Source organism: Callospermophilus lateralis, chromosome 7 (genome assembly GCF_048772815.1).
Source record: "Callospermophilus lateralis isolate mCalLat2 chromosome 7, mCalLat2.hap1, whole genome shotgun sequence".
In the NCBI taxonomy this organism is placed as follows: domain Eukaryota; kingdom Metazoa; phylum Chordata; class Mammalia; order Rodentia; family Sciuridae; genus Callospermophilus; species Callospermophilus lateralis.
Window position 1 is genome coordinate 33,330,670 of NC_135311.1, and position 72,089 is coordinate 33,402,758.

General features: G+C 34.7%; 1 pseudogene; it reads left to right on the top strand.

Moving 5' to 3' along the window:
* Positions 1–11,820: 11,820 nt before the first annotated feature.
* On the top strand, positions 11,821–46,336 carry LOC143641947 (nudC domain-containing protein 2 pseudogene; annotated as a pseudogene).
* Positions 46,337–72,089: the final 25,753 nt, after the last annotated feature.

A 72,089-nucleotide genomic window follows, 5' to 3' on the forward strand; every position in this document is an offset into this window, starting at 1 on the left:
TTTGATTTTTACCCTTATAAAACAATCTGCCTTGTTATCCTAAGTTGAGCAACAGTTAGGAATAATAGAATGGTGGTTAGTGAATATCAAGAATTATTCAGACACTGAGATAATAATTGTATAATTCAAGGTTACACAAAAATGCATCCTAAAATAATTTTTACAAATAATATAGCAATAAAATGATGTCAGAAATCTTCATAATGTGGTAAAATCTGGGTTTAAATAAATACTTCCTTACAATTTTTCTTGTTAGAGTTCATGAAATTCACCCAGTGTGGTGGTGCATGCCTGTAATCCCAGAGGCTCCTGATGCTGAATCAGGAGGATTGGGTTCAAAGCCAGTCTCAGCAACAGCAAGGCACTAAGTAACTCAGTGAGACCCTGTCTCTAAATAAAATACAAAACTGGACTGGGAATGTGGCTCACTGATCAAGTGCCCCTGAGTTCAATTCCCAGTACCATAGAAAAAATATGAAATTAAATAATGATTTAACTTAATCATTATATTTTAGGGTGGTTCATATCCCCTAAATATATTTGTGCTTCATTGAAAGAATCAGATATTTTTTAAAGAGTAATAATAAAGGTATGTCAATGAACAAATTAGAAATATAAAGTAGAGGATTGAAGAACACTTTGAAAAAAAATTAGCTTCTTTGAGTTCATTTATGTTGGGTAACTAACTTCCTCAAAATAGAGACTGATTTCTTCAGTGTGTGACAAGTCCGTGCACAATATTAATTACAATGTTTTTCACATATTCACCTCTTGCTCCAAAAACAGTGAAAGTAAAGTCTTATTGATTTAACTAGATGAAAAAAAAATATTCATTTGTTACCAAAGTGCCATATTTTGGAAATTTTTATATTAGTAGACTTCATTAAGGTTATCCTCAGGCTGAATACCAATGTGGATCCTTATCTCTCTATCAATGCAGATTTTTCTAGTATCTCCATGATATGAATCCTCAAATAATATGAGAACTCTTCTATTATATTTATAGAATTAGAAGTAACATAATTTGCTCATTTATACCCAATTAGTTTTGTAGCTTCAGGAGTTTGTGAGGGATAAGAATTCATTAGGAGATAACTGATGTTTTTCCTTGCATCTAAGAAGTCAGAAAATTTACTCATTTAATACCACTCCAACAAAAAAGCAAGAAATGTGTATTGTGTGTGAGTGTATATGTGTGTGTCTTCATTTACATATATATATATGAAAATTATGTATTTATGTGTGTATATATATAATATATATATATATATATATATATATATATTATATATATATACACACACATAAACACATTAAGCACCTTCTAAGGATGATAAAGAAGCATAATTGAGAAGTTTTGAAAACTAAAGACTTATACATACAGGGAGAAATATTTTAAGCAACATGCTGCCTTAAAAATCAGAAAATATCTCTTTCATTCACAATTTCTATTCTTCTGTCTCCAGTGGAAGGGATTGAACCCATTGCCCAGTGCATGCCACGCTGGGTTTAACGACTAAGCTATAACCTCAGTCCTCATTCATAGTTTTTTGATTATTTCTAGATTGTCGAAAGTATTTTGTATGTTTGCTATTGTCTTCAGGGTTTTGATGTTTGATGTTTCATGAAAGATTGAAAAGCATAATGTTGACAGCAAAACAACAGCAGCAAAGCATGGCAGAAACCAAAGGCTTCTCTTTTCATGAGTGACCGAAATAATTGCTTCCCTTTTCATGAGTGGCGAATATTATTTTTAAAAAGAAAATCATTCAGATGTTGCAAAATACAGTTTTAATGATCCATTCCTAAATGCTCTGCGCATTTGTATTGCTTCCTTTATAGTTTCTATGATAGATGCCTTTGCTTTTCAATAATTTATTTATGCAGAATAGGGCTCTAAAAGCAAATCAGGAATCTATACAATATATAAAAAGGATGGTTAAGAAAACAATTTTAAAATACTCATGTGTTTACTCTCAAAGAAATCATAAACTAGACTAATAACATCTGATTTGAATTAAGAAAGAGTTATTACTTACAAACCAAAAGTTTTCTGGGTATGGTGGTATACACCTATAATCCCAGTGACTCAGGAGTTGCAGGCAGGAGGAACGCTAATTCGAGTCCACCCTTTCTTATCTAGCAAAGCCCTAAGAAAATGAGCAAGACTCAACATATAAAATAAAAGAAGTCTGGAGACATGGATCAATGGTTAATCAACCCCCAGGTTCAATCTTTGGCACTTCCTAAATAAATAAATAAATAAATAAATAAATAAATAATTTTTGCAGTTGTTGATGACCAATATTTTCAGACATACTGCTTGACTCCACTACTCTTTATATACATATATCCTGTAGTTTTCAGTGGTAGGATAGCTTAAAATATGTTTTTTTTACTCTGAGGGGTGAATATTTTACATCTAAATTTTTTATGAACTTGAATTTTCATTTAGATAATGAAAACTTTTAATATATTAATATTCAGAAACTTAAAAATATACAAATGGAAAATACACAATTATTTTTGAAAAATAATATAATCATTGATGTGTAGATCTGGGAGATAGCACAGTAGTAGAGTACTTGCATTTGATACCCAGCACTGAAAAAATAAATAATGCATAGTTGCATAATTTCCATATAATTAAATATACCTTGGTTATACACATTTAATTTTTAATGTTAAACTATCACAGTTAACGCTTTACATTGCTCTGTAGGATATATTAAAAGAAATTGTAATATATATGTTCACATTTCATCAACATGTTTCGTACATCTCTAATTTTTTACCACTATTAATATGTTAATCCTAGAGTACTAAAACAGCATTGAAATATCAACACTGCAATAGGTGAATATTTTGTTTTCTTTTTCTAATACAGTAGCCACCAGCAACATACTGCTGATGAACATTTGAAATGTGGTCAGTATGGCTACGTCAATAAAAGTTTTATCCACATTAGTTTAGTTACTTTATATTTAAATAAACACTTCATCTTGTGACCCCTATATTGAACAACAAAGCCCTGAACTATTTGAAGATAATTCCAAAAATTTTACCTTATTCATTGTTTTCATTCATTTTTTAATTATATTTGTCAATGTAACATGTTTCTACATAATAACTATGTTCAGAGAATAAATAGTGATTTATCGTCTTGATTTATAATTGAATGTTAACATTAACACAAAGTATATCCATCTCATTCCTTAAATGAAATGAGCAAGCTGCACTTTCTAAAAACCAGAAAAATCACACTCTTCACCTATACAATTACAATGGAGTGATGTCATATAAAATCAATAACAATTATTTCTTGCCTCAGAACTAACCTTTCTTACATTAAGAAAGCAATTAATGAAAACTTGCTCCACTTAACGCACTCTAATAACTTATGAGCCAATGGATAAACAGTACGTTTCATTCAATTGTTTTCTTAGAAATTTTATTTTAGAACAATATTTGGGTTCTGCCTTGCTTCCCTAAATTAATATAATTTACTTTACTTGTATCTTGATTGATATCTTTTAATGAGAATGAGTCTTTTCACATTTCCAAATTTTAGAGGGTAATAAAAACTTATTCTCTTTTAGAACTTCTTCTCATTTAAGTGTGATAAAAATAAACAAGATTTTGATAAATTTGTTTCAGTTATATTTTATGAATTCATCCTGAAAAAAGAAAATCATTATATTAAAATATTTATGTAATTTAAAAGTACACATTTTTATATATTTTGGTAAAAATTATATGTATGTAGTATATACATTTGAACAGAATCTTTAGATCTTATCAATTAAAATGTCAATGTGAACTATAAAGAGTTTGCAGAATTTAAAACCTAAATATATATAACAACATATTTTAATATTTTTATCACTTGATAAATTTGTAATTAAATTGAATTTTATCTTCAAAGAATATATGTTATTAAATGATAACTTATACTGAATATATCATTTGGAAACAATAAACAATTTTGCTTTAACTACCTTATTTTACCTAACAATATTAACCAAATTTCCTCCAATTCACAAAGTTAAACATTAATGAAAGTATATAATATCCCATGTCATAGATTAGACTCAGCACCATTCTGCTTTGAAGACTAATAAATTAAATGAAAAATATTTCAGTTGAAATTTGATTATTGATCTGTAATGATGTTATATGAATATTGTGAGTGCACATTTAGAAATTTCCCAATATGAGACTTTTACATAGAACATTCAAAATATTCTCCCAGACAGGAGAGAAGGGATGGTTTAGTACATAAATAGGTGAAATCCAACAACATGGCTTCAGTATTGGGAGTAAAGGTAAAAAAACTGAAAAGCAGATTAAAGTGAAATAGAAATTCAAAGGAGGAGTTCTAAGGGTCAAGTCTATGGAAGCATTAAAGTTCAGAGTACCAAAAAAACAGTCGACATCAAAGAAATTGTAGTGGTAGCTAGGCAAGAGAAAGCTGGTGTGTTTAGTTGACAGAACATCAAGAAATTTCCAGGAACTACAGTAGAAAAATAAAAGGAGCCTAGTGTCTCCTGATTTTGGAAAAGTAACTGTTATAGGCAAGTTTAGAAACCACACATATATATTGAAAGTATATGCTCTTTTCTAATTCTTTCAACATCTTTTTTTTTCTCCTCTGTCTCTATGTTCCCATCTTAAAAACCATTTCCCTATCTCCTCTTAAATGCTATTGTCTTAAATCATTTGCTCTTTATTTTAAATTTTTTTCTTTGTTTTAATTAGTGACAGTAAAATGCATTTATGTACTTTGATATATCATACATAGATGGGGTATAATTTCTTATTTTTTTGAATGTACATTTTGCAGAATCATATTGGTCATGTACTCACATATACATACAGTACTAATGTCTGTTTTATTCTAACATCTTTCCTATCTCCATATTCCCCCCCCTCCCTTCCCTTCAATTCTTTCTACCTAATCTAAGTTAAAACTATTCTTCCCTATTGCCCCTGCCTTATTGTGAATTAGCATCCACATATTAGAAAAAGACATTTGGCCTTGCTTTTGTGGGATTCACTTATTTCCCTAAGCATGACATTCTCTAACTTCAACCATTTACTGGAAAATGCCATTATTTCACTTTTCTTTAAAGCTGAGATATATTTCTTTGAGTATATATACCACATTTTCTTTATCTGTTCACGTAATGAGAGACACCTAGGTTGGTTTCATAGTCTAACTATTGTGAATTGAGCTGCTATAAACATTGCTATGGCTGCATCACTATAGTATGCTGATTTTAAGTTCTTTGGGTATAAACCAACGAGTGGGATAGCTGAGTCAAATGATGGTTCCACTCCCAGTTTTCTGACGAATCTCCAACTTCTGTCCATAGTGGTTGCACCAATTTGCAGTCCCACCAGCAATGTATGAGTGTACCTTATTTACCACATTCTCACCAACATTTATTGTTGCCTGTATCCTTGATGATTGCCATTCTGACAGGAGGGAGATAAAATCTTAGAGTAGTTTTGATTTGCATTTTTCTAATGGCTGAAGATATTGAATATTTTTATTTTTATTAATGAAAATAATAGTATAAAGTTTAATTTAGTGTTTAAAATATAAACTATATTATGAAGAAACATGCATATAAATAAATAAGAGTTGCAGAAAAAATGGTCAAAATAAAAAGTCAGAAACTTCTGGAAAGTAGTTAAATTTCTTCAATATCTCAGGGACAAATTATTTTAATTAACAGACTTTATTATTATTGTTGTTGTTATTATTTTTTGGTGGTGCTGGTGATTGAACCCAGGGCCTTGTGCATTGGAGACAAGCACTCTATCAACTGAGCTATATCCCCAGGCTCAGATTGTATTTTTTAAGAACAGCTTTAGATTTGTTGATCAATTGTATTTATTTTTATGTGAAGTGTGTGTGCAGTTCCTTAGCCCATTTATTGATCGGTTTATTTGTTTGTTTGTTTTTTGTTTGTTTGTTTTTTATTGTTACATTTTTTTAGTTGTTTATATATCCTGGAGATTATTGAAAGTGCATGTGGTAAAGATTTTGTCCCAATCTGTAGGCTCTCTCCTCACATTATTAATTGTTTCCTTTGAGAAGCAGAAGAAGATTTTTTTTATTTGAATCCATCCCATTTATTGATTATTGATTTTACTTCTTGAACCTTAGGAGTCTTGTTAAGGAATTCAGATCCTAGGCCTATGGGGATTGTATTTGGGCCTACTTTTTCTTCAATTAGGTGCAGGTCTCTGTTCTACTGTCTAAGACTTTGATCCACTTTGAATTTATTTTTTAGCAGGATGAGAGAGGTTTGATTTCATTTTGTTAAATATGGATTTTCAGTTTACCCAGCACCATTGGTTGAATATGCTATTTTTTCTTCAGTGTATCTTTTTGGCACTTTTGTCTAGTATGAGATAACCATATTTATGTGTGTTTGTCTCTGTGTCCTCTATTCTGTACCCTTGGTCTACAAGTCTATTCTGGTACCAATACCATGCTGTTTTTATTACTATAGCTCTGAAGTATAGTTTAATGTCTGGTATTTTGATGCCTTCTGCTTCACTCTTCTTGCTAAGGACTGTTTTGGCTATCCTGGGTCTCTTATTTTTTCAAATGAATTTCATGATTGCTATTTCTATTTCTATGAAGAATGCCATTGGGATTTTAATAGGAATTGCATTAAATCAGTATAACAGTTTTGGTAGAAAGTCAATTTTAACAATATTAATTCTGCCTATCATGGAGGATGGGAAGATCTTTCTGTCTTCTGAAGTTTGCTTCAATTTCTTTCTGTACTTTTTCTATTGTTTTTATTGTAGAGGTCTTTCACCTCTTTTGTTAGATTGCTTCAAGATTCATATGATCATCTCAGTAGATGCACAAAAAGCATTTGACAAAATACAGACACCTTCATATTAAAAACACTAGAAAAAACTAGGGATAGTAGGAACATACCTCAACATTGTAAAAGCTATATGTGCTAAACCATAGGCCAACATCATTCTAAATGGAGAAAAATTGAAAATAATTCTTACTAAAAACTGGAACAAGACAAGGCTTTCCTCTTTCACCATTTATATTCAACATCACCCTTGAAACTCTAACCAAAAAAATTAGAGGAAAGAAATTAAAGGGGTACAAATAGGTAAAGAAGAACTCAAACTATCACTATTTGCTGATGACATGATTCTATATCTTGAAGATCCAAAAATTGCACCAGAAAACTTCTACAATTAATAAATTATTTCAGCAAAATAACAGGACATGAAATCAACACCAATAAACAAATGTATTCCTATATATCAGTGAGGAATACACTGAAAGTGAAATTAGGAAAACGACTCCATTTAAAATCATCTCAAAATAAATTATCCATGCTTTTGGTTGTTGTTGCTGTGCTTCTGTCCAAACCAGTAATCCAAAACTAATCAATCAATGAAGCTGAAGTTCAAATTTCCATAAGCTTTCTATTCTGGACTTTCCAATATTTCTCATTTTTTGGATTGTTTGAAAGGTTTTGATTTCTTATTTCATCCCTCTGTTTGCTTCCTCTCTAGTCTGAGATATCCTTTCTCTTCATAATATTCAGTAGAAAAAAAAATACTCCAGACATTTTTTTTGAAACTCTTGCAATGCTTCACGATTTCAACAATCATCTTCACCCTGCTAATTTTCATATTGTTCAAATCTTTTACCTCATCTTCCAAACTCCAGTATCCCGCTATGGTCTTAATGTTTTCATCACCCTCTTAGATCTTATGTTGAAATCCTAACTTCCCAAATGATAGAATTAAGAGGTTTGGCCTTTGGCAGAGGATTTGATCATGAGGATGGTGTCCTCATTACTGGGATTAATGCCCTTATAAAAGAGATCAGAGATACCTGCCGCGGTTCTTTTATGTTCTGAGGAGACTGTGAGAAGTTAGGGTTTATGAGAAACAGAACTTCACTAAACATGAAATCAGTTTTTCTTATTTATAAGCTATCTAAATTTATGATATTTTCCCAGAGCATAGTGAGCAGAATGAGGCATTCTCTATTTGTAAAAAGCTGGTAATTCTTACCTTAAATCAGTACTTCTCAGTTTAAGGAAATTTTGTGGTTAAAAGGTATTTCAGAATGTCTGGAGGCATTTTTATTGTCACAACATTAGGCATTATTGGCATCCCTTGGGTACCAGGCCAGGAATGCAACTAATCATCTTTCAATGCCCACAACCAACCTCCACATTAAGGAATTACCCAGCATAAAATGTCAATAGTACCAAAAATCTCTGCACTTGTACTTTCCTGAGGACTCAAAGACAGTATATCTGCATTCATTTTCTCTTGAAAGTACCAGAAATTTAGTAGCTAATTTTTATTTATTATCCCCCAGTTCTTTAGGTTAGAGATCTGTCCAAACATAACTTGGCTCTTTGCTCAGTTTATAAAACATTCTAAGTCAATGTGGCAGCCAAGCTGAGTTTTCATCAGAAGGCTTCAGAGAATCATCCACTTCAAGCTTGTTTTTATTGTTAACCAAATTCAGTTCTCTGAGGGTACAGTAATAAATGTCCCTTTTCCTTGCTGAGTGACACCCAGAGACTGCTTTAAGCTCTCAGAAGCCAACTGCCATCTTTGCCATGTAGCTTAAAGTGCTCAGTCTTCAAGCTGGCAATTATAACGTTCAGTCCTCCTGATGTGTTGAACATGCTGCTTCCTTTTCTGCCCCTAGCCAAGGAAAATGCTGTCTTCTTAAAAGACTCATCTGATTAGGTCAGATCCACCAGCATAATCTCCATTTCTTAAATTCATCAGTTCATACAAAATAATCTAATCACATAGGTATAATCACCACTCTCACAGCCTGTGGGATCATGTAAAGTCTGCACATGAGGAAGAAAAAAGCCCTCTTAAAATTTTTGTTTTAACAATGAATAGAACTGAATTTATAGTGTTCTTTACCAAATTACATCTTGCATCTGCTTCTATTAAACACATCATATCTTCTCAATCATCCAGGCTCAAAATTTGTACCCAACACTCATAAACAATTTACTTTAGTTGTTTGAAATAGTGTTTAGCTAATATCTGGTACCACACAGCTTGTCTACACTGTCTTAATCTACTGTTTACCCACCCTGTTCAAGTCCATTTTATGTACTGCTGCAGCATTAATTTTTTTGAGGCAAATCTGTTATCTGAAACTTTCACTGTATCTCATTTGCATAAATGATGATACTCAAATTTTATGAAATTAAGTCTAAATTTTTAAATGTTATTGCCTTTAATCTTCCCTTTCTTTAAGCCAAATGAATCCCACTGTTCCTCATGGCAGCTTTATCTTTTTGCTTTGTTTATCATGCAATTTTGCTTGAAATGAAAACTTACGTATCTGGCAATTCAAAACCCAATGGAATTGTCCTTTTCATAAGAAATCCTTCCCAAATATTTAGAGGTAAAATCTTTTTTTCCCCTAAATTCTGAAACTATTTTTTAATTACATTATTCTTATCATGTTATACCTTGCATCAGTTGATATTGTGCATATATTATGTGTTTCTACTATGGAACAACTTCTTTGTGAACATTATCCAATAAGCCATATATTTTGTACATTGTAGAACTAGGATAACCAGATTTCCTTGGGCCCAAAATAAAAAGGTAATTATAATGAGATAAAAGTGAATTTGTGCTTAGCACAGGTTGGCTCTTGAAAGTGTGTATAGATACTTTAATAAAGAGAAAAAGATAGCCACTGAGCTATTAATGGGCACTTAGGAGATCCTGAGAGTGACTGACAATTACCCAAGCCATTCACAATAAATTAGTGAAACCTGTTTTCTTGCCTCTATTATCTCTATTTTTTTCAAACATCAATTATTGTTTCTGGTGACACTTTTTGTAATTTCGACCCACATACTTTGGATGTTCTAAAACTCTAACATCCTGTGCAGTTATCAATTCTGTTCTACAATGTATAACAATGGATGTGTAGTGTAAAGCAACTACCACATCTGATAAATAAGTTGTACTATTATGATAACATAAATTAAATGTGGTATCATTTAAAACTTTTAGACAGATCCTTGTAGAAAACTTCCACAAAAGTTATTATTATTATGGTGGGTACTTTAGGGTAGAATAAAACAGATTAGAAAAGTCTGGAGATTTTTTATTTCCTTTTATTTTTATTTTTTTTCCTTCTTTCTTTCTTTCTTTCTTTCTTTCTTTCTTTCTTTCTTTCTTTCTTTCTTTCTCTCTGTCTCTCTCTCTTTCTTCCTTCCTTCCTTCCTTCCTTCTTTCTTTCCTTCCTTCCTTGTTTTTTACATCTAGAAAGCCTTTGAAACGTATTTTATCTCGTCACTTAATTTACCTTTTCTGGCCATTTTTGATATCTAGGCTTACAATGATTTAAGGGAATTGGGTTTTTTAAATATTTATCAGCTTCTTGAGTTATGTATCATTTGACTTATAAAAGACACATATTGTAAAAATGATTAAGCAAGTAATATATTGCAATTAAAAGTATTCTTTTCTAAAGTAGTAATTACAAGTTAAATAAACTCCTGAATCTATGCACTTTGAATGCACAGTTGCAAGACTAGTTTTATAACAGAAAATAAAGTAAGTGGTCAGCAAATGAGGCATTTAGGCAAAAAGTTATGTTTATATATGAAATCTTCTAAATGAGTTTCAATGTTTTCCTGCTGCATGACATTGTACCTCCTTTTCCATTTTCTGAGCCTCATAGATGCTATAATTTACCAATAAAAGTCATGGAGAAATATCACTGTCCTTCTGTGAACACTGAGGATGCATAAAATCCAAACACTAACACAAATAAAAAACATGGTCTGTCTGGGTTCACCTCTCATTCTTAGTCATAAAATGCATTCAATTAACATTGAGCCTTTGCTGCCTGGAGAGCAGTTAATCAGTGAAGCATTTTAAGACCAAATCATGGCTAAGAGGGAATTAGGTTATGCTAATACAAAAAGATTTTTGTATTCCTTATATACATGTCACATATCCAGAAAATTTCACAGAACTCTAGTTACTCTCTAGACTCAAACAACGACAATAAAAAAATATAAAGTCTCCATACTCAAGAAACTTGGGGATGATGATTAAAACTTAAATTGACATAAAAAAGTTGCCATGTAGTCATGTCACCTTTTGTATCTATCATATAAATTTATGAATTTGAGATTGAGTGAGTTCTTAATTTTTAATCACCAGGTATATACTCAACCAGTAATAGATTAATTATTTTTTGTTTCTTTTTATTATTTTTTGGAGGTGTCCTTCATAGGGGTCTTTATTTGCCATAAATAATTTAAAATCATTGTCAAACCTGTACATCTTGGAAATTACTGTGGCAGAATAAGGGGAAGATATTCTGTAGTTCCATTAAAAACTATAGAAGTTAGAAGATGAATAATTACAGTAGTAACTTACTTTTCTTGTACATTGAGTAAAAATCCTTAAGTACTGATTAGATTGTAGGGGAGAATATGAGATCAGATAAAATGGTGGCAGAATTTGAAATTTTATCATTGCTTTCCTCACCCATGTCTTTTCTTCTTCCAAAGAGGGCTGTGGGTCATGTGACCCTGCCTTCCTCTCTTCACCAATTGCATATTGGATGTCACCATCAGGAAGCGATGTCTACAGGTCAGCCTATGGAGGTACTGCACATAGGCTTACAGACACTGTGCCAGTCAGAATGACTGAGAAACTGTTGGAGACCCAAAGAGCAGTTAGCATGAGACAGCCATTGTTGGAGCTGGAAAGCCAAATAATAAAATTTGGGTGAATTTGACTCTGATGGGTCGTTTGAAGACCAAACTGAGTAGACAGAGGAAGCTGTTTGATCAAGAATGTATTAAGGATGATGAGAGACACTCAGAGACAAATGGAGATGCCAAGAAAGACTTCCTTATTGCTACCACCAGTTAGTTATGGCTTCCTGGGACTTGGTTTTTTTCTGTGTATCTAGCAACTTTATGCCTTTTTCTTTGAGATAGCAGGTGACATCCCTTGTCTTCTTGAATGCTAGAGATCTTTTTTTTTAAATAATGTTTATTGTTGGTTGTTCAAAACATTACATAGTTCTTGATATATCATATTTCAAACTTTGATTCAAATAGGATATGAACTCCCATTTTTACCCCATATAAAGATTGCAGAATCACATCAGTTGTACAACCATTGATTTACATATTGCCATCCTGGTGTCTGTTGTATTCTGCTGCCTTTCCTATCCTCTACTATCCCCCCTCCCCCTTCCCCTCCCCTGTTCTCTCTCTACCCCCTCTACTGTAATTCATTTCTCCCCCTTATATTTTTCCTCCTTTCCCCTCACTTCCTCTTGTATGTAATTTTGTATACCCCTGAGGGTCTCCTTCCATTTACATGCAATTTCCCTTCTCTCTCCCTTTCCCTCCCACCTCTCATCCCTGTTTAATGTTAATCTTCTTCTCATGCTCTTCGTCCCTACTCTGTACTTAGTTACTCTCCTTATATCAAAGAAGACATTTGGCATTTGTTTTTAAGGGATTGGCTAGCTTCACTTAGCATAATCTGCTCTAATGCCATCCATTTCCCTCCAAATTCTATGATTTTGTCATTTTTAATGCAGAATAATACTCCATTGTGTATAAATGCCACATTTTTTTATCCATTCGTCTATTGAAGGGCATCTAGGTTGGTTCCACAGTATTGCTATTGTGAATTGTGCTGCTATGAACATGGACGTAGCAGTGTCCCTACAGTGAGCTCTTTTTAGGTCTTTAGGGAATAGACCGAGTAGGGGAATAGCTGGATCAAATGGTGGTTACATTCCAAGCTTTCCAAGAAATCTTCATACTGCTTTCCAAATTGGCTGCACCAATTGGTCCCACCAGCAATGTACAAGTGTACCCTTTTCCCCACATCCTTGCCAGCACTTGTTGTTGTTTGACTTCCTAATGGCTGCCAATCTTACTGGAGTGAGATGGTATCTTAGGGTGGTTTTGATTTGCATTTCTTTGACTGCTAGAGATGGTGAGCATTTTTTCATGTACTTGTTGATTGATTGTGTGTGCTCCCCTGAGAAATGTCTGTTCAGGTCCTTGAACCATTTGTTGATTGGGTTATTTGTTATCTTATTGTCTAATTTTTTTTTTAGTTCTTTGTATATTCTAGATATTAGGGCTCTGTCTGAAGTGTAAGGAGTAAAGATTTGTACCCAGGACGTAGGCTCCCTATTTACCTCTCTTATTGTTTCTTTTGCTGAGAAAAAAACTTTTAAGTTTGAGTAAGTCCCATTTGTTGATTCTAGTTATTAACACTTGTGCTATGGGTGTCCTATTGAGGAATTTGGAGCCCGACCCCACAGTATGTAGATCATAGCCAACATTTTCTTCTATCAGACGCCATGTCTCTGATTTGATATCAAGTTCCTTGATCCACTTTGAGTTAACTTTTGTGCATGGCGAGAGAAAGGGATTCAGTTTCATTTTGTTGCATATGGATTTCCACTTTTCCCAACACCATTTGTTGAAGATGCTATCCTTCCTCCATTGCATGCTTTTAGCCCCTTTATCAAATATAAGATAGTTGTAATTTTGTGGATTGGTTTCTCTGTCCTCTAAGCTGTACCATTGGTCCACCCGCCTGTTTTGGTACCAGTACCATGCTGTTTTTGTTACTATTGCTCTGTAATATAGTTTGAAGTCTGGTATCGCTATACCGCCTGATTCACACCTCCTGCTTAGAATCGCTTTTGCTATTCTGGGTCTTTTATTTTTCCATATGAATTTCGTGATTGCTTTCTCTATTTCTACAAGAAGTGCCGTTGCGATTTTGATTGGCCTTGCATTAAACCTATAGAGAACTTTTGGTAATATCGCCATTTTGATGATGTTAGTTCTACCTATCCATGAACAGGGTATATTTTTCCATCTTCTAAGATCTTCTTCTATTTCTCTCTTTAGGGTTCTGTAGTTTTCATTGTATAAGTCTTTCACCTCTTTTGTTAGGTTGATTCCCAAGTATTTTATTTTTTTTGAGGATATTGTGAATGGGGTGGTTGTCCTCATTTCCATTTCAGAGGATTTGTCGCTGATATACAGGAATGCCTTTGATTTATGCGTGTTGATTTTATAGCCTGCCACTTTGCTGAATTAATTTATTAGCTCTAATAGTTTCTTTGTAGACCCTTTTGGGTATGCTAGGTATAGAATCATGTCATCTGCAAATAGTGATAATTTGAGTTCATCTTTTCCTATTTTTATGCCTTTAATTTCTTTTGTCTGTCTAATTGCTCTGGCCAGTGATTCGAGAACTATGTTGAACAGAAGTGGTGAGAGAGGGCATCCCTGTCTTGTTCCAGATTTTAGAGGGAATGCCTTCAGTTTTTCTCCATTCAGAATGCTGCTAGCCTGAGGCTTAGCATAGATTGCTTTTACAATATTGAGGTATGTTCCTGTTATCCCTAGTTTTTCTAGAGTTTTGAACATAAAGGGATGCTGTACTTTGTCGAATGCTTTTTCCGCATCTATTGAGATGATCATATGGTTCTTATTTTTAAGCCTATTGATGTGGTGAATAACATTTATTGATTTCCGTATATTGAACCAACCTTGCATCCCAGGGATAAATCCTACCTGATCATGGTGCACAATTTTTTTGATATTTTTTTTTATCCAGTTCGCCATAAGTTTCTTGAAAATTTTTGCATCTAGGTTCATTAGAGATATTGGTCTGTAGTTTTCTTTCTTTTAAGTGTCTTTGTCTGGTTTTGGAATCAGGGTGATGTTGGCATCATAGAATGAATTTGGAAGTTCTCCCTCTTTTTCTATTTCCTGAAATAGCTTGAAAAGTATTAGTATTAGTTCCTCTTTAAAGGTTTTGTAAAACTCTGCTGTATACCCATCCGGTCCTGGGCTTTTCTTAGTTGGTAGTCTTTTGATGGTTTTTTCTATTTCCTCAATTGATATTGGTCTGTTTAGGTTGTCAATATCCTCCTGACTCAATCTGGACAGATCATATGACTTAAGAAATTTATCGATGCCTTCACCATCTTCTATTTTATTGGAGCATAAGAATTAAAAATAATTTCTGATAATCTTCTGTATTTCTGAAGTGTCTGTTGTGATATTGCCTTTTTCATCCCGTATGCTAGTAATTTGAGTTCTCTCTCTTCTTCTCTTTTGTAGCGTGGCTAAGGGTCTGTCGATTTTATTTATTTTTTCAAAGAACCAACTTTTAGTTTTGTCAATTTTTTCAATTGTTTCTTTTGTTTCGATTTCATTAATTTCAGCTCTGATTTTAATTATTTCTTGTCTTCTACTTCTTTTGCTGTTGTTTTGCTCTTCTTTTTCTAAGATTTTGAGTTGAAGTATTAGATCATTTATTTGTTTTTTTTTCTTTTTTTAAGGAATGAACTCCAAGCAATAAATTTTCCTCTTAGAACTGCTTTCAATGTGTCCCATAGATTCTGATATGTTGTGTCTGTGTTTTCATTTATCTCTAAGAATTTTTTAATTTCCTCCTTGATGTCTTCAATAACCCATTGATCATTCAGTAACCTATTGTTCATTCTCCAAGTGCTGCATGATTTTTCCTTACTTCTTAATCATCGATTTTCAATTTCATTCCATTATGATCAGATAAGATACATGGTATTATCTCTACTCCTTTATATTGTCTAAGAGTTGCCCTGTGACATAATATATGATCTATTTTTGAGAAGGATCCATGTGCTGCTGAAAAAAAAAGTGTAACTGCTTGATCTTTGGTGGTATATTCTATTTATGTCAATTAATTCTAGGTTATTAATTTTGTTAATGATTTCTATAATTTCCTTATTCAACTTTTGTTTGGAAGATCTGTCCAGTTGTGAGAGAGGTGTGTTGAAGTCTCCCATGATTACCATATGGTGGTCTATTAGACTCTAGAACTTGAGAAGCGTTTGTTTGATGAACATAGCTGCACCATTGTTTGGGTGATATATATATTTATGATTGTTATGTCTTGTTGGTGTATGGTTCCCTTGAGCAGTATGTAGTGTCCCTCCTCATCCCTTTTGATTAACTTTGGCTTGAAATATATTTTGTTTGATATGAGTATGGACACTACTGCTTGTTTCCGAAGTCCATATGAGTGATATGATTTTTCCCAACCTTTCACCTTCAGTCTATGTATGTCTTTTCCTATCAAATGCGTCTCCTGAAGGCAGCATATTGTTGGGTCTTGTTTTGTGATCCATTCTACTAGCCTGTGTCTCTTAATTGGTGAGTTTAAGCCATTAACATTTAGGGTTATTATTGAGATATGGGTTGTTCTTCCAGCCATATTTGTTTATTTATGTTACTAAACATGGTTTGTTTTCCTCTTTGATTATCTCCCCCTTTACTGTCCTACCTCCCGCTGTTGGTTTCCATTGATATTTTCCATTTACTCTTCCTGTAATATTTTGCCGACAATGTTTTGAAGAGATAGTTTTCTAGCTGCAAATTCTTTTAACTTTTGTCTATCATGGAAGGTTTTAATTTCTTCTTCCATCCTGAAGCTTAATTTCGCTGGATACACAATTCTTGGTTGGAACCCATTTTCTTTCAGTGTTTGAAATTTGTTATTCCAGGATCTTCTAGCTTTCAGAGTCTGTGTTGAAAGATCAGGTGTTATCCTGATTTGTTTACCCCTAAATGTAATCTGCTTTCTTTCTCTTGTAGCTTTTAAAATTCTCTCCTTATTCTGTCTGTTGGGCATCTTCATTATAATTTGTCTAGGTGTGGATCTCTTATGATTTGGCACATTCGGCATCCTGTAGGCTTCTAGGATTTGGGATTCTCTCTCATTCTTCAAGTCTGGGAAGTTTTCTCGTATTATTTCATTGAATCGATGGCTCATTCCTTTGGTTTGGAGCTCTATACCTTCCTGTTTCCCAATGACTCTTAAGTTTGGTCTCTTTATGTTATCCCATATTTCTTGAATGTTCTGCTCATGGTTTCTTAACAGCTTTGCTGAGCTGTCTGTGTTCTTCTGCAGTTGAAATACTTTGTCTTTAGTCTGATGTTCTATCTTCTATGGGTTCTACTCTGCTGGTAGTATTCTCAATTGAGTTTTTAAGTTGGTTATTGCTTCCTGCATTTCCAGGATTTCTGTTTGTTTGTTTTTTATAACCTCTATCTCCCTGTACAATTGATCTTTTGCTTCTTGGATTTGTTTATGTAATTCATTGTCGAAGTGGTCGAAGTGGTCTTTCATTGTCTGATTTTGCTGTCTAATGTCTTCCTTGAGACTCCAGATCATCTGAAGCATGTATTTCCTGAATTCTTTATCTGACATTCCATCTGCTGCAGATATTACCTCTTCTAAAGTTGAGTTGACCTGCATTGCTTGTGGTCCTTTCTTTCCTTGTCTTTTCATACTGATCGCGTTTCTTTCTGCTTGGTGAAACTGTTGTGATTTTGATTTTTCCCCAAATATATTTATATTGCTCTTGTATAGTTGCAAAGTCTCCCTTGCAGGCTTTGGCGGTGGTTCTACCTGTCCTCCAATTGGGGCAATGTGCCTACCACGCCGGCAGGCCGCTGGGGCTGTACTTTCAGTGGGCCCGTTCTTTTAGTGGTCACAGGTCCCCCTACCATGCAGGAGTGAGCAGCGGCTCTGCCCCTTCGCTGGTCGCTAGGCCTGTCCTGTCTGTCGGTTGCAGGTCTGTCTACCTTGCAGGCGCCTGGCGGCTCTGCCCCTCCCCCAACCTGGGCTGGGCAATGTGTCTTGCTAGCCGCTGGGCCTTTTCTGTTGGTGGTCATGGTTCGGCCTACCTAGCAGGCGCGTGGGGCAGCTGTGCCCCTCCGCAGGTTGCTGGGCCTAACCTGCCTGTGGGTTGCATGTCTGCCTACCTTGCAGGCTCGGGGGTGGCTCTGCCACTCTGCAGATTGCTGTGCCTGTTCTGCTGGTGGGTCGCCTGTCTGCCTACCTTGCAGGCGCCTGGCGGCTCTGCCCCTCCCCCAAACGAGGCAATGTGTCTGGCGGGCCACTGGGCCTGCTTTGTCGGTGGTCACGATTCCGCCTACCTTTCACGCGCATGGAGCAGCTGTGCCCCTCCCCAGGTTTCTGGGCCTGACCTGCCGGTGGGTGGCAGGTGCGCCTACCTTGCAGGGGTGGGGGGTGGCTCTGCCACTCCGCCGATCGCTGGGCCTGATCTGCTGGAGAGTCACAGGTCTGCCTACCTTGCAGGCGCCCGGCGGCTCTGCCCCTCCTTCAACCTGGGCGGGGCGATGTGTCTGGACGGCTGCTGGGCCCGTTCTGTTGGTGGTCACGGTTCTGCCTACCTAGCAGGCGCATGGGGCAGCTGTGCCCCTCCGCAGGTTGTTGGGCCTGACCTGCTGATGGGTCGCAGTTCTGCCTACCTTGTAGGCTCAGGGAGTGGCTCTGCTGCTCTGCGGATTGCTGTGCCTGTTCTGCTGGTAGGTCCCGGATCCGCCTACCTTGCAGGCGCCCAGCGGCTCTGCCCCTCCCCCAACTGGGGCGATGTGTCTGGAGGGCCACTGGGCCTGTTTTGTCTGTGGTCATGGTTCCGCCTACCTTGCAGGCGTGTGGAGCAGCTGTGTCCCTCCAAGAGTTGCTGGGCCTGAACTGCCAGTGGGTGGCAGGTGCGCCTACCTTGCAGGCGCGGGGGTCGCTCTGCCACTCCACGGGTAGCTGGGCCTGATCTGCTGGTGAGTCGCAGGTCTGCCTACCTTGCAGGCGCCCGTCGGCTCTGCCCCTCCCCCAACCGGGGCAGGGCGATGTCAGCCGCTGGGTCGGTTCTGTTGGTGGTCACGGTTCTGCCTACCTAGCAGGCGGGTGGGGCAGCTGTGCCCTTCTGCAAGTTGTTGGGCCTGACCTGCCGGTGGGTCGCAGGTCTGCCTACCTTGCAGGCTCGGGGGGTGGCTCTGCCGCTCTGCAGATTGCTATGCCTGTTCTGCTGGGGGGTAGAGGGTCTGCCTACCTTGCAGGCGCCTGGCGGCTCTGCCCCTCCACCAACCGGGGCGATGTGTCTGGCGGGCCACTGGGCCTGATCTGCTGGTGAGTCTCAGGTCTGCCTGCCTCCTCTTTTTATTATTTAGTAAGAACATGTTAAATCAGGTATGCCCTCTTTATTCATCTCACAAGACTGAAACTTAGTAACAACTATAAAATAACTTTCCATTACCCCTTGTGCACAACTGCTAGCAACCACCTTTTTATTCTCTGAATTTGACAGTTTTTGATACTACAATATCATCAGAAACTAGTTTCAGAGTAAGGTTTTCCAGTTTCCAAAAGTATTACTTTTCTCTATGTTTTAAATGCTTATCTGTAATCTGTATCTACTAATAGTCCTCCCATGAGTATTAAAATTAAGAAATTTATCAACAGAGCACTTAGTGATTTATGAAAATATTAGACATTGTTATATGTGTGAATGATACTCTTGTTTATTTACAGATTTATTTCCTGTTCTTATTGACTGAAAAATGCACTATATTAGAATTCAAAATATAAAAATTAAAACCACAATAAGAATTATTTTGCCACTTATAAACTTAGCAAAATATAAATGCTGTTAAGACACTACTGTCAAATCTTTAATAAAGAAATGGTTTAAATAAAAATTAGATTATTATTGATCTGAGTTCTTTTGCTATAAATGATTAATAGACTCATCCTAAATTTGGGGAAAGGAGATCACACAGGGAAGGAAAATTGCTAGATGTGGCTCAAGAATGGTGGAGAATCTTGGAAGCAGAGGTACAACAGTATTATTGCTATGATGATGATTATCATGACCCAAATCTTCAAACTTATTGTCACCTATTATTGACTTTACTACAGATTATTTTAATTATTTGGGAAAAAGCACAAGGGAAACTGTTAGTACCATTAAAATATCAATTATTTTTAATTATATAATTCTGCTTCTGGAACATATTATAAGGACATTTGTTTCAAAAAAATAAAAGCATAATTCATGGTCAGAGATGTTTTTCCTTCATATTGGTAAATTTTAACAAAGAATGAAGTTGATTCATCCAAAAAACGAATGAAGAAAATTGCCATTTTTTTCAAGAAAACTAGGCAAATATTAGAAATTTTTAAAAGGATACTGTAATAAGGTTTTCAGGTATTATCACATTATTATGTCTATATACACATGAGCATGTTCACGTGTGTGTGTATGTGTGTGTTTGTGTGTGTGTATACACATACATATATACATATATAAATACTGAAACATTTATAAGGAATCAGGAAACATTCTGAATCATACAGAGAAAAATAACATCAGTATTGGTAAATTCTTTAGTGAAATCATAAATTATTATTTTATCCCTCATTCTACTTGTAGTTCTATTATCATATTTTGTGTCAAATAATATGTCCCTTTATATTTTATTGAACGGCCATTCAAAAATTTTTTTCTTTCACTATTTTTACTTGATACCCACTGGATTAGCCAGATGTAGTTATTTGTAGATTCCCAAATACACCTTATTGTTTTAATGTCAGTAGAAGGTATCTTTGGTACATTACTTCATATTTCTTGGTGATCGTTTAATTGCATGAATGATTTATCTTCTTGTTTCACTCCAGGACCTTCCCTGTTGCCATGAGTACCAACATAGGCCACAAATAAGCACAGGAAAAACTTAGGCCAGTGAGTATCCCTGGAGCAACTCCCCATCATTGGGGACAGAAAACCAGGAGGTAAATTATCTAACTTCTTGTTTTTTGAATGGACATCTTGAAGTAGCATTCTTATTCTTTTCTAAGATGGTACTAGAGAAATAAGAGCCCTATATTTTTCACAAATTAGATCACTAATATATCCTAATACAGTTGTGTTCTTTCTCATCCCATGCTAATGAAAACTAGAACACCTTCTCATTAATATAACACTTCAAAATGACTCATTTCAGTCTGTTTCATAAGGATTTCAATCTGTAACTTTCTCCCATTGGTTTTGAGTGGAAAAAAAATTACTATTTTAACCTTATCCTTCATGAATGTTGAGTTTCTCTCTAAGAATAAACCCCAAATAAACTTTTCTAGTAATAATTTCCAAATACAAAGAGATTTAATACTTTTCTTCTTTAATCAATGTAAAAGTTTCTATTATAAGATTTATTACACTACATTATAATAATATCTTTACATGTTAGTATATTTCAAGACAATAAACTTTTGAAAGCAGTGACTCTTACTATATTCATGATTTTTCTTAATACCTGGCAGCATATAATAAAGTACTCAGTAGCATCATTTATACAAATGATGTTATCATTTATACAAATGATGTTATTTTGACCACAAAAGTAAAATAGCATTGAGAATCATGTGTAATTACATTGTAGATTCATGAGGCTTGCCAATAACAAATTACTTAGAAACTCAATTGTCCTATAATTATCTCCTTTGTATAGCCAAATATTCTTTCTACGTCATGGTCTTCTGGTTTGTTTGTGATGACATGAGCCATAAGATTTTTCTCTGAAATTACCTGTTATATTCTCAAGTTATAGAAGAGAAGTATGCATTACATCCTATGTAATACTGATATAAGCCATAATTGAATTCTCACTCCTCTAAAAAATATTGATGGTATACCATTGACTAGATTTTGTTCTACAAGTAAATATTGTGAAGCGTAATGAACATGACTTTAAGACTCTTTCTCAGTAGTCTGCGTTGAGAAATTCTGTTGGGCTTCAAGAACAGTTTTTTTTTTTTCTGAGTTGTATATGGAGACGGACACATGTTATGGTTTGGATATGAAGTAGCCTCCAGAGACTCACATGTTTAAGGAATTGTTTTAGTAATTTTTTTTTAACTGCTCTGACTGAAGGACCCAACAAGAACAATTTTAGAGGAGAAAAAGTCTACTCTGTGTCTCACAGTTTCAGAAGTCTCCATTCATAGATAGCTGGCTCCATTCCTCAGGGAATGAGAAGAGATAGAACATCATGATGAAGTATGTGGCAGAGCAAAACAGCTCACATAATGATTAGGAAGGAGAGAGAGAGAGTTGTCCACTTGCCAGATGCAAAACATATACTCCATAGTCAAGTCCTCCATGAACCACTTCTTCTAGTCATACCACATCTGCCTCCAGTAACCACTCAGTTAATCACATAAGGGATCAATTCACTGATTACGTTAAATATATGACCCAATCATTTTGTTCTCTAAAGTCTTCTTGCATTGTCTCACCTGTGAACTTTTGGGTAACACCTCATATCCAAACCAAAACAGGCATGGACTACAATGCACCAATGCTCAAAGGTGGGGATTTGGGGATTGATCTTGAGGGCTTTAATAATATCACTAGATCAATCCATTGAGAGTGAGTATTAGGAGGTGGTAGAAATTTGGGGAACCTAGTTCAAGGCAATTTGTCATTGGGGGCATGCCCTTGGGTAATATATCTGGTTCCCAGCCTCTTCCTCTCTCTTTACTTCTTGGCCATCATGAAGTGAGTGGCTTTGCCCAATCACACCCTCATCATAGAAGTACAGTGATGGTCCTTATCATAGACCCAGAGTCAACAGAGCCAAGTGACCATGGAAAAAAATCTCTGGAACGTTGAACCACAATAAATCATTCCTGCTATAGGTTGTTTTTTCTCAGCATTTTTATTTCTCACATTGATGACACTTTGACCTGTACCCCACATATTAGGTATTTAAGAGGATATTGATGATCTGAAGGTGAATGTCAAGAATCACCCAATAAGAACTGATGGCACTCAGTCATGCAAGCATAGAAAATTAACTTACAAATAATCCTAATAAGCATAAAATTTTGTGCACTCCCACCACCTTTTATGCTGAGAATAAAAGTTTATGGTGAGACCCCAAGCAGAAGAACTTGCTGACTTGTTCAAGACCCCATGAAAACTGTTATATATTTTATGTGTGTTGTTTTAAGGTGGTAAATTGTTATACATCAATAGCAAATAAATAAAACATAATTTAAAAATTAGAATTAAAACATTACATGAAAAATAAATTACCTTATCTGTAGTTGTAGTCTAAATATTGGCTTAGCAAAATAATTATTATCTCCCACTCTTTCCTTCTTCCTCCCTGAAATCTTCTGAATAGTCCCATCAATCCCTTTTTCTTTTTTTAACACTTTTATTTATTCTTTTATTATTGGTGGGCACAACATCTTTGTATGTGGTGCTGAGAATTGAACCCGGGCCGCACGCATGCCAGGAGAGCGCACTACCGCTTGAGCCACATCCCCAGCCCCAATCTCTTTTTCTCTCTCCAAATATGATAAAACTTCCACGCCAGTGAGTGGTAATAAGAAAGCTGATATGCCATTTATAATAAGCCAATAGCAAATGTTATACTGAATGAGGAAAGATGATAACTTTCTCTTCAAGTTCCAAAATAGGATTAGAAGGTCGCCTTCTGCCACTTTTCTTCACTATAGTTTGGAAAGTCCTGGCCATAATAATCAAGCAAGGGAAAGAAATAGGCACTCAAACTATCAAAGAGGAAATTGATTTGTTATTATTTGAAAATCTCATGATTATGTGTATAAAAAATCCCCAAAACATCACCAAAATTCATCAGAACTAATAAATGAATTCAGCAAGTTTCAGGATACAGAATCAATATAGAAAAATCAATAGAGTAGGGCTGCAGTTTTGGCTCAGCAGTAGAGCATTTGCCTAGCATGTGGGAGGCCTTAAGTTCAATCCTCAGCACCATATATAAATAAATAAAAAATAAAGGTATTTTGTTCAACTACAACTAAAAACAAATAATAACAAATATTTTTCAAAAAAATTAATAGAGTAGCTGTATGTTAATAGCAAATTATCTGACATACAAATCAGAAAAGTAATCCCATTTATAGTAGCTATACATCATTAAAACATTGAGGAATATGTGTATTAAGTAAAAGATATCCTCAATAAAAATTATAAAACATTTATAAAAAAAATTTATGAGGACATAAAAGGTGGGGAGGCATGCTGGATTCATGGGTGAAAAAATCGACATTTTCAAAATTCCCTACTACCCAAAATTATTTACATAATTATTACAATCCCAATCAATATACTAACAGCATTCTTTAGAGAACTAGATAAAATTATATATATATATATATATATATATATATATATATATATATATATATATATAAAATGTAAATACAATTCACACAAACACACACACACACACACACACACACACACACACACACACAAAGAATATAGCCATAATCTTGAGGCAAAAGAATAAAGCAGGAGGCATTCTGCTTTCTGACTCCAAATATACTATAAACTGTAGTAATAAAAACAGCATGGTATTGGCATAAAAACAAACACAGAGACTAATAGAACAGAATTTAAAGTCAAGAGGTAAATCTATGATATATAAGCATCTGATCAATATGAAGCAAATTAAAGACATAAATGTAAGAACTAAAACTATGAAATTACCAGAAGGGAACACAGGCAAAGTACTTAAAAGTTTTGGAATGGGTAAGATTTTTGGGTCAACACACCAAAAGCACAGAAAACAAATTTGAAAAGGAAGAGATAGGATTATCTCAAACTAAAAAGCTTCTTCACAGTAAAGAAATCAGTCAATAAACTGCAGAGACAAGTTACACAATTGGAGAGAATATTTGTACACATACCATGTGGTATTAGTATTAAGAGTATATAAGGAACTATATTTTTTTAAAAAAAAACTCAATAGCAAAAAAAAGAGATTTTTTTTTAAAAAATGGGCAATAGTTCTAAATAGACAATTCTCAAAAGAAGACACACAAATGGGCAGAAAATACATTAAAAATACTGAATGTCATCAATGAGGGAAGTAGAAATTGAAACCACAATAAAATAATTTCCAATCCCACTAAGAGTAGCTATTTTTGGAGACTAAGGATAACAAGCACTGGCAAGTTTGTGGGGAAAAGAGAACGTTTGAGCACTGTTAGTGGGAATGTAAATTAATTCAGTCATTCTGGAAAACAGTATGTAGGTTCCTCAAAAATTAACATATTATCACACAACCCCCAAAATTCCACTACTGAGTTTATGTAAAATAAAATGATATCAGTATGTCAAAGGGGGTTCTGCACTCACATTTTATTGCACTCTAATTATTAATATGCAAGAAATGCAAACCATCTAAGTGTTCATCTATTGATGAATGTATAAAGAAATGCAATATATATGCACAATTCAGCCTTTAGAAAGTATAAAAATTTGGTCATTTGCAAGAAAAATGAAGATCATTTTGTTAAGTGAAATAAACCAGACACGAAAAGAAGATCCTGCATAATTTCACTTCAATGTGGATTGTAAAAATGTTGATTTGATTAAAAAACAAAAAACAGTTGAAACCAGAATGTTGGTAACTAGAGGCAAGGAGAATAAGAGTGGGGTCCGGGGAAAGGTTGATCATGGGTACCATGTTACACTTAGATAGGAACAAGGAGATCTGGTTTACCCTAGATAAAAATATATATTTCAAAGTGCTGGAAGAAAGTTTTCACCCAAAATAAATGATAAATGTTTAAAGATATAGAGCTGTCTAACTTGATTTAATATACTCAGTATATATTCATCAAAACATCACATAGTACACCATTAGTATATACAACTTTTCAGTATCAGTTAAAAATAAATTTTAAAAAAGAGAAGGTGAATTATTTACAAAACAAACCAGAAAACAATTAGAAATATGCATAACTAAAAGGCAATTGATCAGAGACTAGTATAGGCAGAAAACTCACTCTCAAAGATATCTAATGTTCTGATCTTTGCAAATAAAGATATGATAAGTAACATAGAAAATGGACGTTTTTCAGGCAAGAATGAATTAATGATCCTGAGAAGGTAAGAGTATCCTGGATTATTAGCTCAATTCAATACCACTGTAGCAGTTCTTATGCAGAGGTATAAAGCAGAGAAATTTGAATACCTTACTCTGCTGTCTTTTAAGATGGAGCAAGGATCCAGGAGCCAAGGAATGTGGGTGGCCTCTAGACAGAGTCACCAGCATTTTTCTTAAACATAATGATAATATTTTAAGTCTGCACCTGTCCTTGTATAGGTATGAAAGATTAGTGAGGGGTTTTTATGATGTTCCTCCAAGGCTTCCCATCTACATGGTAAGGGCCTTACACTTTCATTGGAGAAGAAAGTATAATGTTAAAATCTGATCAGCCACAAATAAGCATGGTTAAATCCCAAAACACAAAGAGCAAGATAGTCCTTAGCTAAGCCTGTAGTGAAGCTGTTCTGAGAACAACAGAACCTCTGGAGAAAACTAGTACTATATCCAGTACCTTTATATACTGGCTTTCATAAGGGAAAGATTAGGAAAGAAAGACAGATTAAATATTTCTTTTTTAAAATATTTTATTTACATTTTGGATTTTGGCAGACACACCATCTTTGTTTGTATGTGGTGCTGAGGATGGAACCTGGGCCACACCCATGCCAGGCGAGCATGCTACTGCTTGAACCACATCCCCAGCCCCCAGATTAAATATTTTACATTGATAAAATACAAGCCACATGGTGCATCATTTAGAGTTGGAAGTGTGTTTTCCTGGGAGAATGAAAGGATCTAACAAAAAGTTGATGTACTCTTGTCCCATTCTTCTCCAAACTAAAAGCAACCATCACATTTGATCTCAAGTGTTTGGGAAAGAACAGGAATGTGAGATTACCATCCTTTCAATGGCCACCATAGATAGGAACAAAAACAACACTGTAGAAATTTATTACTCTCATATTGAACTTCTTCATATCTTAGATGTGATTTCTATTTCCAAAAGGGAAAAAAAAAGCAGAACTGTGGTGAATAATCAAAAGAACTTCATATCTGTAAAGTCTTAGTTACTTATAAATAAAGTCTTAGTTGCTTATAAATAACTGAAAAACTTCCCTAAATTGATCATGGAAGAACTCCTAAGTGACTGAAGAAAATTGATGTTTACTTAAACTGTTGGCTGCATAATTTTCCTGTGCTGAAATAGAAATGAATTCACCAGATCAGCCTCTACCTCCTGCAATTTTACATTTAAGTCTATGATTCAGGTAGCTTCATTGTAGATCTATATTGCAAATGAGGTCATAAGCTCAGGCTCTGTGGCTCAGAAACCCAAATAATTCAAAAACTTAATTATATATGATACATACACCAGATAACTTTTCTTTCCAAAATAAAATTTAAAGAAAATAATTTATTCATTAATTATCCAGTGAGATCAACTATTACACAAATGGGAGCTTGCTAAAAGCTTGCATGAATAAAGATATAGTTGAGATGGATCACGCATATGGAGCTTCTTTTAACAAAGGAACTTCATTTATCAGAAATCCCTGGTATACCAAGAATACCAACACATGTAGAATGACTACACATGAAACTAATAACAAAAAAAGAAGGAATCCTGGACAATGTATTCCAGGTAATTTGACTGGCACACCTTCAGGTTTCCTCTTGAATGAGTAAAACAGTGAGCATTTTCCATTATGCTATAGCTCTAGGATTGAGTTTGTCTTTGTTAGCATATCAGGGGAATTAGCAATTCAAAAATTTGCCAGTCAAAATAGTTCAATTTAATACTTTTCATCTCCATCCCCCAGTTTTTTTCCATGTGCAAAATAGGGATGATCACAATACCTATCTCACAGTTATTGTGAAGAATGCATAAGATTAAGTACATAGAGAATATGTGCTAACACAGAACCTCAATAGCTGTTAGGTTATACTCACATTATTAGTTGTAATTAAACTCAGATTGTCAACTTAAATCTATCTCCTGTTTTGACTGCTTCTGCCAGGGCAGGATGGCCAGACTAAACATCAGCAGTGCACCTGCTGTCACTTGATTGGTTGCTGAAATTTGCTTCCACCGGATGCTTTCATAAAAAAAAACAAAACAAAACAAAAAAACCTTGACCTTATCTCAGTTATTCTCCTCTACACAGACTCATGGTAAGCTATAACTGGGAACTCTGTCAGAGAGAAGCATTTCCCCAAATGTACCTCTTAACCATTGTTCTTTAATAGTGACATTAATTGAACATAAATATTTGAAAAGAAAAATAAAAGGTCTATGTGGCCCCATTGTCACTTGTGTTGTTGTTGTTGTAATTATTATTATTATTATTATTATTATTATTATTATTATTATTATTAATTTTAGGATGAACTTTGCAAGTTTGGAAAAGGGTTTTAATTCTTTTTTCCTGAAATTTCTCAACAGTAATTGAAAATTTGGATCAGGTGTTCTGTAAAGTTCCATCCAGCTTTCAGAATCCAATTCTATATTTTCTTTTCGTTGATGTTTCTTTCATTTTACAGTTGGCCAGATGCCTTCTTTGACCAAAACACCAAGATCTTCCTCTCAAATCAGTGAGCAAATGAACTGTTAACTAAATGGGTACTTTGATGGATTTCCATTAAACAGTCTCCAAGGAACTTTGCCCTTATTCCCTTCTAAATATAAGTAAATTTTAAGAAAAGAACAATTTTTAAAGTAGTTGTGTGGTAGATGTCCCATTGTACCAAGAGACACTAATTTGTCTCCACTGATTTGCTGATGGAAAAACTATCTCCTCTATGAATGACTCTTCAAATTGGGGATGTCTGGTCTTCAGCATGTTGATGACATAGAAAAAAGGCAGGCCATTCAGCTGTCTCGTTTATAAAACCTTTTATACTGATCATAGGTTTTAATAGTAATAAAAACAAATTATGGGGATTATAAAGTGTTCATGCCTACATTATTCTAAAAAAATCAATAATTAAATTGTATGACTCTACCTGTACTTCTGTTCCTCTTTCTCTTCTTTATTCTCCTCTTCTCCTCTTTCCTCTCCACATTTCTTCTCCTCCTCATTCCCAACCCTCTTTTTTTGTCCTTCTGTTTAACTTCTTAAGTGCTTTTTGGATAACTTTTAATATCTTCTTGTTCCCTGATTAATTAACAAATGAAATAAAAATATTTGAAGCATTAATTTTTATATTTACTTTGCAGTTATACATAAAGCCTGAAAGAGTTTAAATGTTTTTTGGATCGTCTACTCATGTACTCAGGTGAATCAAACTAATGGGGTCAACTACTCTGCCTTTCTTAAGAAGTGCATGTGGGCTGGGGATGTGGCTCAAGTGGTAGCGCAATCGCCTGGCATGCGTGTGGCTTGGGCTCGATCCTGAGGAGCACATACAAACAAAGATGTTGTGTCTGCCAAAAACTAAAAAAATATTTAAAAATTCTCTCTCTCTCTCTCTCTCTCTCTCTCTCTCTCAAAAAAAAAAAAAAAAAGTACATGCACCCAAGTTTGGGCAGAAGACAGGGCAATGGAACTTCAATTCTGCTAACTGTGGGTCTCTCCGGGTTCCTGTTTGGTCTTTTCAATTGATAATTTGATTTCTATTTTTGTTTGCTTCATGTAGACCGAATATTTACTTTGCAATTGTGAAAACAAATGGAAAATTGAGTCTCGTGGTTGGCCATTTTGTACCCTCTGTTAGGTGAAGAATCAAGTTCAAGACTATCACATGAAAGATAAGAATCACCTCTGTATTTTATTTTTCTTAGTGTATTGGCTTATTTGTATATTCAGGAGTTCAAGTGAATTTAGAATATTATGTTAGTTGGCAAGGAGCGCTTTCTTTTGAGATCTTGGCTGGCTGAAGCTGTAATTCTAAAACTGTTCCTGCTCTTGATGTCATATGTCCTTAATTGAGACTTTCCATTTTTTCAGGTGAATGTTTTTCTATCTCTAAGGCATATTAAAGAATTAGATTATTATATCTTTTAAATTAAATAAATTCTTTTATGGTGGATTTATAGAGAATATTTATAAAATTTTCACAAAATTAAAGAAATCAGAATATTTAATATAAAAAAATTTTGGACTTAAACATAAGACCATTCAAAGAGAAATTGCTCTCTTAGAAACACTTAATGATTTCTGATTCACTTAATTAGAATGGATCTTTGGATAAATAAGAATGGTTAATGTCTGTTTTAAGAAAGTTTTTAAAAAGCTGCTTCCTATCTTTTCTTTGCTTCACCACTTTTAATATGGCACTAGAGTACATTTTATTTTTATAAAAATAAATTTCATTTTGTTATACATTATACTACTTAATTTGAATTTTTTAAATGTCTTATGTAGGTTTACTAAAAAATGTAGGTGACTTATTCATTCATGTGCACAAAAGGTAAGCAATGATAATTCATCAAACAATCATTTTGAAAAGATGTACAAAGTCTTCACCAATATTTATCAGAGTGAATATTCTGATAAATATGTTTACAGTATGATTATATTTTTTAGTGTTTTAGCTCAAAAAATATTTCTAAGATTTTTATATAACTGCAAACCTCGATTAAGTTAAAATAAAAATATGTTGATATTCCTTGGATATTTGCTTAATTTTTCAATGATATCAAATGCTAACAAATTGATTACTATTTTAAATTGGTATACTTGGCTTATTTTTCTGTTTTCAAGGGATTTACCTTTGAGTCATTTTAAGGTTATGTTGTTTATTTTTAAAAGTATAAAAGAAATACATATGTCAATAGAAAATTGGGTTATATAAATTCAAGACTGTTGAGTCGACAAAGATGCTCAAGTATGACACATATTTCTCAATGATCCATCAGTAAGGAACCAATTAAAGTGATATCATTTCTTTCAGCTGAAAGTTATTTTTAATACACATCATTGAATTAATACAGGAAGAAAAGTTAATAGAGAAACTTAACTATTTAGAGAAAATAATAAAATGTGTTTTTACTTTAATCAATATTTAAATAAGATAGTCTTGTAGCACCTATATCTATAATGTGAAAGAGGATCATGAAAAGCAAGCTCATTAAAATGTTCACAATGATTATGGAAAGGAAGTTTTTACTTGCCTTGAATTCTATAGTCTACAAGTACTGCATCTGTAAAGACACAAAGGGTTGTGTAAATATTTTTTTCCAGAGTTGGCTTAGTTTGAAGTACTTATTTTAAAAATGCTATGAACTTTATTCAACTGCTCCCCCTGCTGCTAGAGACTGCAGTGTGTGGCAGGAAATAGTGAGTTAGCAATGCAGAGATACAGCGCTGCTGATTCTGCGGGCTACTGCTCTCTGTGCCCTCACAGTGCTCAGTGCTGAATTCTGGTTTTGAGACAGGAAAGGAAGCAGTCCAGTTCTATCCTCCACACTGGTCAGACCACCGAGGAAGCCAGCGGCCACCATCTTGAAGAGCTGACGTCACCATCACCAGTTTTCAACTGATCGCAGCTCATTCAGTGATACAAAAGGTCGGTGACTTTAAGATCATCTTTCATACAGTGGGGAAATCACATAAAATCTCTCCCTGGCTTTCCAGGGGAGTGATTAACACAGTGAGAGTGAGTTGAGGTGTGGTGGAAAAGCAAAGGCACCTTACCCACAACTCCTCCATCCACCAATGGTGAAAACAAAACCTGTTTTGCAAACTCTACAAGGAGGGGCTAGTGGAGGGAATCAAAGCCATAAGGTGCTTGTTCCCAAAAGCCGCGCTCCACATTCAAGAAACTGCAGGCACCGAGTGCAGTTTGCACTGCCGAGAGGTATCACACGGGGATTTTCCTGGCTGACAGGAGAAGCCAGGGGACTAGAAACCAGGAATTAACCTAAGCTAACAGGTTTTGAGAGACACCAGTGGGGGGACGAGGGAGAGGCCTCACACGGACTGTTTCCTACAGCCAGAGGGCAAAATCTTGGCCCGGAAGGCAGAGCACTACCTACTGGAAGCAAAGAAAATAAAGCCTAACAGTGTCCGTTTTTTTTTAAATTCTTTTTTTTAATTTTTTTAAATTTTATTTTTTTCTACAATTATACTATTATTTTTATAAAATGTAATTTCTATTTTGCTGCATCTTATTATTTTTTTTATCATTTCCTTTTCTTTTCTATTCTTCTCTATTTCTTTCCTCTCTCCCTCTCTCTTTCTTGGTATGCTTCCTTACCTTTTCCCCATCTTTCCTCTTAAGCCTGACCACCCAGATTATGTACAACTTACTAAATGCAAATAGATGAATACTACGAATTGGTCCATAGTCAGCCTAAGCCCTTAACTACCCCCAAGTACTCCTGTCTATTCTCTTGTTAATATCCACCTGCATTTGAGCAATCCCCCCAAAAAAGCTAGCATATACTAACCTCCATACCATCAAAGCACCCAACCTCAACCTAAAATCCTAAGTTCAAACCTCAATTCTATATATGCCATCAAATTCTGTGGGCCTCTAATGAAACTAATGAATTTATCTTAAATCACAATTAATACAACATCTCTAAACATTGTCTCCTATCACAAAGGAAAGATATTGGAACTCTAAAAACCAAAAGAAATTTAAAGAATAAAACGAAAACACAGCAGTCAAACAGAGTTTGAAAGCAACGTGAGCACCATAAAAAAACAAGCATAAAAAGGATTACAAACAATGCAGGAAAACTTAAATTTACAGAAGAAGCTAGAGGCTTCAGAAAAATGGACAGAGAAAGAACTCAAGGCATACCTAACTCACATGGAACGGAATCTTAGAGAAAACTTTAGAGAGCAAGTCCAAACAATGAAAGTATACATGGAAAACGAGTTAAATAGGCAAATTCAAATGGCAAAGAATGAGGTATCCCAGAAGATAGAGATTTAAAAAAAAATCAAACAGTAATCCTAGAAATGCAGGAAACCATAAACCAAATTAAAAACTCAAACGAAAATATTACAAATAGACTACATCAAAGAGAAGTCAGAACATCAGATAATGAAGACAAAGTGTATCAACTTGAAAAGAATATAGTCAACACAGAAAGGATGCTAAAAAATTACCACCAATCTATTCAAGAGATATGGGATGTTATAAAAAAAACCAAACCTGAGATTCATCGGGATGGAAGAAGTTATAGAGGTTCAAACCAAAGGAATGAACAAACTATTGAAGGAAATAATACTAGAAAATTTTCCAGATATAAAAGATGGAATGGATTGCTAAATCCTGGAAGCCTACAGTACCCCAAACATACAAAACCAAAATAGACCAACTCCAAGACACATAATTATGAAGATATCCAACATACAGAACAAGGAGAGAATATTAAAAGCTACGAGAGAAAGAAGACAGACTACATTAAAGGGTAAACCAATTAGGTTAATGGCTGATTTTTCATCACAGACGTTGAAAGCAAGAAGATCCTGGAACAACGTATTTCAAACGCTAAAAAAATAATGATTTCCAACTAAGGATACTGTATTCAAAAAAATTAAGCTTCAGATTTGACAATGAAATTAAAATATTTCACGATAGGCAAAAGTTAAAAGAATTCACAGCCAAAAAAAAAAAAAACAGCATTGAAAGGCATTTTGATAAAAACACTATAAGAAGAGGAATTAAAAAAACAGCACCCTTGGGCTGGGGTTGTGGCTCAGTGGTAGAGTGCTTGCCTGGCACACGTGAGGTCCTGGGTTCGATCCTCAGCACCACATAAAAATGAAATAAAGATATTGTGTTCACCTACAATTAAAAATAAATAAAATAAATATTAAAAAAAACAGCACCCAAAACTAACATTGGGAAGTAACTCATTAAAGGGAAGAACAAACAAAAAAAAACCAAAAAGGAAAAACGAGCCATATTAAAATAAATAAATAAATAAATAAATAAATAAGCATGACTGGAAGTACAAACAATATATCAAAAGTAACCTTAAACATTAATGGCTTAAATTCACCAATCAAGAGACACAGGCTAGTAACCTGGATTTAAAAAAACAAATCCAACCATATGCTGCCTTCAGGAGACTCCTATGATAGGAAAAGACATAGTCAGGTTGAAAGTGAAAAGCTGGGAAAAATCAGACCATTCACATGGACCTCGGAAGCATGCAGGAGTGGCCATACTCATATAGAATAAAATCAACTTCACACCTAAGTTAATCAAAAGTGATAAATAAGGCCACTATATACTGTTAAAAGGAACCATCCATCAACAAGACATAATAATTATCAATATGTGTGCACCAAACAATGGTGCTGCAACGTTCATAAAACAAACTCTTCTCAATTCAAGAGTCAAATAGACCACAACACAATAATTAATGATGACTTCAACACACCACTCTCTTCATTGGACAGATCCACCAGACAAAAGCTGAATAAAGAAACTATAGAACTCAATAACACAATTAATAACCTAGACTTAACCGACATATATAGAATTTATCAACCATCATCAAGTGAATACACTTTTATCTCGGTAGCACAAGGATCTTTCTCGAAGACAGACCATATATTATGTCATACTGCAACTCTTAGTAAATATAAAGTTGTGGAGATAATACCATGCATCTTATCTGATCATAATGGAATTAAATTGGAAATCAATGATAAAAGAAGGAAGGAAAAATCCTGCATCACCTAGAAAATGAACAATATGTTACTGAATGATCAATGGGTTAGAGAAGACATAAAGGAGGAAATCAAAAAATTCTTAAAGATAAATGAAAATATAGACACAACATATCAGAATCTATGAGACACAATGAAAGCAGTTTTAAGAGGAAAATTCATTTCCTGGAGTTTATTCCTCAATAAAAGAAAAAAACCAACAAATAAATGAACTCACAGTTCATTTCAAAACCCTAGAAAATAAAGAGCAAAACAACAGAAAATGTAGTAGAAGGCAAGAAATATTTAAAATCAGAGTGGAAATCAACAAAATTGAAACAAAAAAAATTATTGAAAAAATTGATAAAACTAAAAGTTTGTTTTTCGAAAAAATAAATAAAATAAATAATTTTATTTAAAAAATAATTTAAATAATTTTATATTAAAAAAATAAATGAAATTGACAGACCCTTAGCCATGCTAACGAAGAAGAGACAGAACTCAAATTACCAACATACTGGATGAAAAAGAAAATATCACAACGGACACTACAGAAATACAGAACATAATTAGAAAATATTTTGAAACCCTATATTCCAATAAAATATAAGATAGTGAAGATATCAATAAATTTCTTAAGTCATATGACTTGCCCAGATTGAGTCAGGAAGATACACACAATTTAAACAGACTAATAACAAAGGAGGAGATAGAAGAAGCCATCAAAAGACTACCAACTAAGTAAAGCTCTGGACCGGATGGATATACAGTGGAGTTTTACAAAACCTTCAAAGAAGAATTAATACCAATACTTTTCAAGTTATTTCAAGAAATAGAAAAAGAAGGAGATCTTCCAAATTCATTCTATGAGGCCAACATCACCTTGATCCCGAAACCAGACAAAGACACTTCAAAGAAAGAAAACTACAGACCAATATCTCTAATGAACATAGATGCAAAAATCCTCAATAAAATCCTGGTGAATTGAATACAAAAGCATATCAAAAAAATAGTGCACCATAATCAAGTAGGATTCATCCATGGGATGCAAGACTGGTTCAATTTACAAAAATCAATAAATGTTATTCACCACATCAATAGACTTAAAGTTAAGAACCACATGATCATCTCAATAGGTGCAGAAAAAGCACTCGACAAAGTACAACATTCCTTTATGTTCAAAATACTAGAAAAACAAGGGATACAGGATCTTACCTCAACATCATAAAAGCTATGTATGCTAAGCCTCAGGCTAGCATTATTCTGAATGGAGAAAAACTGAAGGCATTTCCTCTAAAATCTGAAACAAGACAGGGATGACCTCTATCACAACTTCTATTCAATATAGTTCTTGAAACACTGACCAGAGCAATTAGATAGACAAAAAAAAATTAAAGGCATAAAAATAGGAAAAGAAGAACTTAAATTATCACTGTTTGCAAACGACATGATTCTATACCTAGAAGACTCAAAAGGGTCTACAAAGAAACTACTAGTGCTAATAAATTAATTCAGCAAAGTGGCAGGATATGAAATACACACACAAAATCAAAGGCATTCCTGTATATCAGCGACAAATCTTCTGAAATGGAAATAAGTTCAACCACCTCATTAACAATATCCTCAAAAAAAAATAAATAAATAAAATACTTAGGAATCAACCTAACAAAAGAGGTGAAAGATTTATACAATGAAAACTACAGAACCCTAAAGAGAGAAAGAGAAGAATACCTTAGAAGATGGAAAAATATACCCTGTTCATGGATAGGATGAACTAACACCATCAAAATGGCAATGTTACCCAAAGTTCTCTATAGGTTTTATGCAATGCCAATCAAAATCCGAAGGGCATTTCTTGTAGAAATAGATAAAGCAATTATGAAATTCATATGGAAAAACAAAAGACCCAGAATAGTAAAAGCAATTCTAAGCAGGAAGTGTGAGTCAGGAGGTATAGCAATACCAGATTTCGAACTATACTACAGAGCAATAGTAACAAAAACAGCATGGAACTGGTACCAAAACAGGCCGGTGGACCAATGGTACAGAATAGAGGACACAGAGACCAATTCACAAAATTACAAGTATCATATATTTGATAAAGGGGCTAAAAGCATGCAATGGAGAAAGGATAGCATCTTCAACAAATGGTGCTGGGAAAACTGGAAATGCATATGCAAAAAAATGAAACTGAATCTCTTTGTGTCTCCATGCACAATAGTTAACTCAAAATGGATCAAAGAGCTTGATATCAAATCAGAGACTCTGCACCTGATAGAGGAAAAAGTTGGCTCCGATCTACATATTGTTGGGTCAGGCTCCAAATTCCTTAATAGGTCACCCATAGCACAAGAGTTAATAACTAGAATCAACAAATGGGACTTACTCAAACTAAAAAGTTTTTTCTCAACAAGAGAAACAATAAGAGAGGTAAATAGGGAGCTTACATGATGGGACCAAATTTTTACTCCTCACACTTCAGATGGAGTCCTAGTATCCAGAGTATACAAAGAACTCAAATAATTAAACAGTAAGAAAACAAATAACCCAATCAACAAATGGGCCAAAAATCTAAACAGACACTTCTCAGAGGAGGAAATACAATCAATCAACAAGTACATAAAAAAATGCTCACCATCTCTAGCAGTCAGAGAAATGCAAATCAAAACCACCCTAAGAATCCATCTCACTCCAGTAAGATTGGCAGCCATAATGAAGTCAAACAACAACAAGTGCTGGTGAGGATGTGGGGAAAAGGGTACTCTTCTACATTGCTGGTGGGACTGCAAATTGATGTGGCCAATTTGGAAAGCAGTATGGAGATTCCTGGGAAAGCTGGGAATGGAACAACCATTTGACTCAGCTATTGCCCATCTCAGACTATTCCCTTAAGACCTTAAAAGAGCGCACTACAGGGATACTGCCACATCGATATTCATAGCAGCACAATTCACATTAGCTAAACTGTGGAACCAACACAGATGCCCTTCAATAGATGAATGGATAAAAAGAATGTGGCATTTATACACAATGGAGTATTACGCAGCACTAAAAAATGACAAAGTCATGGAGATTACAGGGAAATGGATGGCATTAGAGCAGATTATGCTAAGTGAAGCTAGCCAATCCCAAAAAAACAAATGCCAAATGTCTTTTTTGATATAAAAAGAGCAACTAAGAACAGAGCAGGGAGTAAGAGCAGGAGGAAATGACTAAGATTAAACAGAGACATGAGGTTGGAGTGAAACGGAGAGAAAAGGGAAATTTCAAGGAAATGGCAGGAGACCTTCATTGTTACACAAAATTACATATAAGAGGTTGTGAGGGGAATGGGGAAAAAAACAAGGAGAGGAATGAATTGTAGTAGATGGGGTAGAGAGAGAAGATGGGAGGGGAGGAAAGGGGGGATAATAGAGGATAAAAAAGGTAGAAGAATACAGCAGTCACTAATATGGCATCATGTGAAAATGTGGATGTGTAACCGATGTGATTCTGCAATCTGTAATTGGGATAAAAATGGGAGTTCATGATCCACTTGAATCTAATGTATGAAATATGATATGTCAAGAGCTTTGTAATGTTTTGAACAACCCATAATAAATAAATAAATAAATAAAAAATAAAAATGCTATAAAACATGCCAAATATTTGTAATTTGGCTTTCTCACTCTTAAAATGATAAACAATCATTTTTTTTTTACCTTCTGTTCAATCTGTTCATATATGATAAAATCTGTGAATTACCAAAATAGTTTTATTTTCTTTGAGATGACTTCATCATGTCTTTCTTTATTAACAATAGAACTAAGTTTCTTTACAAAAGGAAGAACTAAGCTTCCATAAAATTGCAGTTTCGAGTTTTCAGGATCCTATCTTAATCCAATGGCCAAACAATTTATTAAATATTCTAATATTTAACATTAAATATTATTTTTTAAAAAACAGATGCCCTAATATTAGGCCCTCTATTTAGAACAAATAAAACTTATAATAAATATTTCCTTAACCTAAAACAACATTTTATGTTATTAAGAAGGCCCACAGAAAATCATATAGCTTTGTTTCTTCATTTGGTAAAGAGACATCAGATTTTTTTGTTGTGTTCTATATTTTTAAATTAGCTCAGTACAATTGCGAGACTGCTCGGGAATTGTCAAATTAAAGGGGTAACTAAACTACCCTGAGTTAAATTTGTAGAAATAAATAATTATAATAAAAACATTTTCAGTAATAGTATACTTTATATGAATACATAGGGAATTTGTTAATGATTCTGCATTGTATAAATATATTCATCCCTAATGGAAAGAAACATTGATTATATTCTAAGAAATGTTGGTGTAGTCTACTCAAGTAAATAATTTCACACATTTTTTTATTTCTGTTATCATTGGTGGCCATAATTAGTTGCCACAGTATTTTAGTATCATTTTCAAATAAGTTTTTGCTTCTCTGTTTTAGTTAAATGAGGCTCTGATACAAGCTGAATTCTAGAATTTTTGCATTCAAAAAAAGAAAAATTACAGTTTATATGGAAAAGACTATCTCATGTATTTTGAACTCCTAAAATTAAGAAAATATATTATTGTGTCAGACTTCCATGTTGACTTTTACAGTTGACTGAGTCATCATGTCTAGACTTTTATTCAGTCCAGAAATGAACTCCATAAAAACATACTGGTGATCAATTATCCAGAAAAACAAAAATTACTCAAGATTAAGCAATTGAGAGTAGAATTTAATAATCACTCTTTGAAATAGTGTTAATAGTATTTTTAAGAATGTATTAAGAAGTTCTAATTGCGAGCCTTCAATTTTGCAGACTTGGGTTTGGGAAAATGAAATAACATTTTTTTAAAAAAAATTCTTAATATAAGTGTTGTTGATCCCCTCTTTTTCCCCTAGACCTTACTTAGAATTAGAAAATACAGACACCTTCTCCGTGATATCTTACATTTTAGGGCAATAAATTCATTCACATACATTCAATATTTTTTTCTTCCTGTTTACCAGCATATAGTTGGACAAATTCATTGTTAAACCAAGGCTGTATCTCAAGAGTCACACTTAAGAATGACTCTCATTTAATTAGGCATAGCAAGCCCACTATTTATGGAGAGTCCTGGTTGACTTAACATGGGGTTTGTGAAAGGCTTTGTCCTGTGGCATATAGAAATGTCACTATCCTGGAGCATGTAAACCCCTCTGGCTTGAAATCTTCTTTGCAGGGTTCTATATTCATGACTGATCCTGTATGCATTTCTTAACACTAAAGGGATATTTCTACATTTGTAAAAATACAAGAAAAAAAAAGAATTTACCCTAATTAATGAGTGTAAAAGGTGAAATCTGGCTGAGCAAGTTTCTAAAGACTGTTTTTTTTTAGGTTCTTCATAGAAAAGGTAATTTCCAAATGATGTCTGAGATTTGGTTTCAATATTTTCAGGCAGAAGTCAATTCTCTGGTATTTGTACTTGCTCAGTTCTGAAAGTCTAGCTTTACAGAGCAATCCAAAGATTCTTTGTATAGTTAATTAATATTCTTCAAAATCTGTATACAACAAAGGAGAACAAATCTAAATTGACTAACCTTCTTGTGCTAGAGGACAATTTTTGGAGATTTAATTGATCACAAAATGAGAAGTCCAAAAATTACTTGAAATTTAGTTAAAGTTAAAAGATCTTTTTCAATGTTGTGCAATAAAAGGGAACCTAAGGGTTATCTAGAGAATGAAGAATTATTTATTATTGACCACCAACAGAACAGGCCCAGCGGCCGGCCAGACACATTGCCCCGCCCCGGGTGGGGGAGGGGCAGAGCCGCTGGGCGCCTACAAGGTAGGCAGACCTGTGACTCACCAGCAGATCAGGCCCAGCGACCCGCGGAGCGGCAGAGCCACCCCTGCGCCTGCAAGGTAGGTGCACTTGCCACCCACCGGCAGGTCAGGCCCAGCAACTCTCGGAGGGACACAGCTGCTCCACGTGCGTGCAATGTAGGCAGATCCGTGACCACCGACAAAACAGGCCCAGTGGCCCGCCAGACACATCGCCCGGTTGGAGGAGGGGCAGAGCCGCCAGGCGCCTGCAAGGTAGGCTGACCCACGACCCACCAGCAGAACAGGCACAGCAATCCACAGAGCGGCAGAGCCACCCCCCCGAGCCTGCAAGGTAGGCAGACCTGCAACCCACCGGCAGGTCAGGCCCAGCAACCTGCGGAGGGGCACAGCTTTCCCACGTGCCTGCAAGGTAGGCGGAACCGTGTCCACTGACAAAACAACCCCAGTGGCCTGCCAGACACATCACCCTGGTTGGGGGAGGGGCAGAGCCGCCACCAGCGATTCTTAGGTAGACAGACCTGCAACCAACAGACAGAACAGGCCTAGCGGCCAGCGGAGGGGCAGAGCTGCTGCTCACGCCTGCAAGGTAGGCAAACCTGTGACCACTGAAAGAACAGGCCCACCGAAAGTACAGGCACAGCGGCCTGCCGGCGTGGTAGGCACATTGCCCCAATTGGAGGAGGGGCAGAACCACCGCGAAAGACTGCAAGGGAGACTTTGCAACTATACAAGAGCAATATAAATATATAGGCGGAAAAATCAATAACACAACAGTTTCACCAAGCAGAAAGAAACGCGATCAGTATGAAAAGACAAGGAAAGAAAGGACCACAAGCAATGCAGGTCAACTCAACTTTAGAAGAGGTAATATCTGCAGCAGATGGAATGTCAGATAAAGAATTCAGGATATACATGCTTCAGATGATCTGGAGTCTCAAGGAAGACATTAGACAGCAAAATCAGACAATGAAAGACCACTTCGACCACTTCGACAATGAATTACATAAACAAATCCAAGAAGCAAAAGATCAATTATACAGGGAGATAGAGGTTATAAAAAACAAACAAACAGAAATCCTGGAAATGCAGGAAGCAATAACCAACTTAAAAACTCAATTGAGAATACTACCAGCAGAGTAGAACCCATAGAAGATAGAACATCAGACTAAAGACAAAGTATTTCAACTGCAGAAGAACACAGACAGCTCAGCAAAGCTGTTAAGAAACCATGAGCAGAACATTCAAGAAATATGGGATAACTCATATCAAATAAAATAGATTTCAAGCCAAAGTTAATCAAAACTGATGAAGAGGGACACTACATACTGCTCAAGGGAACCATAAACCAACAAGACATAACAATCATAAATATATATGCCCCAAACAATGGTCCAGCTATGTTCATCAAACAAACTCTTCTCAAGTTGAAGAGTCTAATAGACCACCATACAATAATCATGGGAGACTTCAACACACCTCTCTCACCACTGGACAGATCTTCCAAACAAAAGTTGAATAAGGAAACTATAGAACTCAATAACATAATTAATAACCTAGACTTAATTGACATATATAGAATATACCACCCAACATCAAGCAGTTACACTTTTTTTCTCAGCAGCACATGGATCCTTCTCAAAAATAGATCATATATTATGTCACAGGGCAACTCTTAGGCAATATAAAGGAGTAGAGACAATACCATGCATCTTATCTGATCATAATGGAATGAAATTGAAAATCAACAATAAAAGAAGGAAGAAAAATTATGCATCACTTGGAGAATGAACAATAGGTTACTGAATGATCAATGGGTTATAGAAGACATCAAGGAGGAAATTAAAAAATTCTTAGAGATAAATGAAAACACAGACACAACATAAGGGAATCTATGGGACACATTGAAAGCAGTTCTAAGAGGAAAATTTATTGCTTGGAGTTCCTTCCTTAAAAAAAAAGAAAAAACCAACAAATGAATGATCTAATACTTCAACTCAAAGTCCTAGAAAAAGAAGAGCAAAACAACAGAAAAAGAAGTAGAAGACAAGAAATAATTAAAATCAGAGCTGAAATTAATGAAATCGAAACAAAAGAAACAATTGAAAAAATTGACAAAACTAAAAGTTGGTTCTTTGAAAAAATAAATAGAATCGACAGACCCTTAGCCACGCTAACGAAGAGCAGAAGAGAGAGAACTGAAATTCCTAGCATACCGGATGAAAAAGGCAATATCACAACAGACACTTCAGAAATACAGAAGATTATCAGAAATTCTTTTGAATCCTTATACTCCAATAAAATAGAAGATAGTGAAGGCATCGATAAATTTCTTAAGTCATATGACTTGCCCAGATTGAGTCAGGAGGATATTGACAACCTAAACAGACAAATATCAATTGAGGAAATAGAAGAAACCATCAAAAGACTACCAACTGAGAAAAGCCCAGGACCGGATGGGTATACAGCAGAGATTTACAAAACCTTTAAAGAGGAACTAATACCAATACTTTTCAAGCTATTTCAGGATATAGAAAAACAGGGAGAACTTCCAAATTCATTCTATGAGGCCAACACACCCTTATTCCTAAACCAGACAGACACTTCAAAGAAAGAAAACTACAGACCAATATCTCTAATGAACCTAGATGCAAAAATCCTCAATAAACTTCTGGCGAACCGGATAAAAAAACATCAAAAAAATTGTGCACCATGATCAGGTAGGATTTATCCCTGGGATGCAAGGTTGGTTCAATATACGGAAATCAATAAATGTTATTCACCACATCAATAGGCTTAAAAATAAGAACCATATGATCATCTCAATAGATGCAGAAAAACCATTCGACAAAGTACAGCATCCCTTTATGTTCAAAACTCTAGAAAAACTAGGGATAACAGGAACATACCTCAATATTGTAAAAGCAATCTATGCTAAGCCTCAGGCTAGCATTATTCTGAATGGAGAAAAACTGAAGGCATTCCCTCTAAAATCTGGAACAAGACAGGGATGCCCTCTCTCACCACTTCTGTTCAACATAGTTCTCGAATCACTGGCCAGAGCAATTAGACAGACAAAAGAAATTAAAGGCATAAAAATAGGAAAAGAAGAACTCAAATTATCAATATTTGCAGATGACATGATTCTATACCTAGCATACCCAAAAGCATCTACAAAGAAACTATTAGAGCTAATAAATTAATTCAGCAAAGTGGCATGCTATAAAATCAACACGCATAAATCAAAGGCATTCCTGTATATCAGCGACAAATCCTCTGAAATGGAAATGAGGACAACCACCCCATTCACAATATCCTCCAAAATAAAAAATAAAATACTTGGGAATCAACCTAACAAAAGAGGTGAAAGACTTATACAATGAAAACTACAGAACCCTAAAGAGAGAAATAGAAGAAGATCTTAGAAGATGGAAAAATATACCCTGTTCATGGATAGGTAGAACTAACATCATCAAAATGGCGATATTACCAAAAGTTCTCTATAGGTTTAATGCAAGGCCAATCAAAATCGCAACGGCACTTCTTGTAGAAATAGAGAAAGCAATCATGAAATTCATATGGAAAAATAAAAGACACAGAATAGCAAAAACAATGTTAAGCAAAAAGTGTGAATCAGGCGGTATAGCTATACCAGACTTCAAACTATACTACAGAGCAATAGTAACAAAAACAGCATGGTACTGGTACCAAAACAGGTGGGTGGACCAATGGTACAGAATAGAGGACACAGAAACCAATCCACAAAACTACAACTATCTTATATTTGATAAAGGGGCTAAAAGCATGCAATGGATGAAGGATAGAATCTTCAACAAATGGTGTTGGGAAAACTGGAAATCCATATGTAACAAAATGAAACTGAATCCCTTTCTCTCGCCATGCACAAAAGTTAACTCAAAGTGGATCAAGGAACTTGATATCAAATCAGAGACATGGCGTCTGATAGAAGAAAAAGTTGGCTATGATCTACATACTGTGGGGTCGGGCTCCAAATTCCTCAATAGGACACCCATAGCACAACAGTTAATAACTAGAATCAACAAATGGGACTTACTCAAACTAAAAAGTTTTTTCTCAGCAAAAGAAACAATAAGAGAGGTAAATAGGGAGCCTACGTCCTGGGTACAAATCTTTACTCTTCACACTTCAGACAGAGCCCTAATATCCAGAATATACAAAGAAGTAAAAAAATTAGACAATGAGATAACGAATAACCCAATCAACAAATGCGCCAAGGACCTGAACAGACATTTCTCAGAGGAGGACATACAATCAATCAACAAGTATATGAAAAAATGCTCACTATCTCTAGCAGTCAGAGAAATGCAAATCAAAACCACCCTAAGATCCCATCTCACTCCAGTAAGATTGGCAGCCATTAAGAAGTCAAACAACAACAAGTGCTGGCGAGGATGTGGGGAAAAGGGTACTCTTGTACATTGCTGGTGGGACTGCAAACTGGTGCGGCCTATTTGGAAAGCAGTATGGAGATTCCTGGTAAAGTTGGGAATGGAACCACCATTTGACCCAGCGATTGCACTTCTCGGACTATTCCCTGAAGACCTTAAAAGAGCATACTACAGAGATACTGCAACATCGATGTTCATAGCAGCACAATTCACAATTGCTAGACTGTGAAACAAACCCAGATGCCCTTCAATAGATGAATGGATATAAAAAAATGTTGCATTTATACACCATGGAGTGTTATGCAGCACTAAAAAATGACAAAAGCATGGAATTTGCAGGGAAATGGATGGCACTAGAGCAGATTATGCCTAGTGAAGCTAACCAATCCCTAAAAAACAAATACAAATGTCTTCTTTGATATAATGAGAGCAACAAGAACAGACCAGGGAGGAAAAGCAGGAAGAAATGATTAACATTAAACAGAGACATGAGGTGGGAGGGAAAAGGAGAGAAAAGGGAAATTGCATGGAAATGGAGGGAGACCCTCAATGTTATAAAAAATTACATATAAGAGGTTGTGAGAGGAAGGGGAAAATAAACAAGGATTGAAATGAATTACAGTAGATGGGGTAAAGAGAGGAGATGGGAGGGCGGGGGATGGGAGGGAAGATAGTAGAGGATAGGAAAGCTAGCAGAATACAACAGTTACTAAAATGGCATTATGTAAAAATGTGGATGTGTAACCAATGTGATTCTGCAATCTGTATTTGGGGTAAAAATGGGAGTTCATAATCCACTTGAATCTAATATATGAAATATGATGTGTCAAGAGCTTTGTAATATTTTGAACAACCAATAAAAAATAAAATAAATAAATAAATTAAAAAGAACAATAGGGGCCGGGACTGGGGCTCAGTGGTAGAGCGGTTGCTTAGCACCTGCAAGGAGCTGGGTTTGATCCTCAGCAACACATAAAAATAAATAAATAAAATAAAGGTATTGTGTCCAACTTCAACTAAATTTTTTTTTAAATAACAAAAAAAGGGATTCATCTTCAAAAAATGAAGCTGAACTCAAAAAGAAGATTATGCTAAAGAATCTATAAGAAATGTTACTTTTGTGGGATTTTAAAAGATACCCTCTAATTTTATTTTGTTAAATAAAAAAAATGATGTTGGAATTGTGAAGTGTGTGAACAATTAGTGTAATGAATTCATAAATTTATTCCATTGCCCAATATTAATGTCAAAATTGATATTGTAGGTGTGGCTTGGTACAGCAGTGTTGGCCAGTCGTTGGAGCACATCAGCCCCAGTTGAGGAGTGCAGTAGGGTAGTTCTATGAGAGATGCCTTGGAGGCAAACTCTTTGATTGTACAATAGCTGATGAGGGAACATGTACTTTGGAGGACAGAAAAATGGTTCGTATTGTTCTCACAAAGACAATGAGAGATGCGGAAAATTGTTGGACTTCTCTACTGGAATCTGAGTAAACAGCTGATCCTTGGGCACAAGACCAAATGCAGAGGAAAATTTACATTAGCGAGATTCCAAAAAGAAAATCCTGGTTTTGAGTTCAGTGTAGCAGAAATCTCAGAAAACTATAGTAAAGATGGACCAGATTTTTCAAACCTTGAGAAATAACTGCTTTTCTTTTTTTTGCTATATTCTATGGATCCCAGCAGATGTTGCCAACTTAAAGGAATAAATTATGTGCTAGAGGAAAAATATGGATGCTGGCAGTTAAATTGCAAAATACATTTAAATATGGTTCTAAAATTTGAATTCAAATATAATTTACATAGGAAACATTCAATGGGAACTCTCTGTGGACATATGGTATTTTTTGGACTTATTTGTACTCAGCATTGGGTTTTATACACTACATTTTACCAGTTTCATATTTAAATGCATTTTTACTACAACAACAACAAAATATTGGGGTGCTGATCATATTAAATTAAAGGGTACCTTCTTGAAAAATAAAGTTTTTCTTTTGATAAGTGTGATGCAGGAATAAAGTTCAATAAACTTTTCAGAAAGAGAAAAAAATGATATTGTAACATTAAAAAGAATATAACTATCCTCAATAGCATTTTTGGTGGCATTTGAAATAGTATCATTGTAGGCAGAGACAAAATTTATGAAGAAGATAAAAAAAGGTCAAGGTCAAAAGATGAAACTGGTAAAAGAGAACATGATTGATATTTTATAGAAGTTATTCAAAGAGCTCAAGGACTAAATGCAGGATGAATTCTTTTCATTATTAAATTAAAGGTTTTTGAGGGATTGGTTTAAAACTCTTTCTTTAGTGTCTGGAAATAGAGCTGGCCATAGAAAGGCCTTTGTAGTCACAGAATTCTAAGTGTGTATGATACCACTAGACCAGCAAGTAATTGAAAAATGAACAGAACACATCAACATGAAAAAATTAGCATACAACTTGAAAAGATAAGACAATGCAATAATTTATATTGCATGCCAGATTTTAAGCTTTAAATGTATCCCCAAATATCTAAGCAAAACAAGAATTCTGGAGAATAAACATTGTTCTGAAACACAAAAGCAAAAATTTTAAATTATATGAAATGTATCAATTCATATATTATGAATGAAGATATTTATTTAAAAAAAATTCCCACCCAAATCATTTACTCTTAAAGGTGTTTAAATCTTAAAATTTTTGAATTTATTTATCTTTTCCCAGGTATCTTAACTTTTTTTTTATCTTTTTACTTCTCTCAAATTTATTTCATTCAGTTAAGATGTAGATGGATATGAATTGAAAACATTCACTTTATGAATTCTCTGGGAATTTAAAAAAAGCCTATAAAATGTGGTGCGTAAGAAAGTCACTAGAATATATAAGCAAAATCTTTTTGATAATTTCCTGGGAAAGACATTAGAAATATAGCTCTAAAAACAAACTCAAAAATGGGAAAAGGTGGAAGGTTTGAGAGATTGAGTAGAAACATCTTCCACAAATCATGTAAAAGATGAATAAATTTGTAGCATATATGATGAACATGGCATTGTTATCTTCAATACAAATAAAAATTTGTTAAAAATTAAAAGGTGGTTGAGCTGGGAATATAGTTCAGTGCTCACACAAGGCCCTGGGTTCAATTCCTGGCCCTGTAAAAAAATAATAATTAAAAAATTTAAAAATAAACTATTCTAGTTAAGTAATATTTCCATTACCATAACGAAATACCTGAGATTGTATAATTTTAAAGTGGTTGATTTATCTCATAATTTTAGAGACTGAAATTCCAGTAGGAATGGCACCAGCTCTGGAGAGAACCCCCCCACCCCCCCTCATGGCTGTGTCACATCTTGGCTAATGGCATCATGATTTTTTCTTTTATTATTGGTTGTTCAAAACATTACATAGTTCTTGATATATCATATTTCACACTTTGATTCAAGTGGGTTATGAACTCCCATTTTTACCCCGTATACAGATTGCAGAATCAAATCAGTTACACTTCCATTGATTTATATATTGCCATACTAGTGTCTGTTGTATTCTACTGCCTTTTCTATTCTTTACTATCCCCCCTCACCCCCCTCCCCTCCCCTCTTCCCTCTCTACCCCCTATACTGTAGTTCATTTCTCCCCCTTGTATTATTTTTCCCTTTCCCCTCGCTTCCTCTAGTATGTAATTTTGTATAACCCTGAGGGTCTCATTCCATTTCCATGCAATTTCCCTTCACTCTCCCATTCCCTCCCACCTCTCATCCCTGTTTAATGTTAATCTTCTTCTCATGCTCTTCGTCCCTACTCTGTTCTTAGTTACTCTCCTTATATCAAAGAAGACATTTGGCATTTGTTTTTTAGGGATTGGCTGGCTTCACTTAGGATAATCTGCTCTAATGCTATCCACTTCCCTCCAAATTCTATGATTTTGTCATTTTTTAATGCAGAGTAATACTCCATTGTTTATAAATGCCACATGTTTTTTTATACATTCATCTATTGAAGGGCATCTAGGTTGGTTCGACAGTTTTGCTCTTGTGAATTGTGCTGCTATGAACATCAATGTAGCAGTGTCCCTGTAGCATGCTCTTTTTGGGTCTTTAGGGAATAGACTGAGAAGGGGAATAGCTGGGTAAAATGGTGGTTCCATTCCCAACTTCACAAGAAATCTCCATACTGCTTTCCAGATTGGCTGCACCAATTTGCAGTCCCACCAACAATGAAAAAGTGTACACTTTTCCCCATATCCTCGCCAGCACTTGTTGTTGTTTGACTTCTTAATGGCTGCCAATATTACTGGAGTGAGATGGTATCTTAGGGTGGTTTTGATTTGCATTTCTCTGACTGCTAGAGATGGTGAGCATTTTTTCATGTACCTGTTGATTGATTGTATGCCCTCCTCTGAGAAGTGTCTGTTCAGGTCCTTGGCCCATTTGTTGATTGGGTTATTTGTTATCTTATTGTCTAATTTTTTAAGTTCTTTGTATACTCTGGATATTAGGGCTAAATCTGAAGTGTGAGGAGTAAATATTTGTTCCCAGGATGTAGGCTCCCTATTTACCTCTCTTATTGTTTCTTTTGCTGAGAAAAACTTTTCAGTTTAAGTAAGTCCCATTTGTTGATTCTATTTATAAACTCTTGTGCTATGGGTGTCCTATTAAGGAATTTGGAGCCCGACCCCACAGTATGTAGATCGTAGCCAAATTTTTCCTCTATCAGACGCTGTGTCTCTGATTTGATATCAAGCTCCTTGATCCATTTTGAGTTAACTTTTGTGCATGGCGAGAGAAAGGGATTCAGTTTCATTTTGTTGCATATGGATTTCCAGTTTTCACAGCACCATTTGTTGAAGATGTTATCCTTCCTCCATTGCATGCTTTTAGCCCCTTTATTAAATATAAGATAGTTGTAGTTTTCTGGATTGGTTTCTGTGTCCTCTATTCTGTACCATTGGTCCACTTGCCTGTTTTGCTACCAGTACCATGCTGTTTTTGTTACTATTGCTCTGTAGTATAGTTTGAAGTATGGTATCGCTATACCGCCTGATTCACACTTCCTGCTTAGCATTATCTTTCTAATTCTGGGTCTTTTATTTTTCCATATGAATTTCATGATTGCTTTCTCTATTTCTACAAGAAATGTCATTGGGATTTTGATTGGCATTGCATTAAACCTATAGAGAACTTTTGGTAATTACGCCATTTTGATTATGTTAGTTCTGCCTATCCATGAACAGAGTATATTTCTCCATCTTCTAAGATCTTCTTCTATTTCTCTCTTTTGGGTTCTGTAGTTTTCATTGTATAAGTCTTTCACCTCTTTTGTTAGGTTGATTCCCAAGTATTTTATTTTATTTTTTTTTTGAGGATATTGTGAATGGAGTGGTTGTCCTCATTTCCATTTCAGAAGATTTTTTGCTGATATACAGGAATACCTTTGATTTACGTGTGTTGATTCTATATCCTGCCACTTTGCTGAATTCATTCATTAGCTCTAATAGTTTCTTTGTAGACCCTTTTGGGTCTGCTAGGTATAGAATCATGTCGTCTGCAAATAGTGATAATTTAAGTTATTCTTTTCCTATTTTTATGCCTTTAATTTCTTTTGTCTGTCTAATTGCTCTGGCCTGTGTTACGAGAACTATGTTGAACAGAAGTGGTGAGAGAGGGCATCCCTGTCTTGTTCCAGATTTTAGAGGGAATGCCTTCAGTTTTTCTCCATTCAGAATGCTGCTAGCCTGAGGCTTAGCATAGATTGCTTTTGAAATGTTGAGGTAAGTTCCTGTTATCCATTGTTTTTCTAGAGTTTTGAACATAAAGGGATGCTGTACATTGTCGAATGATTTTTCTGCATCTATTGAGATGATCATATGGTTCTTATTTTTAAGTCTATTGATGTGGTGAATTATATTTATTGATTTCCGTATATTGAACCATCCTTGCATCCCAGGGATGAATACTACTTGATGATGGTGCACAATTATTTTGATATGTTTTTGAATCCGGTTCGCCAGAATTTTATTGAAGATTTTTGCATCTAGGTTCATTAGAGATATCGGTCTGTAGTTTTTTTTCTTTGAAGTGTCTTTGTCTGGTTTTGGAATCAGGTTGATGTTGGCCTCCTAGAATAAATTTGGAAGTTCTCCCTCTTTTTTTTTTCCTGAAATAGCTTTGAAAAGTATTGGTATTAGTTCCTCTTTAAAGGTTTTGTAAAACTCTGCTGTATACCCATCCGGTCCTGGGCTTTTCTTAGTTGGTAGTCTTTTGATGGTTTCTTCTATTTCCTCAATTGATTTTGGTCTGTTTAGGTTGTCAATATCCTCCTGATTCAATCTGGGCAGATCTTATGACTTAAGAAATTTATCGATGCCTTCACTATCTTCTATTTTATTGGAGTATAAAGATTCAAAATAGTTTCTGATTATCATCTGTATTTCTGAAGTGTCTTTGGTGATATTGCCTTTTTCATTCCATATGCTAGGAATTTGAGTTCTCTCTCTTCTTCTCTTCGTTAGCATGGCTAAGGATCTGTCGATTTTATTTATTTTTTCAAAGAACCAACTTTTAGTTTTGTCAATTTTTTCAATTGTTTCTTTTGTTTCAATTTCATTAATTTCAGCTCTGATTTTAATGATTTCTTGCCTTCTAGTTCTTTTGCTGTTGTTTTGCTCTTCTTCTTCTAGGATTTTGAGATGAAGTACGATATCATTTATTTGTTGGTTTTTTCTTTTTTTAAGGAATGAACTCCAAGCAATGAATTTTCCTCTTAGAACTGTTTTCAATGTGTCCCATAGATTCCGATATGTTGTGTCTGTGTTTTCATTTGTCTCTCAGAATTTTTTAATTTCCTCCTTGATGTCTTCAATAACCCATTGATCATTCAGTAACCTATTGTTCATTCTCCAAGTGATGCATGATTTTTCCTTCCTTCTTTTATCGTTGATTTTCAGTTTCATTCCATCATGATCAGATAAGATGCATGGTATTATCTCTACTCCTTTATATTGTCTAAATTTTGCCCTGTGACATAATATTGATTGATTTTTGAGAAGGATCCATGTGCTGCTGAGAAAAAAGTGTAACTGCTTGATGTTGGGTGGTGTATTCTATATATATCAATTAAGTCTAGGTTATTAATTGTGTTATTGAGTTCTATAGTTTCCTTATTCAACTTTTGTTTGGAAGATCTGTCCAGTGGTGAGAAAGGTGTGTTGAAGTCTCCCATGATTATTGTATGGTGTTCTATTAGACTCCTGCTTGTTTCCAAAGTCCATATGAGTGATATAATTTTCCCAACCTTTCACCTTCAGTCTATGTATGTCTTTTCCAATCAAATGCATCTCCTGTAGGCAGCATATTGTTGGGTCTTGTTTTGTGATCCATTTTACTACCCTGTGTCTCTTAATTGGTGAGTTTAAGCCATTAATATTTAGGGTAATTGTTGAGATATGGGTTGTTCTTCCAGCTATATTTGTTTATTTATGTTACTAAACATGGTTTGTTTTCCTTTTTGATTATTTCTCCCCCTTTACTGCCCTACCTCCCACTGTTGGTTTTCATTGTTATTTTCCATTTCCTCTTCATGTAATGTTTTGCTGAGGATGTTTTTAAGACATGGTTCTCTAGCTGCAAATTCTTTTAACTTTTGTTTATCATGGAAGGTTTTAATTTCATCTTCCATCCTGAAGCTTAATTTCGCTGGATACACGATTCTTGGTTGGAACCCATTCTTTTTCAGTGTTTGAAATATGTTATTCCAGGATCTTCTAGCTTTCAGAGTCTGTGTTGAAAGATCAGCTGTTATCCTGATTGGTTTACTCCTAAATGTTATCTGCTTCCTTTCTCTTGTAGCTTTAAAAATTCTGTCCTTATTCTGTATGTTGTGCATCTTCATTATAATGTGTCTACGTGTGATTCTCTTATGATTTCACACATTTGGCGTCCTGTAGGCTTCTAGGATTTGGGATTCTGTCTCATTCTTCAAGTCTGGAAAATTTTCTTGTATTATTTCATTGAATAGAATGCTCATTCCTTTGGTTTGGACCTCTATAACTTCCTGTATCCCAATGATTCTTAAGTTTGGTCTCTTTATATTATCCCATATTTCTTGGATATTCTGCTCATGGTTTCTTAACAGTCTTGCTGAGCTGTCTATGTTCTCTTTAAGTTGAAATACTTTGTCTTCATTGTCTGATATTCTATCTTCTAAGTGTGCTACTCTGCTGGTAGTATTCTCAATTGAGTTTTTAAGTTGGTTAATTGCTTCCTGCATTTCTAGGATTTCTGTTTGTTTGTTTTTTATTACCTCTATCTCCCTGTATAGTTGATCTTTTGCTTCTTGGATTTGTTTATGTAATTCATTGTCGAAGTGGTCGAAGTGATCTTTCATTGTCTGATTTTGCTGTCTAATGTCTTCCTTGAGACTCCAGATCATCTGAAGCAGGTATATTCTGAATTCTTTATCTGACATTCCATCTACTGCAGCATTTACCTCTTCTAAAGTTAAGTTGATCTGAATTGCTTGTGGTTCTTTCTTTTCTTGTCTTTTCATATTGCTCGTGTTTCTTTCTGCTTGATGAAACTGTTGTGTTTTTGAAATTTTCCCCCTATATATTTATATTGCTCTTGTATAGATGAAAAGTCTCCCTTGCAGGGGAGGGTGGCGGCTCTGCTCCTCCTCCAATTGGGGTGATCTGTCTACCACTCTGGCGGGCCACTGGGACTGTTCTGCCTGTCGGTCGCAGGTCTGCCTACCTTGGAGGCGCGGGCGTCGGCTCTGCTCTGCGCCTCCTCCATTTGGTGTGACGTGTCTACCACGCCCGCGAACCCCTGGGCCTGTTCTGCCGGTTGGTCGCAGGTCTGCCTACTTTGCGTGCACGGGCGGTGGCTCTTCTCTGCCCCTATTCCAAAGGTGGTGACGTGTCTGCCGCGCCGGCAGGCCGCTGGGCCTGTTCCGGGCGCGGGAGGCGGCTCTGCTCTGCCCCTACTTCAATTGGGGTGACGTGACTACCATGCAGTCGGGCCACTGGGCCTCTTCCGGGAGTGGGTGAAGGCTCTGCTCTGCCCCTACTCCAATTGGGGTGACGTATCTACCATGCCGGAAGGCCACTGGTCCTGATCTTCCAGTCGGTCACAGGCCTGCCGACCTTGCGGGTGCGGGTAGCAGCTCTGCTCTCCCCCTACTCCAATTGGGGTGGACGTGACTATCACGCCAGCTGCTCCTTGGGCCTGTTACAGATGCGGGCAGCGGCTCTGCTCTGCCCCTGCTCCAAATGGGGTGATGTGACTGTCACGCCGGAGGGTCGCTGAGCCTGTTCCGGGCACGGGCGGCGACTATGTTTGGCCCCTACTCCAGTTGGGGTGACGTGATACCACGCTAGCGGGTCGCAGGGCATGTTCCAGGCACGGGCGGCGGCTCCGCTCTGCCCCTCTGGCCTCCACAGTATTCAGCCGGATCCGGACCAAGAAGCAGTTTCTGCGGGTTCTTTATCCCTGGGCCAGAGCAGTTCCGGGAGCCAGTATTCGGCCTCTCCGGGCACGGTGTAAGTTCTGATAGGAGCAGGCTCCAAGAAGCAATTTCCACGGGTTCTTTAGCCCTGAGCCAGAGCAGTTCCGGGAGTCAGAATTTGGCCGCTCTGGGCTCCGTGTATGTTCTGATAGGAGCAGGCTTCAAGAAGCAGTTTCCGTGGGTTCTTTAGCACTAAGTCTGAGTAATTTGTCTGCGAGATGCAGACAAATGTCAGCCTGAAATTACCTGTTCTATAGCTGAAAGAGCTGCGATCAGTCGAAAACAGGAATGGTGATGTCAGCTCTCCAAGATGGTGGCCGCTGGCTTACTCTGTGGTCTGACCGGTGTGGAGAACCGAATTGGACCGCTTGCTTCCCCCATCTTAAACCCAGAATTCAGCTCTGAGTACAGTAAATGCACAGCTGGCAGGAGCCCGCAGAATCAGCAGTGCTGTATCTTTGCGTTGCTAGCTCGTCGTTTCCCAGCGTGCGGCGCAGACTCTAGCTGCGGGGCGATTTGCTGAATAAGCAGCGTGACCCTCTGTGCTTACAAATCGCTCGCGTTTGAGCCCCCATAGCTGATCCTCGTGCGATGAAAATCCTTCCATTAGGTTTTGGAGCACTGCAATTTTGCTGGAAATTTCTAACAAGATAGCCTTTAGCCTTTCTAACTCGTCATTTTCCTGCACAGTGACGCGGTACACGGAGGTGATGCACTCCCTTCACCGCCAACTTCCCTCTCATCAGGTATCTTAACTTTATATGTAAAATAGATACAAAAACCTTAAGAAACCTAAAATAACTTTTCACTGATTAATAAGTGGTACGGATTTGTATAATTTGAGACTATTAGTGAATGTGTCCTTCCTTTCCTTCTAGTTTCATGTGTGTATAATATTAATATTATATTGAGCTATAGTTTGAAAAATATTAGAATATGGTCTCTTATACAAAATAATTCATGTCAAAATTTTATTTAACTAGGTGAACAATGTAGGAGAAGTGATATATGTGATTTAGTAAATAAAGAAAAAACTGTTAGACTGTGATTACTCCATTATATTCAGAACTGTTTAATGTTCAATAAGGCCATAATCTATAAACATTGGAATTTTCTGTCCCACATGACAGGAGTTAATGTTGATTCTTCATTGAGGAAAACTCTGCAAATTTACATTTAAGATTATTAAATCTTGGACTCTAAATCAATAATAAATAATTCTTCATTCTCTAGATAACCCTTAGGTTCCCTTTTATTGCACAACATTGAAAAAGATCTTTTAACTTTAACTAAATTTCAAATAATTTTTGGACTTCTCATTTTGTGATCAATTAAATCTCCAAAAATTGTCCTCTAGCACAAGAAGGTTAGTCAATTTAGATTTGTTCTCCTTTGTTGTATACAGATTTTGAAGAATATTAATTAACTATACAAAGAATCTTTGGATTGCTCTGTAAAGCTAGACTTTCAGAACTGAGCAAGTACAAATACCAGAGAATTGACTTCTGCCTGAAAATATTGAAACCAAATCTCAGACATCATTTGGAAATTACCTTTTCTATGAAGAACCTAAAAAAAAACAGTCTTTAGAAACTTGCTCAGCCAGATTTCACCTTTTACACTCATTAATTAGGGTAAATTCTTTTTTTCTTGTATTTTTACAAATGTAGAAATATCCCTTTAGTGTTAAGAAATGCATACAGGATCAGTCATGAATATAGAACCCTGCAAAGAAGATTTTAAGCCAGAGGGGTTTACATGCTCCAGGATAGTGACATTTCTATATGCCACAGGACAAAGCCTTTCACAAACCCCATGTTAAGTCAACCAGGACTCTCCATAAATAGTGGGCTTGCTATGCCTAATTAAATGAGAGTCATTCTTAAGTGTGACTCTTGAGATACAGCCTTGGTTTAACAATGAATTTGTCCAATTATATGCTGGTAAACAGGAAGAAAAAATATTGAATGTATGTGAATGAATTTATTGCCCTAAAATGTAAGATATCACGGAGAAGGTGTCTGTATTTTCTAATTCTAAGTAAGGTCTAGGGGAAAAAGAGGGGATCAACAACACTTAAATTAAGAATTTTTTAAAAAACTGTTATTTCATTTTCCCAAACCCAAGTCTGCAAAATTGAAGGCTCACAATAAGAACTTCTTAATACATTCTTAAAAATACTATTAACAGTATTTCAAAAAGTGATTATTAAATTCTACTCTCAATTGCTTAATCCTGGGTAATTTTTATTTTTCTGGATAATTGATCACCAGTATGTTTTTATGCAGTTCATTTCTGGACTGAATAAAAGTCTAGACATGATGACTCAGTCAACTGTAAAAGTCAACATGGAAGTCTGACACAATAATATATTTTCTTAATTTTAGGAGTTCAAAATACATGAGATAGTCTTTTCCATATAAACTGTAATTGTTCTTTTTTGATTTGCATTTCTCTGACTGCTAGAGATGGTGAACATTTTATTATGTACTTGTTGATTGATTGTATGTCCTTCTCTGAGAAGTGTCTCTTCAGGTCCTTGGCCCATTTGTTGATTGGGTTATTTGTTATCTTATTGTCTAATTTTTTGAATTCTTTGTATATTTTGGATATTGGGGCTCTATCTGAATTGTGAGGAGTAAATATTTGTTCCCAGGATGTAGGCTCCCTATTTACCTCTCTTATTGTTTCTCTTGCTGAGAAAAAACTTTTCAGTTTAAGTAAGTCCCATTTGTTGAATCTAGTTATAAACTCTTGTGCTATGTGTGTGCTATTAAGGAATTTGGAGCCAGACCCCACAATATGTAGATTGGAGCCAACTTTTTCTTCTGTCAGATGCAGAGTCTCTGATTTGATATCTAACTCCTTGATCCACTTTGAGTTAACTTTTGTGCATGGCGATAGGAGGGTATTTAGTTTCATTCTGTTGCACATGGATTTCCAGTTTTTCCAACACCATTTGTTGAAGATGCTATCCTTCCTCCATTGCATACTTTTAGCTCCTTTATCAAATGTAAGACAGTTGTAGCTTTGTGGATTGGTCTTTGTGTCCTCTATTCTGTACCATTGGTCCACCCGCCTGTTTTGGTACCAGTACCATGTTGTTTTTGTTACTATTGCTCTGTAATATAGTTTGAAGTCTGGTATCACTATACCGCCTGATTCACACTTCCTGCTTAGAATTACTTTTGCTATTCTGGGTCTTTTATTTTTCCATATGAATTTCATGATTGCTTTCTCTATTTCTACAAATAATGCCTTCGGTATTTTGATTGGCATTGCATTAAATCTATAGAGAACTTTTGGTAATATTGCCATTTTGATGATGTTAGTTCTGCCTATCCATGAACAGGGTATATTTTTCCATCTTCTAAAATCTTTTCCTACTTTTTTTTAGGGTTCTGTAGTTTTCATTGCATAAATCTTTCACCTCTTTTATTAGGTTGATTCCCAAGTATTTTATTTTTTTTTGAGGATATTGTGAATGGAGTGTTTTTTCTCATTTCCGTTTCAGAAGTTTTGTCACTGATATACAGAAATGCCTTTGATTTGTGCGTGTTGATTTTATATCCTTCCACTTTTCTGAATTCATTTATTAGTTCCAGTAGTTTTTTTGTAGACCCTTTTGGGTCTTCTAGCTATAGAATCATGTCATCCACAAACAGTGATAATTTAAGTTCTTCTTTTCCTATTTTTATGCCTTTAATTTCTTTCATCTGTCTAATTGCTCTGGCCAGTGTTTCGAGAACTATATTGAATAGAAGTGGTGATAGAGGGCACCCCTGTCTTGTTCCAGATTTTAGAGGGAATGCCTTAAATTTTTCTCCATTCAGAACGATGCTAGCCTGAGGCTTAGCATAGATAGCTTTTAAATGTCAAGGAAAGTTCGTATTATCCCTAGTTTTTCTAATATTTTGAACATAAAGGGATGCTGTACTTTGTCGAATGCTTTTTCTGCATCTATTGAGATGATCATATGGTTCTTATTTTTAAGTCTATTGATGTGGTGAATAACATTTATTGATTTCCATATATTGAACCATCCTTGCATCCCAGGGATGAATCCTACTTGATCATGGTGCACAAATTTTTTGATATGTTTTTGAATCCGGTTCACCTGAATTTTATTGAAGATTTTTGCATCTAGGTTCATTAGAGATATTGGTCTGTAGTTTTCTTTCTTTGAGGTGTCTTTGTCTGGTTTCGGAATCAGGGTGATGTTGGCCTCATAGAATGAATTTGAAGAGCTCCCTCTTTTTCTATTTCCTGAAATAACTTGAAAAGTATTGGTATTAATTCTTCTTTAAAGGTTTTGTAAATCTCCGCTGTATACCCATTCTATCCTGGGCTTTTCTTGGTTGGTAGTCTTTTGATTGCTTCTTCTATTTCATCCATTGAAATTGGTTTGTTTAAATTGTGTGTATCCTCCTGACTCAGTCTGGGCAAATCATATGACTTAAGAAATTTATCGATTTCTTCACTGTCTACTATTTTATTGGAATATAGGTTTTCAAAATAATTTCTATTTGTCTTCTATATTTCTGTAGCATCTGTTGTGATATTTCCTTTTTCACCCCATATGTTAGTAATTTGAGTTCTCCCTCTTCTTCTCTTCTTTAGCATGGCTAAGGGTCTGTTGATCTTATTTTTTTTCAAAGAACCAACTTTTAGAGTTGTCAGTTTTTTCAATAGTTTCTTTTGTTTCAATTTTATTGATTTCCACTCTGATTTTAATTATTTCTTGCCTTCTGCTACATTTGCTCTTGTTTTGCTCTTCCTTTTCTAGGGCTTTGGGATGAAGTGTGAGCTCATTTATTTGTTGGTTTTTCCTTTTTTTTTTTGAGGAATGACCTCCAGGCAATGAATTTTTCTCTTAAAACTGCTTTCATTGTGTCCCATTAATTCCTATATGTTGTGTCTGTATTTTCATTTATCTCTAAGAATATTTTTATTTTCTCCTTTATGTCTTCTGTAACCCACTGATCATTCTGTAACATATTGTTCATTTTCCATGTGATGCAGGATTTTTCCTTCATTCTTTTATCATTGATTTCCACTTTCATTCCATTATGATCAGATAAAATAAATGGTATTATCTTCCCCCTTTATATTTACTGAGGGTTGCCCTATGGCATAATATTTGGTCTATTTTTGAGAAAGATACATGTGCTGCTGCTAACATCCCTTGAATATTATAATTTCAGGATATTTGTTTTCTATTCTTTATGAGAAAATGAGACATTTAATTTTAATAATTATTTCACTGTAATTGTCAAACATCAAAACTGAGTCATCTGTAAATATATATAAAAAACCAGAACTTTTTTTAGTAATGATGATGGTGAACTGCCTGTAAAATATTCTAAAAATTTATGTAATGGGATATTATTACCACATTAATTTGGTGTTATAAGTAGTGTCTAATTAGAATGGAAAATGTTATAGAAAGGTGAGATTTTTTTTGCAAGTTTTCTCTAAAAAAGACATAATTTGTATTGATGGTAAACATTTTCATGATCATAAGAAGCTACAATAGTTCCATTAGGTTTTACAAGGGCTTTGTCTTCCTGTCTGAATTACACTTAATTTCAAGTACAATAAAACGTGGTATTTTGAGAGTTATTTTTTTGTAACAACAGTTTGTATCAGCACTATAATTTAATAAAATGTAGTATTTGAACCAATCTATTAGCAATCAGAGAAGACAGGTAAACCTGCTGATACATGTCAGTGCTCTAACTCAAAGGGCTGGCCACCTTTCACAACTGTGCCAGATGGTGACACCTTAGAACATTCTGACTGGCACCCAGCCTCTGGCAGCATCTTGAGCCCCTCTGTGTTTACTACTATTTGGAATCTTTGCTACCATTCCTGGCCACAGACACAGGCACCATCAGCATCAATCTTGAATCCCACAAAGTTATCATGGCCTCCGGCTCACTCTATGTTGTTTGTTTTAAACTCCATGAAGCATCATATAAACAATGTTATTAAAACGTAAATGGTATTGAAAGCAATTTTATCTTGTCAATTTTCACAATGTACAAGGCATGAGAAATTCAATGTCTCAAAGAGCAATATCTTCATCAACGTGTCATCTTGCCAAAGTGTGACAACAAGCACAGTTGTGAGGAGCACTATGACTGTAGCAGTTCCTTCTGTCTTTTTATATACAGTAGGTTGACTGTAGTTAGCATGTAGTACATTTCAAAATAACTAGTTCTAAATATTCTAAATATTCATGCAAAAAAGAAAGGATAAACTTTTTCAGATCATGGATATGCTAAATATCATGATTTGATCATTATACAATGTATACTTATACAAAATTATCATATTTAAGTCCCCAAATGTAAAAATTTGTCCATAAAGCAAATAAAATAAAACCAAAAGAATACATCATAAGAGTAAAAATTAAGGAAAGAAAAATGAATAATTAGAAACACATTGTCAATGACCTCTGGTGAAATATAAAATCACATATGTAAATGTAGACTCAGAAGATGATAAAAGGAAAACTAACACAGAAAAAAAATCGGAATAAAGAATGAGATGTTCCCAAATTTGAATGAAAATGTCAGCATACAGGTGTAAAGAGGTAAAAATATTCCAAGTAAGAAATTTATTTTTTCAATTATATCTAGATGCATTACATGAGGACTGTAAAAAGCAAGAATAAGGAGAAAAATATTGAAAACAAACAGAGAAACAATGATGCAGTACATATGGGAACAGCACTGACTTTTTTCATCAGATGCAATCATAGACCAAAATACAAGAGAATTATTTACTTAAAATCCCAAAGAAAACAGTCTCACACCTTAGAATTTGTTCAAATTTATCTGTATGGTACAAGAAGCATCAAGATATGTCTGGGTATGCTGCAGACAGAATGATTGGGATTTTATTTATTCAGAAAAAAAATAAATAAATGATTGTCTCAACGTAATAAACACTCAAGAGATAATGTTCAGTGCAATAGTCTTTATTATTGTTGTCATTCCAAGGATTAAACCTGGAAGCTTTTAATCACTGGGCCCCTGCCCCTGTCCTTTTTATTTTTTATTTTGGGACAAGATACCAGTAAGTTCCTGAGGGTCTCACTACTTTGCTGAGGCTGGCTTTGAAAATGTGATCCTCTTGCCTTAGTCTTCATAACTGAAGGGATGACAGATATGGGCCACAGTGCCCAGCTGAATGTAAGGTAACCTTTATTCAGTGATGTGAGGATACTCTGATTTTCAACCAGGAGTGAGTACAATTCATGAGAGAGTGAACTCTGTTTTTAAAGCCTGGTGATGTTTTGAATGTTTCCTCATTTATTATCTGAGTCAAAGCACCTTATTTGTTTTTAATCTCTTAAATGGATGATTAAAACAGGAAAAAACTCTCCAAATTATGAATTTGTTTCAGAAATATTCCCTTGTTCATCTTCTCTGTACAAATCAGATTTTATAGTTGACTCTCTCTCTCTTTCTCTCCTTCTGTTAATTTTTACACAGTCCTTTATTAACTAAGTATATTATTGAACTTTTTACTCACTGTGATGAAAATATATGGCAAGAACAAATTAGAGATGGAAAATTTTATTTGAGCCTCAGAGTTTGGTTTTAGATTTTTCAATCTACAGATGGCTGACTTCATTACTCTGCATTAAAAGTGAAGCTCCTTTTTGGAGGAAAGGTGTTCCTATGTCGTGGCTATAAAATATAAGGAGGGAAGGAAATGGCACCAGGGAAGGGTTTCCAAGAAATAAATTATATACATATTTGGTACTTTTTTCCCCACCATGATAAAATAACTTCTTACTCTATTGATTAATCTGAAAATATTTAATTACATTTATTTTTTACATTTCTATGGTAATAGAGATTAAACCTCATGGCACCCTACAACTGAGCATAATACCCACCTCTTTCTTTTTGTTGTTGTTATATTTTGTGACAATATGTCCCTGTGCTACTGATGTTGGCCTTAATTTTGTAATCTTTCTTCTTCAAACTACCACATTTTTTATAACTTAGAATATAAAACAGAGAAGTGAAATCAGGGTTAGAACACTGGAATTTTAAAAAATTCCATCAAAGATACAAGGCTGACCTTGTTGTTTTTCCATTTTTTTCCTTTTGGCATAAGTATAATTCTTCACAGAAGTAATAATAAAAACTGATGTGGTTAATATAGTATGTTTGAGTTATAACATATTAGATGAAATTGTAAAAGAGAGAGTTACAAGTTTAAAAAAATCATAAATGATACAATGCTGAGAAAGTCAAAATATGAAGGAAACACTGTAGAAAACAAAAAGTCAAGAAACTAATTTATTTGGCTAAAAGAAAACAATGTATAGCAAAATTGAACAAAGAAAGACAACAGCATCAATGGAGTGCTTCCCATGAGTCCTCATTGTTACAAGCAGCTTCCAGTTCATGGATCCAACTGTGGCTGAGGACTCTGTGAACTTGGGGGAAAATCTTTCCACTGCTCTGCTGTCAGTTTCACTTTGATTCTCTGCTAATGACCAATGATTCAGGATTATGTGTGAATGTCATTTGATGATAGAGACTGTACTACTTTCAAATCAGAAATTGTTATTTGGGTTTCCAGCTCTACTAAGTGTAGTGTGTGTGATTGAGGTCCAATTTTCTCTTCTCTCTCTTTCTGTCTCTCTCTCTCGAGCTGGAAACCCAAATAACACTTTCTGATTTGAAAGTAGTACAATATATATATATATATATATATATATATATATATATATATATATATATATACACACACACACACACACACACACACACACATGTAGAGTGAGACAAACACACACACACATAGAGAGAGAGACAAACACACACTTTTTTCTGTATTTCTGAATATATCTGTTAAATACAATTCATGGGAGGCCATTGATTTGGACTGAACTTTCACCCTAAGCCTGATGGACAAAGCCTGATGCTATGGCACATCCTGGTAATTCCAGTGGCTCAAGAGGAATTCAACTTGCAGAAACAATTTATACTAATAATAACAATAACAATAAAAAAGAGTAACAGACCAAGACATTACAGAGATATACCACAGCATCTGAATTTCAATTAATAACTGAAGCCTTTGTAGCCCATTAACCAATAATGTTTTCCTTATACCTCATTTCCAGTTTTAATAAATACTGTTAGATCAAGTCCTTGGCTAGAGTTTCCAGAATTTGTTTTAGTTCTGGGGATTGTCTGATTTGAGAATTAGTCTAGTTTTTTTTTGCATTGCCGTGTTTTAGTTATGATTGCTTATTTAAAGACTTTTAAAGTTAATTAAGATTTTCCATTTGATTTATTGAAAGACTAAATAACAACAAATTTGCATAAACAATATAATTGGCTTTATTTGCAATCAATTAATTTCAACTTGTTTACAGAGAACTGCAAAAAAAAAAAAGAAAAGAAAAGAAAAAGAAAAAAAAAAACATACACACAAAAAAAGAAAGAAGCACTATGCCACATCTGGCAAAACAATGATTTTTATAATGTAATTTGAGAAGAAGCTAGGAAATGGTGTAAGACAAGGTGAACAGGTTAACAATCTTATTTTCTTTGTAAGGGTTAAAACACAGAATATTCGTTTACTGTATTGGGAAAAACTGGCCTTTTTTTATGATTAGCTCTTCTCTTCTGGTTTCTCAAAATGTCTAATGAAAAACTTGGTGTTCATTTAGTGATGTGAAACCATAACACAAATAGCTTTATTTTGGTTTTGATTATTCAGGATCAGTTCAAGTCAGTGAAACTTTATTCATTTTATTTATCAAATAAAATATATACTTTTAAAAATTAAGTAAAATTATAACACACCAATTAATTATATGAGAAAAAATTTTAGTGTCAAAATTTCTATGATTTTTAAGCATTCCGTTAAATGTTTTTTCCTACAAAATGTGTTACTATGTTGTAAGTAAATAATGTTTAATATTTTTCATTGACAATTATGCTCATTCAATGGTATGCTTATATTGTATAAATAAAAACATTGTTGATGTCAACAATATGGATACTTTAAAGTAATAAGAGCACAATTTACATCTGAGTTACCTAAAAAAAATAGCTACTTATTTTCACCATATCACATACAAAAATATAAATGTTAAATTAACTAATATGAAAGAAAATACTTTCCAATTTCAGGAATCTTTTTTAAAAGGAAGTTATAAAATAGTAATCGACAGAATAGCCATAAAACTGGATGTTTTGTGATCCAATTAATGTTTCTCTCACAATTTTGTGCATATCTAACACTATCATATTAGGAATGGAGATTAGTTCAACTAACATTAATCTGAACCTGATAAAAGTTTACTCTAAAGTAATTTTTTTTTTGCTTAACAGAGTTATAAATTGGGATCTGGTAATGATGTTGAGGTGTTCTTACAAAGACTCAAAATTGCTTCAGACAGAGCACAAAATACTAAAGATTGGGTAATTTTTTTCATCAATTTATTCAAGATTATTTATACATCTATTTTAACTAAACAAAAAAATTTTATTTCATAAAGTGGCTCAAGCACTAGTGGAGGTAAAAAATATGAAGACAGAAAAAAGATGTCACAGGGCTTGGCAGTTCTGGTCCTATGTGCGGTAGCTTCTGTATCTTATGTCTTGAAGTCTTGTTCACTGCCACCTGGCCTCAGTATACCTGACTGCAAACTTACTTGGGTTGTATTAAATACATTTTCTGTTTTACTTGGTGGCAATGCATCCATTAAGTCATTTAAATCATGTAGTAATTTTCTCTTTAACATTTTTTTTTCATTTTTTTCATCCCATTTTTATTGTTACACATTTTAATTCTATATTTGTTTTAGACAACCCAATCTATTGTTTCTTAAAGAAACATTTTAATGAGAAAAGTTTTAATATTTACTATATATTTACTATTTCCAATATTCATTCCTTTATATAAATTTGAGTTTACATCTAGTATAATTTTCCTTTTCAGTTTGAAAAATTTCCTCTGGTATTTCTTACTACTATATATCCTAGTAATGAATTATTTCAGGTTACCTTTTTCTCAAATTGTTTTTGCTCTTTATTTTTGAAAAATACTTTTGTTTGATAAAAACTTTTAAGTTGTCAATGTCTTTTTGTTTTGGCTTATGTTTAATAACTTTCATTTTCCTGCAGCACTTTGAATACATGATTCTTAGTCATCTGGTTTACATTTTTCTGGTCACTCATATTTTTACCTATAGGCACATGTTTTCTTTTCTTTTTTTTGTCTGACTGCTCATAGATTTTTCTCTTCAAAATAGATTCTTAGTTATTTCACTGTAATGTGTCTTGGTGGATTTTCTATATGTTTATTTTACTTAAGTTTTGCTAAGCTTTTTAGTTCTCTGTATTAATTTTTTACCAAATATGGAAAAATTTCAGCCACTATTTCCTTACATATTATTTCTACTGCACTTCCCACCTTTTCTGAGACTCCAATTAAGTTGATGCAAAATTACTTGATGTTGCCCAAAGGTCATTCTTCTCTGTTTCAATATCCTTCTCTTTTTTAGATAGGATAGTTTGTGTTTCCCCATATTCAAAAGCACTGAGGTTTGCATTTTAAGTCACCTGCTCTTAAGTTCTTCAAGTGGAGTTTTCCATTTTCAATGCTGTAACATTTTGATACAGTCATTGAGAATAGAACATAATTTGTTTCACTTCAGTCCCCAGTGCTTTCTATTTCCCATCCTTCCTCCCTGCCCTTTCTCCTTCCACTACACATCTACACAATCTACATATCTTTCATATTTCACATATATATATATATATATATTTAAATTAGTGCTTTGTATACATATCTAAAAGTGGAATTCACCTATCTGCACATAGCATAATTTCTTTGACACTCATTGTCATTTAAAATTAAATGACAAAATTAAAATAATACCATGTAAATATCTACATAAATATTTGTATTTTTAATCTCTTATAGATCCAATTGTTAAATAAATTATAACTCTTTAAAAGGTGACATAATGCAAAGTGAAGATACAAAAGTTATTTTCCATTCCTTTTGTTGTTTCTGCTACTATAATAATTTTATATTTTAATTTTTAGCAAAGTAACATACATATATTGTTTATAAAATCTCAATTACTTTATAAAACTTTATTTTTTTTTATTTTTTTTATTTTTTCATCTTCCATACATTTGATTTAAATGAGTTATGCATTTCCATTTTTACCCCAAATACAGATTGCAGAATCATATCAGTTACACATTCACAATGTTTACATAATACCATATTAGTGACTGTTGTATTCTGCTGACTTTCCTATCCCCTACTATCCCCCCTCCCCTCTCCTCTCATCTTCCCTCTCTATCTCATCTGTTGTTGTTCCATTCTCTCCTTTCCCCCCCTTTCCCCTCACAACCTTGTATATGTGATTTCGTATAAAAATGAGGGTGTCCTTCCGTTTCCATGCACTTTCCCTTCTCTCTCCCTTTCCCTCCTATCACTCGTCTCAGTTTAATGTTAATATTTTCCTCATGCTCTTTTCCTCTGTTCAGTTCTTAGTTGCTCTCCTTAAATCAAAGAAGACATTTGGCATTTGTTTTTTAAGGATTGGCTAGCTTCACTTAGTATAATCTGCTCTAATGCCATCCACTTCCCTGAAAATTCAATGATTTTGTCATTTTTTATTGCTGCATAATACTCCATTGTGTATAGATGCCACATTTTTTTTATCCATTCATCTATTGAAGGGCATCTGGGTTGGTTCCACAGTCTGGCTATTGTGAATTGTGCTGCTATGAACATGGATGTGGCAGTATCCCTATAGCATGCTCTTTTAAGGTCCTCAGGGAATAGTCCGAGGAGGGCGATAGCTGGGTCAAATGGTGGTTCCATTCCCAGCTTTCCCAGGAATCTCCATACTGCTTTCCATATTGGCTGCACCCTTTTGCAGTCCCACCAGCAATGTACAAGTGTACCCTTTTCCCCGCATCCTCGCCAGCACTTATTGTTGTTTGACTTCCTAATGGCTGCCAATCTTACTGGAGTGAGATGGTATCTTAGGGTGGTTTTGATTTGCATTTCTCTGACTGCTAGAGAAGGTGAGCATTTTTTCATGTACTTATTAATTGGCTGTATGTCTTCTTCTGAGAAGTGTCTGTTCAGGTCCTTGGCCCATTTGTTGATTGGGTTATTTGTTATCTTAAAGAGAGAGATAGAAGAAGATCTTAGAAGATGGAAAAATGTACCCTGTTCATGGATAGGCAGAACTAACATTATCAAAATGGCGATATTACCCAAAGTTCTCTACAGGTTTAATGCGATGCCAATCAAAATCCCAATGGCATTTCTTGTAGAAATAGATAAAGCAATCATGAAATTCATATGGAATAACAAAAGACCCAGAATAGCAAAAACAATACTAAGCAGGAAGTGCGAATCTGGAGGTATAGCGATACCAGAGTTCAAACTGTACTACAGAGCAATAGTAACAAAAACAGCGTGGTACTGGTACCAAAACAGGCAGGTGGATCAATGGTACAGAATAGAGGACACAGAAACCAATCCACAAAACTACAAATTTCTTATATTTGATAAAGGGGCTAAAAACATGCAATGGAGGAAGGATAGCATCTTCAACAAATGGTGCTGGGAAAATTGGAAATCCATATGCAACAAAATGAAACTGAATCCCTTTCTCTCGCCATGCACAAAAGTTAACTCAAAATGGATCAAGGAGCTTGATATCAAAGCAGAGACCCTGCACCTGATAGAAGAAAAAGTTGGCTCCGATCTACATATTGTGGGGTCAGGATCCAAATTCCTTAATAGGACGCCCATAGCCCAAGAGTTAATAACAAGAATAAACAAATGGGACTTACTTAAACTAAAAAGTTTTTTCTCAGCAAGAGAAACAATAAAAGAAGTAAATAGGGAGCCTACATCCTGGGAACAAATCTTTACTCCTCACACTTCAGATAGAGCCCTAATTTCCAGAATATACAAAGAACTATAAAACTTTATAACTAAAAACAGTAACATCTTATCTGAGTTCTGTAATTATCCCATCTGATATCTATTTGTCAGGTGAAAAGTCTTTCAACTTTTCTGTATTTTTATTTTCTACCTCCATTTTCATAGATGATTAACAACAAATGATCAATAACAAAAATTCAAGCACCTTGAGAAATTATCAAAAGACATAAGTCAAAATTTTTATTTTTTTTTTTGAGGGATAAAACCCAGGAGGCTTTACCACTGAACTGCATCCCAGTCTCCCTTTTTAGAATTTTTAATATTGAAACAGGATCTCCCTAAGATGTCCAGCTGGCCTTGCACTTGTAATCCCATTGTCTCAGACTTCCAAGTTGCTGAGATTACAGAAGTCCACCACTGTGCCTAGATAAAAAGTAATTCCTTCTTGGATTTTTCCTTATGCTGTTAATTTTCTTTATACTTGTCTGACCATCCTTACCTTCCCTTAGTGAGATTCTGTGTTTACTTCTTAACCCTGCACTACATGGACTCTCCACTTTTTCATACACTGTTCATCAGAGAATTGTTTTTCGATAGAATGTCATTGTTTAAAAAATTCGGCCTATTTCTCTATATAATACTTTCATCCTTATTTATTGCCTCTAATAGATCCATATTCTTAAAGTATTTTTTATCAAAAGCAACACTTGACTTTTCTTCAGTTTCCTAAAACATTTTCACATCTCCCCTATTGTTAAAGGTAAGTGTGTAAGATGACTCCAAAAGAATGTTTTATAATATTGTCTATACCACATTTATTTTACTTGTTACAAACCTATAATGAGTTTAATGACTGTGATGGTAGACCCATATAAATTAGCCTATTGAGGTGTTTAAGTACTTTCTTTTATTTATTAGTAATCAAACATTCTGACTATTATTAACAGTAAATACTGTGCTATGTATTTTATTATAAGCTAGGGGAAATATGTGCTTCTTTTGTAGAAAAAACACAAATTCAGCACTGTCCACAGTATCAGAGCATCTATAAAACTTATGAGTTGGTGGAAAAATTTTATCATCCAATATTTAAATATCACTTCATCATGTCCCAGGTTCAAGGAGGGATGGTGTTTTAATTGTCTAATTACATAGCTCTTCCGATTGACTGTGAAGATTATGCTATAGTTTTTTTTTAAGAATGCTGATGAAATGTACAATATAAAATAAAGCCTAGAATATATCAATATTAAAATGAAAATATACAGAATAAAATTTTGTATGTTGCATGTTCCCTTTCCATTGTTATTATTTATACTGTTTTAGTAATTTCTAAAATGCAATGACCTCCCTTAGGTCATTTATTCTTTATTTTTGTTCTACATCATCAAGTATTCTGTTTAGTTATGCAAATGTACTTCCCATGTCATGACTGCTCACATACCTTGTAAAACACAAAAGAAGATGAACATTTATATTTTGGAAACATTACTTTTGAAAATGTTAAACATTTAGGATTAATTCTATGTAAAATCACAAATGCAAAATCTTATTTAAACAAAATTTTAAGATTGAAGGAAAAAAATGACAATAGTAAAAAAAAATCCAGGGTAAAATTGTGGCACATGATATTTGTAGACATTTATGAGGCAAAATATGTGTGTTTTGACAATTTTTAGAAATTGGAAATTTGAGGGTAAATATCTATCATGATACAAATATAAAAGCTTTGGTAACTGCTGCAAGGATACACAAAAAGATAAAAGAAGATGATTCAAAACTATGATCAGCGATATTTAAGTAAATGTTTATAATAAAGGATACAGTGAAAATCAATGGTGAAAGAATCACTAATAATATTTTATAAGACCCTTCAGCAACTGTTAAAATATTATATTCAGAATCTCATTTCACATTACATGAAAATATGAACAACAGGTGCATCCGAATTATCCATTAAAAATAAAAATTTCTTGATAGAGAGATGCCCACTTTAGAAGTAAATGAGAAAAGATAATGAAAGTAGATTTGTGAATATTAAGATGACTCAGAATATGAAAATTGGCATTGTAAGAGAAAAAGAGTTGAAAACTTCTTCAGCAAACATAGAAAGAGAGTAACACATATAACATATTTTTGAAAAAAATAAGAAAATAAAAAAAATCATTTAGGGCATATTAATAATCAGACAACTTGTTTAAAACAAAAATCACATGAACATATGGTCAAATATTTTCATTCACTTGTAGTTCCAAAATACAAATTAAGTTAGTGTATTTTTGTATCATACTACCAATGATGTAGATTTTAGTTGTGCCCATTGTTATGGTTGGTATAAAGAAAAAAAATTCTGATAACATTGTGAATTATTTTAATCTCTTTGAATAGCCTAAAGAATAAACTATGCAACTTTCAACAGCCAACACTGAGTTTTTATGTTTGACTTGGCCTTTTCATTTCATGTTTTTTTATCAAGAATATAATCTCAAGTTTGGATAAAAAAAACTACATAGAGAAAAATATGAATTATAAATTATAACGTCAAATAATTAAAACAACATAAATGCCCAACAGGGGAAGGAATTATGGAAAGATAACTACCAATTTGAAATTTTATAAATATTAAATTGAATTATTATATACATTATGTATACAAATAGCATAGCACATTAGTTTAACCAAAAATATAAGAAATTATATAGCTTTATGTTTTACCAAAAAAAAAAAAATAATAATGTAAGTTGAATAAAGAAAATAGTGTAATAATTATATTATATTGACATTACTATGGAGGAAGTTTATTTTTTATATTTTTTTCTAAGTTTTTTATGCATGAAAAAAAAAAAAAACAAATGTCTTTTTATGGAGATCCCAAACACCATTTATTCTATCTTTAGATTTTCTACCATTTTAAAATTGATTTCATTTTTTAAATACATGGCAATGGAATGCATTATTATTACACATATAGAGCACAGTTTTTTAATATCTCCCATGTATATAAAGTATGTTCACACCAATTCATGTCTTTATACATGTACTTTGGATAATGATGTCCATCACATTCCACCATCATTGCTAACCCCCTGCTCCCTCTCTTCCCCTCCCACTCCTCTGCCCTATCTAGAGTTCCTCTATTTCTCCCATGCTCTCCCTCCCTACCCCACAATGAGTCAGTCACCTTATATCAGAAAAAAATTTTCACCATTTGTCTCTTTTGAATTGGCTAACTTTACCTAGCATTGTCTTCTCCAACGGCATCCATTTACCTGCAAATGCCACGATTTTTTTCTCTTTTATTGCCAAGTAATATTCTGTTTTGTATATGTGCCATGTTTTTTTTTTATCCATTCAACTACTGAAATGTAGGAGTAACTCTTGGTTTTTAGCTATCAGCTACAAGCAGCTCAGAGTGCTTGAGAAACCTACACTCATACAGATCTGACAGGAACACCTCTAGGTTGGGGCTCTATGTTCTAGCAAGCAGTCTGAGAAACCACATCCTCAGTGATTGAGGTCAGCATTGCAAGGGAACCAAGAGATAGGGGCTTCAGGGCATAATTCCCCCAACTCATATGGCCCCCTTTTCATAGGGACCATGATCCTACCAGTCTGCCTTCCACTGAATAGCAATATTTAGAGCTTCCTCAAAGTGCTTTTACTTTGATTATAAGATGATTGTTTTCTAAATGTTATATAACCTGTTTGCTTATGTACGATTGGAGGATATGCCCTATATCAATTGTAATCGCTTCTGCATTAAATGAGTATGCTGGAGGTCGCGTGAGGTTGCCACCTACCAGATCTCACCAGCTCCCGGTGACTGTGTGTTGACTCCAGATCCCCCACACCCACCGTGACTGAGGTAGCCAAGTGAACCAAAGCAACACTGAAGGACATCTAAGTTGCTTCCACTGTTTAGCTATTGTGAATTGTGCTGCT